The sequence below is a fragment of the Porites lutea genome, chromosome 7 (assembly GCF_958299795.1).
Source record: "Porites lutea chromosome 7, jaPorLute2.1, whole genome shotgun sequence".
Lineage (NCBI taxonomy): Eukaryota > Metazoa > Cnidaria > Anthozoa > Scleractinia > Poritidae > Porites > Porites lutea.
The window spans coordinates 22678095-22749968 of NC_133207.1; the positions used below are offsets into that span (position 1 = coordinate 22678095).

Here is a 71874-nt window from a genome sequence, read left to right on the forward strand (position 1 = left end):
ATATAAATGCGCAAAGAGAAGAAGAAAGAGGAGAACGAAAGGGAACGAATGGAACGGCTGAACCGGGAGTACAATGACATTGACTGGGTTGGACTGTACAACTCCGACAAGCTGTCATCCTTGAGGGTGAACGAACTGTCATTGTACCTTTCCCATCACAAGATCACCTGCAAAGGGAAAAAAGCTCAAAACGTTGCAATAATCAAAGCGCACATTGGCAAGTTAATTGTTCGTTATGGAACGTCATCAACCTCGGAAGCCCCCGTTAAGAAGTATGCAACAACAAGTGACCTCATCACTTTCCGAGGTCGAAACTAACGCAAAGTGATGTGGTAGATCGAGTTGTCGGTTCAAGCTCGAGTAGCTAAAATGACGAATCCTCACCGGATTCTGATTCTATACCAGAACCCTGTAAGGAAACATTACCTGCGTCAAAATATTGACGAAAGTGGGAACGGGTTGAGAGAGACGATTGTGTTAGGTGGGAGAAGTCAACTTTTTAAATTATCAATGATACAATTTTTTGGAACTTGTAAATCATTTGCATTGATTTTGGCTAGTAGCTTTGCTTGTACATGCAAGTTTTACTTTTCCAAAGACTTTGTATGTTTGTTAACATAAATAAAAGAGTCTACTTTAACAGAAGCAACGTGGAGTACTTTATTCTTCTGATGAAAGTGTGACCCTGCTCCAACGGCGAACAAAACAGGTTTGGCCCTCCCAGATTTGTAAAAATTTTACTGATGACCCTCCCCTGCTAAGTCCCCCCTCCCCCTAATAAAAAAAACGTACCTTCCCGGAAAGGGCATTTGTACCTCTCTCCTCCCGCTAGGTACCCCAATGAAAATAGCAATAAATTCACTGAAAATCTCCTCATTTTCAGTAGGTGCTAAATTTCTTAGTATGAATTTACTCTTAACGTACTTTTTAAAAGTTGTTGAAGTCTTGAATGTTAGGCTTGCCACTAATTTTGCTCCATATGTTACGCTTTTTACATAATAAGTTCCCATTGCAGCTGTGTTCTCTAGAGGTGTCGGGTTTCCGTCGATGGTATCAGTGACCTGAGAAAAGTGTGATCTTAATGTCAGACTTCAAAAAAAAATTCTTGTTTTAAGAGATAGATGGTTAATAATTATACAAAAATTAAACTAGCAATGTCTGTTTTGTTTACCACGTCCTCGCAGTCTTTTCTTTTTCCCAGCTGAATTTGATAAAACCCGCCTGTGATTTTTCTTAGTAGTCTGAAGTTACTTTGAACATGCCAAGATTTATTACCTTTGCAGTACCAGCATTAAAATTAGCCTTGACTTCAGTTATCATAGAAATTAATAGGCGAGATTTTTTGAGATTGCATTTGTGGCGACACACATTTGCCTCGCTTTGAAGGGCTAGCATACATTTTGCCTTACGTACTTTGACGCTGTAACTCGCCTGATGATCCGCTACTATCTTCGTAAAGCATTTTCATCTCTCTCTTGATCGTTTTCGTAATTTAATTATCTGAATTATCTGAATGAGTTCAGACCACTTTAAACGTGTGTGGGCATCTATTTCAAAGATGGACTTGAAAGTATCGATCTCGTACGACATTTTGCCTGGTCTCTTTGGCACACTGTCATTGTATCACATCTTAAGCATGCTTGAGAGTTGTTATGCAATGACGCACTGTAACCCTGAACTTCTCTTCATCCTAATCGGAACTTAGGAGAATGCGTTCAAGATGTTTGTTAGCTATTCAGATAATTAAATTACGAAGACGATCCAGAGAAAGATGAAAAATGCTTTACGAAGATAGCAGCGGATCATCAGGCGAGTTACAGCGTCAAAGTACGTAAGGCAAAATGTATGCTAGCCCTTCAAAGCGAGGCAAATGTGTGTGGGACAGGACACCCTACAGAAATTAGGGGTTGCTTTCTCGTAATTCGAACGCAGTTAAGGGAAAGCTCATCTAAAGTACGATAAATCCCTTAGCGAAATGATTAACTATACATACATACGTACTTACATACAGATACTTTATTTAACCTCGAATTTAAAGTAGCTAAAGATAAGCTAGTATCTTCGAATTCCAAGTATGATTTTAAAACTACTAAAACAAGAAATTATAACATTCTAATATTGAAACTATTGAAGAGTCATACGGTAAAATGACATCTATCTCCACATTTATTCGACTAGTTCTCAGTTCATGAGATGTATTGTCCCATAGATGCAGATTGCCGAGGGCTTCTGAAAAGTTGGATTTCAAACTGGCTTCGGCTTCAATGTGAAGATCTGTGGGGTATCATCACTATTATCATTACTATCATCATCATCATCGTCATTATTACTTTTATTGTCTCCTCTGTCACACTCCTTGCTAGTGTTCCTTTTGTGCATCAGCGGGGCGCAAACCATGCACCTGGAGCATCAGTCACTCATAAGTCAATCACTATGTTCATACACTAAGCACCATCATACTATATTATAATTATTATTGTTGACATACCGTGGTACAATTCATCACTGCCAGCAGTTTAGTTGTTCCTTCTTCCTTCTTGGATTCATCCACATACTTACCTTCTCCTTCCACTTGGAGAAGATTGGCCTTGATTTTTAAAGAAAGTTCTCCAGAAATGTCTAGGAGGTCATTGACATCTTTGCTATTTTGCACAAGCGAGTACTTGAAGGTGAAATTGTTGACATTAGTTGTTCTGATTGAAATCTGATCACTTTGGAAGATATCGCCGCTTGGTTTGCAATTCTGGGCATCATATGTTCTACCAATGCTCAAGGTAGGAGCGGCGTAGGCTGGAATATCCATTGTACTTTGCTAAAAAAATTCAAAGTGCTGTTACAATATTAGTCTACTCAATTGTTAATTAAACAGGTCTTAAACGATTTGAGCACAACGTGATTTTGTAGAGAATTTTTTTTGAAAATGTTCAGATTTGGCGCCATTTTGACACACATTCGCCTAAGTAACAATCAAGTCGCGCCTCACGGACACCCCGCTATAACGGACACCCCAATAAAAAGGATAGTAACTAAATCCCGGGCAAACACAAATTACAGATGTTTGACTGAAATAAAATCCCGCTATTACGGACTCTCGCGCAATAATGAAGACGCGAATTCGAAGTCCACACAGGGTCCACCATAAAGGGAGTTGACTGTATTCTTTCGGAAATAAACGAGCTGTGATGAAGATTAAGGATTCGGAAAGATGATTTTAGATACAATTAAACAAGTGTGTATAGTTCTAGAAATATTTCTTTCAGTTCACAATCTGAAACAACTGTTAATTGAAAGGTAAAACATACCCCAAGATTTGTTGCAGCTAGATGCAACCTAAGAAAGGGAGGGATAGCATGCTTGACATCCTGTTTTTCAGTTCCTTGATTTATGTTTCTTTACATCACATATGAGCCTGTCAATTTCGTGATCAACGGAACGGGTGAGCCAAAGATTCCATTTCTTTTTTCAAAACGCAAAACTTTTTCGAAGTTCTTCTGGTGATATGTATTTTTCAGTCAACCTTATTAATTTTTTTAGGCTATAAAGACATTGAGGAAACAAAGATCATTTGCACAACTTTACCTAATCCTTTTGGTGCTGTGCGGCAAGGTTAGTCTGAAATGTCAGCCGTCTCCACCCCCTGACCCGTGGGGGGCGCGGAGGAGAGGGACGACGTCTCTCTTATTGGTCTTACCGTTTGCTTTTTCTGTAGCGATATATCTCTAAATATGTACATGAATTCTTAAAAACGTTGTATTTTTTTATATCTGCGGTATATTGTCATCCTTTCGCCCGAAAAGCGTGATATGTGATATTTTGAGCGGGAAGTATAAAACAAACCAACTACGTGACTGACAAGTGACGCGAACGACTTCGTAAACACAGTTAAACGGCATGCAAGAGAGAAAGCTCTGCTCACAGGGTAGGCTCCATAGCGAAAGTCTTGTATAAAATTCACTTTGATTCTTAATTTCGCTTATGTTTAAAATAAAATACAGGTACTTCTGTAGCCAATAAAATGAATAAAAACAAAAAATAGAACTAGCACTTCGTAGTAATTGGTATTTTGCGCCAAAACATGTGGCCCAAAGAAAGGTTAAAATTAACCTTAAAATCGCTATTAAAGGCCATTTCGGTGATTTCTTAAAAGAAATCAGTCTTGCCGGCTCTTTATTGCCGAGAGCTGGGAACCAGGTGTAAATCAGCTTGAGAACGTTTCAGTAGAGAATTGATTTACCATCTTGCGTAAAATTTGAAACAAAAGGTATTTTTGCAACTTTCTTGAGGAGCACAAAATAAAACGCTAAAATAGATACGGGAAGGTATATGGAGATGGCCCCTATGTAAAAAAAAAGGAAAAGAAAAAAAAAATCGGTGATACTCACACGAAAACGCGTTTGTCTTTAACCTTGAAATAAACAACAAGCGTTTGCCTTCAGTACCTTGTTGAGACTGATAAGAAAGAACAAAGTGTATTCAATTTATCAACCTGTTTGATAATCTGTATTCTATTGTGGCTAGAAAGGAAGATCATTTAATTCATTCTCTGGCGATTAAAAACATTCTTACAATACCTCTCCACAAAGCCGTTATTTCAAGATGACAAAAACAGGAAGAAGTAACTCTACAGAGCTTTAATGGTTCATTTAATACTTTAGGATCAAATCACGGAATACCTGATTTCTTAAACAAAGGTCAATAAACACTATATATTATTCCGATTTCTTTTGAGTAACCTTTAATGTAGCGTGGTAAACATTCTTGATTACTTAAGAGTCGGACAGTGGTAGGTGAGAGACATGTTGACCAAGAATACTTAGTTTATAAACTCCTTAGTGAAATTATTTCAGAAATTCGATGTGAATCTAAAGGTTTGCGGATAGACTTGCAAGGTTTAAGCTAAGGCGACAAAAACAGGAAGACCTAGCGTTGACATGAGCGAGCTTAAGCGTATTAGTTCTTTCGGGTCAGGGGGTAGAGACGGCTGGTATTTTGCGCCAAAACATGTGGCCCAAAGAAAGGTTAAAATTAACCTAAAAATCGCTATTAAAGGCCATTTCGGTGATTTCTTAAAAGGAAATCAGTCTTGCCGGCTCTTTATTGCCGAGAGCTGGGAACCAGGTGTAATGCAGCTTGAGAACGTTTCAGTAGAGAAATGATTTACCATCTTGCGTAAAATTTGAAAGAAAAGGTATTTTTGCAACTTTCTTGAGGAGCGCAAAATAAAACGTTAAAATAGATACGGGAAGATATACGGAGATGGCCACTATGTAAAAAAAAAGGAAAGAAAAAAAATCCAAACACGGCACAAGGATCTTTATTCCCATTACAATCTTATTCTAAGAAAACTATAAGAAAAAATTTCCCGAAAAGTGCTCGGAAATACAAACGAAATACGCTCATACCCCCTGGGTATCCTATAATACTCCTTAAATCGAATTAATTCAATATGGCCGCCGTATTGGTAAAAAGGTCTATTTGTGAACTAAAAACAAAACTTGCGCACGGTCAGGGAGCTTCCAACACTTTTATAAACTGCAGCAAAGTTTGCTTTCATCAGTTTTTATTTTTGCCGCTGTCATAACCAATTATTTTTTGCTATGGAAATTCGTGCGACTTTGACCTCAGCTAAATAGCAGTTTTGATTCACTGATCCTCAAAGAAACCATTATATTCTCCGCATCTATTATTTAAGGAAGTCTTAGAGAAAAGTAAGCAGTATCATCTAAAGCGTACAAGATAACTCATAATGTGCCTTACTTGATTTTTCTCGTATTTTCTGGTATATTAATTTTGTAAGACGTTGATTTTTCTCATACCTACGCCTTGCTTTTATTTGAGTACACCAGTAATAATAACAATGATATCGTTTAATTTGAATAATTTTTTTTCTCCGAGTTCTTGATGGATGATTACACACAATATCGTTAACTCAGGCTCTAGATTTACTTTGTCTTATTTCTTCTAGCCTTTTCAAGAAATATTTTTCCATCGCAGTGTCTTTTAAGTCTTTTAGTGACCGTTTGATTTTGTCAACTTGGAAATCAATACGGTACTTGAGAGATGAAACAGACATTACTTGGAGTTCGTTTAACATCTTTTCCAGTTCAAGACACACAACTACCTTAAACGTGTCTCCCACGTTTGGTGTGACCACTATGCGGAGGGCGAAGAGCTTTGTGTAAGGATCACGATTAACAATGTTTGGAATATTATACATATTCTTCTCAAGGTCTTTAACTTTGGCCATTGCTTGATTGAAGGAATCAGCGTCATATTCCCAATTCTTCCATTTTCCGGTTTGAGATGAATAATGATCAATCCTGACAAATCCCTTCACTTCTGAACTCTTGTGAATGTGTTCCAACTTTGCGGAGATAGAAAAGAAGACTACTCTTACTTTAAACTCGACTGTATTCTCTGTTTTCTTGTCTTCTCTAAAATTTAAACAAGAGAAATTTCATTATCAGTTAATTGTAGTGGAAATTTTCATTATCAGTTAATTGTATGTGCAGGTTTCTACAGGCAAGTAGTCTCTTGTCAAAGGTGTATATTCGGATGATATCTGAATGCTTTATCAGTGGACAAGAGGAATTTCAATAAACTCCAAAGTTTTTTAGTGAGTTGCTCCAACCCCTTACCCTGTTTCGTTCTGCTTTCTTCGCAAGTCACCTCATAATTTATTGACGTGTTTCACTGGAGACTTGATTGAGCTCAAGGTGCCCAGTTAATTGATTTAATTCCACATCTAGTACGGACACCTCTATGCTGGGTCTGTTTAGTTTGTAGAAGCAAGCAGAAAAAACTCTCTACGTACAATGAGAAGGGCACGCTGTCATGCTGGAAGTCTGAAAGAACTAATACGCTTAAGCTCGCTCATGTTCAGATTTAAGGGAAGTTTTGAAACAAGACACACTCACTATGATTTAAATAAACTAACATCAAAGGCTGCCAAGAGCGCGAGAATCTAATATAGATCAGTTTTCGTCAATCGACTTGCTTACCTCTCGTGTTCTGAAGTGACAATTAAGATATCTTCCATGCCAATTTCCATCGCTTCAACATCGAAATCTACTCCTTGGTCCGAGATCTTCGTATGAGCTTCAGGAACAAGATAACCTTTCCTCGCATAAACTGACAGGGATAAAGAAAACACCTCTCGCTTTATCGAAGACTCCTCTTTGTGTCGATACTTTGCCGAGGCAGAAGCGAGTCCCATCAGTACCGAGACTTTCCCTTCAACTTCGACACTTAAGAGGTAGTTATTAAGTTCATTTTTGCGATGATATCTCGATGAGTATGAGCAAAACGGAGAGCTTATGAACTTGCCTTTTTCCAAAGTGTTTACATCGGCTGGTAGACTCCACATTTTGGCGAGGGACTGGGGTGACGAGATATCCGCGGTTTGGATCGATATTTTGCAATGAAATTTCCGCTTTCGTTGTCTGTAACTGTGTGTTTGTGAAAATTTTGTGCACCACTTAATAATATTACGGTACACTCAGGTATCAAAGCAGGAAGACGAAACTTTCTTTCAATGAGAACAAGCGCTTTTATTAATATTTTTAATTAGATCATAACGAAATATCTCAGCTATTTAGAACAAAGGATTACAAAGATACACTTCATGTGGCGTTATAATGACCAGAGGCACTATGTTAAGATGCATAAATAAGATAACTGCTCGGGCTTATTAATAAGACCCACCATTAGTATCGTCTAAATCAAGCTCGCCCTTTTTTTTGTAGACTTTCGATTGCGGCTGTAACAACAGATTTTTCTTTTGGGATTGAAATATCTCATTTCTTCTATCAGAGGCCTCCGCTCAATGTAACATTTTCTTTTCTCTCTAGTCAGGTTTCTTTTTAGTAACGTCATCAGTTAATTGCAGTTATATTCGAATGTTTAAATTTATTGTTATTAAACTGTAAATTTATAAACTTTTTGAAATGCATTCCCATGCCACCAGTAGTCCTTTAATATTCTTGAGGAACAGTAGAGAGGTGACACCATACGTGAAGAGCTATAATCGTCATAATTTTAATTGCTCTAAGCCATAAAGCTTTTTCAACCAAATTATTACCTCATGCACTAGAAACAATAAAAGGCCTTTTTCTCTCTTGCAGTGCTGTCTACTGTTTTTTCCGCAACTTAGACCCAAAATCACGATTTCCCAATTTGGTACAATTCTGATAAACATTGCCTTGCGGGCTTAAGCTACTTAAGGCACGTACCAAATAAAAAATAACCCTCCTAAACTTCCATTATTCCACAATGACCGTTTTCACACCGTCTCAGACGGATAATCCATTCGTGAAAATTGACGGAAAAGCAGATGGACAAAGTCGGACGATCTGATGCATCCAAATAATTAAGACCGTTCCATTTTCAAATTAGGACCGATTATCTGACTGACGTGAATTATCCCACGGATAATCCGTCTCTACTGTGAATACGGCTAATTCAGTGTCTCTGTAAATTTTACCTAAAGGGCGTCTAAAAGAGCCGAGATGATTGGCCTTGTGAATTTACTCGTTCCTCCGCGGTCCGCGACCTTAAGGCTGCTTCACTTGCCTGATTCTGTGAGACATACACTAGCAGTTTTCTCCTGACCGAAAAGCCTGGCAGTGCCTAGACTTCAAAAGGATGCGCACTAGAGGTCGATGCTATAAAATTTATTTTTAAAAAAGTGGTATTTGCTTAGAAATTTTTCAGTTTTCAAACTTTGTATTAACATTTTCGTTTTGCGTTTTAGCGAGGCAACATATTTTCGTTTCTTTGCTGTTAGATCGATCAGCATTCAGGTCAAGGGATTTATATAGCGGCTGTTTGCTAAAACTTTGGTCTGGACTAGTACTCCTTTGTACAATATCCGATGCGACTGAATTAAGACGGCTTCCTGACAGCTAGCGAGGTCAACCAACAGTCCGCAAATACAGGAACACGAACGTTAGCTCTACTGGAACAAGTGCTTTCATTTGTTTTCGAAATGTTTCAGTTCTTGAACAAAGGATAAAAAGACACCGACTTTATAATTGTGGCCTTTGTTGTCACTCGGTCAAACACTTGAAGACAACACCCAATGGCTTAATTGTCAACTATTAAAAAAAATGACCAAGATCTTTTTTAAAACTTGTCTAGGCTTTTCTTCTGCGATACCTAAAATACTGATATTGCCTCAAGTTTCAGGTTGTTTGATTTTCCGTGTACCTACGCACACGCATGCCGCGCAATAAATTTGGATCAAGTACGGCGATCGTGCAATCTTCCAGTATGTGCCTGCAATATTTTTTGGTGCAAATTTAGTTAATGGTTAGTATCCATAAAAGAAGCTATCTAAAAAAACCTCGACAAGAATTAGCCCATGGGCCACCCGTAAAAGACCCGTGAGAAATATGCAAAGGTTTTTTCCGCCTGTTTAGAGCAGTTTTATTCTAGCCCTCTAGTTATGTGGTGGATAAACATATCCTTTATCGATTCTTTTATTTTCATCGATTAGCTAAGAAACTCGTAAGGAGAAGAAGGCAGTATCAACAAAAGCGTACAAAATGATTCATTACTGACTGCTTGTGTTTAAGCCTAGAAGCCTTTAAGGGAAGGCCTTTATGGCGGTGGGGGACACCTATCTGTGAATAAATTCATGCAAAATTCGTTTTGCTAGTGCTACATCCTTTAATACTGATGTCTCGGCTGTTGTTAATGGTGAAAATTTAGAAAAATTTGTGAACTAAAAACAAAACTTGTGCACAGTCAGGGAGTTTCTAACACTTTTAAAAACTGCAGCGGCAAAGTTTGTTTTCATCAGTTATCAGCTTTCATATCCAGGCTTTTTATATGGAAATTCTTGCGACTTCGACCACAGCTAAATAGCCGTTTTGATCGTCAATTTGAAACCTCTATCAATATTACCTGTCTTCTTCTCCCCATCTATTAGCTAAGGAATTCTTAGAGAAAAGTAACAATATCATTTAAAGCGTACTTGATAACTCATAATCTGGCTTATTTTTCTTGTATTTCCCCGTATATTTGTTAGACGTTGATTTGTTTCATATCTATGCCTTGCTTTATTTGAGTACACTAGTACAAAAATATAGTTTAATTTCAATGTTTATTTCTCCGAGTTCTTGATGAATAATTAGACAGAATATAGTTAACTCAGGCTCTAGATTTACTTTGCCTTACTTGATCTAGCCTTTCCAAGAAATATTTTTCCATCGCAGAGTCTTTTAAGTCTTTAAGTGACCGTTTGATTTTGTCAACTTCGAAATCAATACGGCACTTGGACGATGCTACAGACATTACTTGAAGTTCTTTTAACATCTTTTCCAGTTCAAGGTACACAGCTACCTTAAACGTGTCTCCAACATTTGGCGTGACCAGTATGCGGAGGGCAAAGAGCTTTGTGTGAGGCATACGATTAACAATGTTTGGAATATTATACATATGTGTCTCAAGCTTTTTAACTTCGGTCATTGCTTCTTCAAATGAATCAGCGTCAAATTCCCACTTCGTCCAGTTTCTGGTTTGAGATGAATAATAATCAATCCTAACAAATCCTTTGACCTCCGAACTCTCGTGAATATGTTCCAACTTTGCGGAGATAGAAAAGAAGAGTACTGTTACTTTGACCTCCACTGTATCCTCTGTTTTCTTTTCTTCTCTACAATTTGAACAAGAAAAGTTTCAATATCAGTCAATTGTATTTAAAATATGTACAGGTTTCTACGAGTAATTAGTTTCCTGTCATTAATCTCCAAAAAAGAGTTGTATATTAGGATGACAATAAACTTTAAATTCAATAAACTTTACAGTTTACAGTGAGTTACTCCAACCCTGTTTCGTTCTGTTTTCTTTGCAGGTCGCCTCATCATTTATTGACGTCTTTCACTGCAGACTTTTGAGTATTGTTCAATGTCATCGGAAAAAAAAAACAATAAGCTTTAAGGTTTCCCGTTATTTCATTTAATTCCACACCTAGTACGGAAACCTGTGTGCCAGGTCTGTTTATAATTAGTTTGCGGAAGCAAGCAGCACGCGGCTCCAAGGACACTGAGAAGAGCACCGTCTTTCATGTTGGAAGTCAAAGAACTTACGCTTAAGCTCACTCCTGTTATGGGAAAGATTTATTAATAAACTTAGTTTTGAAAAAAGATTTTTAATTAAACTAAAACGAAAGGCTGCTAAGAGCGAGAGAATCGAATAGATATCTCAGTTTTCGTCCCCCATCTTGCTTACCTCTCGTGCTCTGAAGTGACAATTAAGATATCTTCCATGCCAATTTCCCTCGCTTCAACATCGAAATCTACTCCGCCTTGGTCCGAGAACTTCGTATGAGCTTCAGGAACAAGATAACCTTTTCTTGCATAAACTGACAAGGATAAAGAAAACACCTCTCGCTTTATCGAAGACTCCTCTTTGTGGCGATACTTTGCCGAGGCAGAAGCGAGTCCCATCAGTACCGAGACTTTGCCTTCAACTTCGACACTCAAGAGGTAGTTACTTAGTTCATTTTTTCGGTGACATCTCGATGAGTATGAGCAAAACGGAGAGCTTATGAACTTGGCTTTGTCCAAAGTGTGTTCATCGGCTGGTAGACTCCACATTTTGGCTGCTAAGAACTAGAGACTGGGGTGACGAAACGTCTGCGGTTTGGATCGATATTTTGCAATAAAATTTCCGCTTTCGTTGTCTGTAAACATAATTGTGTTGGAATATATTGTGTAGTACTTAATAATATTACCGTACACTCACGTGTCAAAACAGGAAGACGAAACTTTCGTTCCATGACAATTAACAAGCGCTGTTATTAAATTTTTAGACCATTACGAAATATCTTAGCTATTGAACAAAGGATTACCAAGATGCACTTCATATTTTTTCCGCTCCCTTTTGAGTGGCCTATATGTATGTGCCCTTAATGACCAGAGGCACTTGTTAAATGAATAAGATAACTGCCTGGGCTTAACTTATTAATAAGACCCACCATTAGTATCACCTAGATTGAGCTCCCCCCTTTTTTGTTAACTTTCGATTGTGGCTGCCATAACAGTTTTTTCTTTTGGAACTGAAATATCTCATTTCTTATTAGAGGCCCCGCCCAATGTAATATTAACGTTAAGAACCTGTTAGGCTAAAATTTGCATCAGAACCCCTGTATTCAAGAACCTTTATAGCCAGACTAAGATGAAATCAGATATAAGTCAACATGTAATTAGCTTCTGATGGAAATGGTCAAAAGTCTTTTTTCAAGAAAAATTCTGCCTACATTGAACTGGCGGCAGAATTTAAAATTTAATGTCAAGAAAGGTTTACTGGGACTACCAATGCAAAACAAAAACATTACATGTAAAAACAGGGCATACTGTATTTCGAGGACTGGACTGGACTGGACTGAACTGGGCTAGTAAAAGGAGGACTAGTAACACGCGGACTAGTAAAAGAAGGACTACTAAAACGCAGACTTGTAAAACTCGGACTTGTAAAACGCGGACTCAGGATAGGCTCCTGCGCACGTTTGTTTTTTAGATTTTTTCCGCGTTTGTAAATCGGATAAAACTGAACGGTGAACAGAATTTTACAAAAACTAATCTACGCTTAGAAATTCTGTTCATTTTTTTTAGGCTGTTTTATTCCGACGGTTTAGCGAGCGTAACAACCCCTGTTTGACCTTTTAGCTACAAAAGGGGTTTATATGCGCCAGTTACAAACAATTTAAAAAGTTTTGGCCGCGAAGAAATTTATTTATCACCAGTCCATAATCGTAATTAAGGCTATTTAGGGACGAACTGTGTCAATTCTTGAATACACTGAGTTCGGTGACATGTAGTTCATATTTTATCGCTTACCATTTTTGAGTGGCCTATGTTAAGTGATCTAACGCGTGCTTTTTTAACCCTGTTTTGACAAGAGGTACCGTAAAGTCAACACCCGAGAGCTGATTGGTAAGAATAAATAGGTTGTTTGTCTAGGCCTTTCAAAAAAAATGATGAAGAATTATATATGGCCTTTTTGAAAGCCGATTTCAGAACGTTTTGGTCGCACTCCGAGAAAAGAGGGCAAGAAACTTATAAGTTATTAATTTCTATGATGTAAACTTTATATTTTCGGCCATTAAGTTAAAGGCCTGAGTATCAATTGTTGTGACGGGACTCGTCAAAGAAAAACAGGTCATCACCGTTGTTATCCACGGCCAATCACTTGTCAAAAAGAAAAACTGGACCTTTTACAGAGTAGTAACATGTTTATAAATTTTAAATTTATAGACTTTTTGAAATGTGTTCCCGCCAGTAGTCCTTTAATATTCTTGAGGAACACGGTAGAGGGAGGTGACACGCGAAGTGAAGTGCTATAATAATCGTCATCATATTTTTTAGAATACCAGTCCGATGGATGCCCAGTGACGATTACTTTATCGCTATTTCTCCCGGCCCGCGTACGCGTATTTCGCTCGCTAAACTGAATTAATTCCCAAGGATGCCCGCGTGTGATTAGTTACAGAAAATAAAGAATATCATTGAAAGCGGACAAGGTGATAATATTAGTAATTGCTCTAAGGCTTTTGCTCTCAGGCTTTTTCAACCAAGTTGTTACCTCATGCGCTAGAATTAATCAAAGGCCTATTTTCTTTGCTTGTTTGTTCGTTTTATTTGGCCATTTGAGTCTCTGTATATTTGTGAATCTGCTTCAGTTGTTTATATAGTTGTTAAGTTTAATGTCATGCAGAGCTGTCTTCTATTCTTCCAGCAAACTTAGACACAAAATCACGATTTCCCATTGGTACTTACAATTGTGACTTAAAACATTGAGTCTGAGGCAAGATCTACCAACTAAAAACCAACCGTTCTAAACTTCCATTCTTCCACAATGTCTCTGTAAAATTTTATCTAAATCGCCTCTAAAAGAGCCGAGATATAAGGCATACTTTAAAAGATGCAGCACAAGCAAATTTTCGCCTTATTAAAAGAATTTACTCGTTCCCCCGCGGCCATAAGTCTGCTTCGGCACTTGCCTGATTCTGTGAGACCCTTAGCAGTTTTGTCCTGACTAAAAAGTATAGCAGTGCCTACATTTCAACAGGATGCGCATTAAAGGTCGTAAAATTTATATTTAAAAAAGTGGTGATTTGCACAGAAATTTTATTGGTGTTACCGTTTGCTTCGTCTGAGCGATATATCTACTGGATTCCAGAAAAACGTTGTATTTTCTTATATCTGCAGTATATTGTCATCCTTTCGCCTGAAAACCCTTTGTGATATTTTGAGCGGGGAGTATAAAACAAACGAACTACGTGACTGACAAGCGACGCGAGCGTCGTAAACGCAGTTAAACGCCATGCAAGAGAGACAGCTGTGCTCGCAGGGTAGGCTCCACGGCGAAGGTCTTGTATAAAATTCACTTTGATTCTTAACTTCGCTTATGTTTAAAATCACTCTGAAAATACACGTACTTCTGTCGCCAATAAAAATGAATAAAAACAAAAAATAGAAATAGCACTTCGTTGTAATTAGTATTCTGCGCCAAAACAGGCCGAAAGAAGGTAAAAATTAACTTAGAAATCGCTGTTAAAGGCCATTGCAGTGATTTCTCAAAAGGAAATCAGTCTTGACGCTCTTTATTGCTGAGAGCTAGAAACCGGGTGTAATGCTTGAGAACCTTTCAGTGGAGATATATTTACCATCTTACGTAAAATTTGAAACAAAATGTATTTTTGCAACTTTCTTGAGGAGCGCAAAATAAAACGTTAAAATAGATAAGGGATGGAATATGAAGATGGCCCCCATGTACATATATAAAAAAAAAATCGCTGACACTCACCCGAAAACGCGTTTGTTTGTAAACTTGAAATAAACAACAAGCGTTTGCCTTCAGTACCTTTTTGGGACTGATTGGACAGTGCAAAGTGTATTCAATATATCAACCTGTTTCATAATCTGTATTCTATTGTGGCTAGAAAAGAAGATCATTTAATCCGGCCATTCTTTGGCGATTAAAAAGATTCTTAAAATATCTCTCCACAAAGCTGTTATTTCAAGATGATAAAAACAGGAAGAAATAAGCGACCTTTGGTTCAGTTAACCAGTCGGATCAAATTACGAAATATGTGAGTCAACAATAAACACTTGCTTGTTCAGACCTGTTTCAACTATTTGACTTTTTAAAATAATCATGTCAGTATAATAGTGTTTGAGCCTGCAAAATAAATTACAGTTAGATATGAAGCAAACTTTTAACATTTGAATAGAGACTCAGGTGTCAAAACAGGAAGACGAAGCTTTCTTTTTACGAGAAGAAGCGCTTTTATTAAATTTCAGATCATCACGAAATACCTCAGCTATTCAAACAAACGATTACTAAGATGCACTTCATATTTTTTCCGCTCGCTTTTGAGTGGCGTATGTATTTGGCTTTAGTAACCTCAGAGGCACTTGTTAAGATGAATAAGATAGCTGTCTGAGATTATTTATAAGACCCGCTATTAGTATCACCAAGATCAGGGTCCCCCTTTTTGGTATCTCTCCACAAAGCCGTTATTTCAAGATGTTTTTAAAAATACAGAATAAAATAATAGTCAGAGCCGTAATTGGTTCAGTTAATTCGTTAGTACTTTAGGATCAAATCACGAAACATCTGAATTCTATTTTCTTTGCTTGTTTGTTCGTTTTATCTGGCCATTTGTAGTCTCTGTATATTTGTGAATCTGCTTCAGTTGTTTATATAGTTGTTAAGTTTAATGTCATGCAGTGCTGTCTTCTATTCTTCCAACAAACTTAGACACAAAATCACGATTTCCCATTGGTACTTACAATTGTGACTTAAAATATTGAGTCTGAGGCACGATCTATCCACTAAAAAACAACCGTTCTAAACTTCTATTCTTCCACGATGTCTCTGTAAAATTTTATCTAAATCGCCTCTAAAAAAGCCGAGAAATAAGCATACTTTCAAAGATACAGCACAAGCGAATTTTCGCCTTATTAAAAGAATTTACTCGTTCCCGCCGCGGCCATTATTCTGCTTCGGCACTCGCCTGATTCTATGAGACACTTAGAAGTTTTGTCCTGACTAAAAACCATAGCAGTGCCTACATTTCAACAGGATGCGCATTAAAGGTCGATACAATAAAATTTATATTTAAAAAAGTGGTATTTGCATAGAAATTTTATTGGTGTTACCGTTTGCTTCGTCTGAACGATATATCTCCAAATATCTAGTGGATTCTAGAAAAACGTTGTATTTTCTTATATCTGCAGTATATTGTCATCCTTTCGCCCGAAAAGCTTATGTGATATTTTGAGCGGGGAGTATAAAACAAACAAACTACGTGACTGACAAGCGACGCGAGCGTCGTAAACGCAGTTAAACGCCATGCAAGAGAGAAAGCTGTGCTCGCAGGGTAGGCTCCATGGCGAAGGTCTTGTATAAAATTCACTTTGATTCTTAACTTCGCTTATGTTTAAAATCACTCTGAAAATACACGTACTTCTGTCGCCAATAAAAATGAATAAAAACAAAAAATAGAAATAGCACTTCGTTGTAATTAGTATTCTGCGCCAAAACAGGCCGAAAGAAGGTTAAAATTAACTTAGAAATCGCTGTTAAAGGCCATTGCAGTGATTTCTCAAAAGGAAATCAGTCTTGACGCTCTTTATTGCTGAGAGCTAGAAACCGGGTGTAATGCTTGAGAACCTTTCAGTGGAGATATATTTACCATCTTACGTAAAATTTGAAACAAAATGTATTTTTGCAACTTCCTTGAGGAGCACAAAATAAAACTTTAAGATAGATAAGGGATGGAATATGAAGATGGCCCCCGTGTACATATATAAAAACAAACATCGCTAATACTCACCCGAAAACGTAAACTTGAAATCAACACCAAGCGTTTGCCTTCAGTACCTTGTTGTGTCTGATTGGACAGGACAAAGTGTATTCAATATAATCAGTATCAACCTGTTTCAAAATCTGTATTCTATTGTAGCTACAAAGGAAGATCATTAAATCCATTCTTTGGCGATTAAAAAAATTCTTAGAATATCTCTCCACAAAGCCGTTATTTCAAGATGTTAAAAACAGGAAGAAATAATAGAGCTTTGGTTCAGTTAATGCAAGTAATTTCGGATCAAATCACGAAATATCTGAATTCTTAAACAAAGGTCAACTATAAACACTTTATATTATTACGCTTTCTTTTCAGTAACCGTTAATGTAGCCTACCACGCAGGCGTTTTTAAGGGAGCTCGTTTTTTAGCCTGCGAGCAAGCTCTCCTGTTTGGGCCTTGCTCGCCCAAATAGGAGAGCTTGCTCGCAGGCTACTCGTTTTTCGTCCCTCCCCAGAAACACCGCGATTAATTACTGATATTTTGTTTCAGGTAAAAGTTTGATCTATTACTGTACTTGTGACTATATGTTTCCACCTGGGACCTCGCTACACGAAGAGGTACCAGGAATCAGTCTGATTTACATCTTGCCTTTATTCTTCTTAATCTTCTTACAACTTCTACTTACCCAGCAACTTTCTCAGTTCTACTAACCTCTCTACTTCTACTCTACTTCTCCTATACTTTTCTTACTAGTTTAAGTATAGTAGCGGTTTTAATAGCCAAAGCTGGACATTTTTGGGTTAGCTGACCGGAAGGGTTTCTATTGTATACCTTATCGCTAACATTGCAACAGGTTTACTATTGTTAGGGAATAGGGACAGAAGCGACGACCGTAAATGCGTCTGCTGTTCGCAGGCTAGGGGATTATTGGTGTACAAAAATTTCAATCTCATAAATTGTATTTCGCTTTGCATATGTTTGCATCTAGCACATGAGTTTAAGCGAAGCTAGATAACATTTTTGGTTCTTTGATTTGCTGTTAGATCAGTATTTGGTAAAAGCATGGCAAGCGATCATTTCCCAAAATTATAACCCGCTTACCTTGAGAATTAGAAAAGAAAATCAAATTCCAAGGCGTATTCAGGTTTACGGATGACTTAGGTACCGAAAAAGGAAGAGGAACTTAGCTTTCAGAGTGCTATTCAGATCTTTACGAAATGGTTCAATTCCTGAACAAAGGATCAGAAAAAAGATGACGAATTCAATTCTTTTCGCTTTTTAGTGGCCTTTGTTGTGATGTTGCCGCGCGAGGGGAACGAGCGTGCGCGTCCTCGATACTTCTCCATTTCGCCCTAAAAAAAACAGCGCCTGCTACGCAGGCTATCAAACAAGGAAAATCAAAAATAAATGCAATATCAGTAATTAACGTAATTGGCAGTTAAGCTTAGACAAACATCTTACTTTTTCTTAACAACTTGCTTTCGGGGGTTGACTTGAAAGGGTATTTTGTATTTTCCTCGTATACTTGTAAGACGTTGATTTGTCTCATATCTATGCCTTGCTTTTATTTGAGTACACCAGTACAATAATATCGTTTAATTTGAATGTTTTTTTTTTCTCCGAGTTCTTGATGAATGATTAGACAGAATATAGGTAACTCAGGCTCTAGATTTACTTTGTCTTACTTTGTCTTATTTCATCTAGCCTTTTCAAGAAAGATTTGTCCATCGCAGAGTCTTTTAAGTCTTTCAGTGACCGTTTGATTTTGAAAATTTCGAAATCAATACGGCACTTGGAAGATGCTACAGACATTACTTGGAGTTCGTTTAACATCTTTTCCAGTTCAAGGTACAAAGCTGCCGTAAACACGTCTCCAACATTCGGCGTGACCACTATGCGGAGGGCAAAGAGCTTTGTGTGAGGCATACGATTAACAATGTTTGGGATATTACACATATGCGTCTCAAGCTTTTTAACTTCGGTCATTGCTTCTTCAAATGAATCAGCGTCAAATTCCCACTTCGTCCAGTTTCCGGTTTGAGATGAATAATGATCAATCCTGACAAATCCTTTGACCTCCGAACTCTCGTGAATATGTTCCAACTTTGCGGAGATAGAAAAGAAAAGTACTCTTACTTTTATCTCGACTGTATCCTCTGTTTTCTTGTCTTCTCTACAATTTGAACAAGAAAAGTTTCAATATCAGTTAATTGTTGTTAAAATATGTACAGGTTTCTACAGGTAATTAGTTTCCTGTCATTAATCTTCAAAAAAGTGTTTTATATTCGGATGACAATAAACTTTACAGTTTACTGTTCAGTGAGTTGCTCCAACCCTGTTTCGTTCTGCTTTCTTTGCAGGTCACCTCATAATTTATTCAGACGTCTTTAGCTGCAGACTTTTGAGTATTGTACAATGTCATCGGAAAAAAACAATAAGCTTTAAGGTTTCCCCTTATTTGATTTAATTCCACACCCAGAAAGGAAACCTGTGTGCCAGGTCTGTTTATAATTAGTTTGCAGAAGCAAGCAGCAAGCTCTACGGACACTGCGAAGAGCACCGTCTATCATGTTGGAAGTCAAAGAACTTACGCTTAAGCACACCCATGTTATGGGAAAGATTTATTAATAAGCGAGGTTTTGAAACAAGACTTTTAATTAAACCAAAACGAAAGGCTGCTAAGAGCGAGAAAATCGAATATATATCACAGTTTTCGTCAATCTTGCTTACCTCTCGTGTTCTGAAGTGACAATTAAGATATCTTCCATGCCAATTTCCCTCGCTTCAACATCGAAATCTACTCCGCCTTGGTCCGAGATCTTCGTATGAGCTTTAGGAACGAGTTATCTTTTCTTCACCATAAACTGAAAATGATAAAGAAAACACCTCTCGCTTTATCGAAGACTCCTCTTTGTGATGATACTTTGTCGAGGCAGAAGTGAGTCCCATCAGTACCGAGACTTTGCCTTCAACTTCGACACTCAAGAGGTAGTTACTTAGTTCATTTTTTCGGTGACATCTCGATGAGTATGAGCAAAACGGAGAGCTCATGAACCTGCCTTTGTCCAAAGTGTTTTCATCGGCTGGTAGACTCCACATTTTGGCTGCTATGAACAAACGTCTGCGGTTCGGATCGATATTTTGCAATAAAATTTCCGCTTTCGTTGTCTGTAAACATATGTGTTGGAATACTTTGTGCACCATTTAATAATATTACCGTACTATTAGGTGTCAAAACAGGAAGACGAAACATTCGTTCCATGAGAATTAACAAGCGCTTTCATTTATTTTTAGATCATTGCGAAATATCTCAGCTATTGAACAAAGGATTACTAAGATGCACTTCCAAGACCAGAGGCACTTGTTAGATGAATAAGATAACTGCCCGGGCTTAACTAACTAAACATTGCTGATACTCACCAGAACATGCGTTTGTCTTCAACCTTGAAATAAACAACAAGCGCTTGCCTCTGGTCAGTACCTTGTTGGGACTGATAGGAAAGGACAAAGTGTATTCAATATATCAAGATGTTTCATGATCTGGATTCTATTGTGGCTAGAAAGGAAGATCATTTTATTCATTCCCTAGCGAGTAAAAACATTGTTAGAATATGTCTCCACAAAGCCGTTATTTCAAGATGATAAAAACAGGAAGAAACTAGACACCAGAAGGTGTATACTGAGGTGCCATAAAACCTAGACTAGATAGAAATTATGTATTGTATGAAAACGAGAAGTTTACCACAACAGACAGCTGACAGCGTCTGAAAGGAGCAAAGTAACCCTGCTAAACCCATTTCCATGCCGGACATCACCCCAACCCACGGGTCACATTAAACTGTTTGAACTGAAACTATAAATAAATGAAAATGATAATTGACGGTCGATACAAAGCAAGCTGGGTGGGTGTACCGTGTGGCACGAAATTTTTGTGGTTGTTTATTTTTGCGGATTGGGCATTTTTCTGTTTCGCGGAAACTAATGTTTGTGACTAGGTGAGTAAAGCAAGAGTGTAGCGTGATTGTTAGATGGCGTGATTTTACGTCAGATTTTACTGACTGCAGGGTTAAACTGTGAAATCGTGAAGAACGGCCGTACGACATTCACGACACTAGGACAGATTGGTTTTTCTTGCTGGGAACTAATTTTCAAAAAGTGTTATGAACAGAAAAAAAGGATGATTTATTGTCTTGTAACATGTGACTATACGCGCGCGTTATCCTCGCGTGTACCGGTATAAAATGATTACAACAATCCCCGGGATTGATTGCCCAAAGGTAAATCAACCATAAAAGTTCTGAAGCAAATGATAAATGTCCAAAGTTCAACGCAACTGACAAAAGTGACCCACGAAACTCCTCAAAATTCAAGTTCAGTGTTCGTAAGTGTCCTCAAGTGTCGCTCTTCGATATGATCAACTGAACATATTTTTGTAATCTCCTCGTCGATTCCCGCAAGTAAATTTAGCTTTTCATTCCAAAATTTGCTCAACAACTTTCAAACGGCTCCACATGATATCTTCTAAATCGGTGTGTTCGAGAATAGTTCTCGCTTCGTTTATGTTTTTTGTTACGACGGTTCGATGTCCTCCACGTTTTGCCCGCTGGCTATCCAACTTTTTCTTTTCTTCTTCCATGATAACTAATGAAACGACTCAATGCAATGATGACAAATGAAAACGACTCAAACGAATGCAAACCTCTGCCCCGCGTTGGGCGCCATGTTAGGAACAGAAAAATGGATGATTTATTGTCTTGTAACATGTGACTATACGTGCGCGTTATCCTCGCGTGTACCGGTATAAAATGATTACAACAAAAAGTACCCAGTACCCAGCATTGATAATATTTTCGTTCTTGTTAAGTACGTGCAGTCACTAATACAGATTTTCAAACAGTACTACTGTATCAAACCAATTCATTGTATACCGTTTTGTTTCTGAATTGAAGAAGCGATTTGTAATTGAACAGACATTTGCGCTGTATTATTGTGTAGTAAATTTTACTCGGAGTATATTTAATACTCTGGAGTAAATTTTTGCGGGAAAAATGCTTTCGTTAATTTTTTTTGGGGAAATTATTTTTGGGGATCGCTGGAAAAATCACAAAAATCGTAAAACTTAGAACCCGCAAAAATTTCGTGCCACACGGTATCTCTAGTATATGTGAACTTTTTTGGTTTTGTTGAGAGATGTCTCTATATTTGAGGAAAACAATAAAAAAAACTCGTCCTATTCGTAGGAAAAAAGCTTCAGCGTATCTGAAATTTCTTTAATCGCGTGCAATACCATTGAGCTGTAGTTAGAGCGGCGCACAGAGTAGCCGAAAAATAGCTATTTTTCGGAGGGAGAGAAGCGACGACCGGAAATGCGTCTGCGCTTCGCAGGCTACGCACAGAGTTAAATTTTCTAAACTAAACAAAACTGGTTCGACATGGACAGGGTTTTTAAGCGAAGAAAACGCTTTTTTTTTAGCTTGTTATCAGTAGTATTTTTATACACTGCGAACCCACCGGATGAAGATGAACTCATTCATTTCTTGAACTATCATAGAAGGGACGTCTGCACACAGGCTAGCGTGTGCATAAGATAGGAGTGTTCATTCCGGAGGTCATATGTGACGCCAGGAATGGGCTCCTGATGGCGTTTTTTATTCTATATGACCTGTATGGGGAGGCTCCGCGCGAAAGGGGTACCTTTTTTAGGCTTCAGGTATACAAAAGAGTAGAGATTTCACTAGCTGAAGTATATGAAAGGGTAGGAAAATGCGTCATTTCGGTCATTAAAAAGGCCCCAAAGAACTAGGCTCAAGATCACGTTACTTATCTTTCCTTGCAAGAAAACATACTTTGCATAGCAAGATTTTATATCTTCTTTCACCATTATTGTTACCTCGGAATCGTTGTAAACATTTCCGGTAAATTGATTTGTTTTATACATGTATTGAAATAACAACAGCCTCTGTATAAACATCTACATACGACATTAGACGATTTATCACTAAATACGCGACTACAATAATTGCATAAATGATGATAAAAACAAAAAAAGATAAAATCAATGAAATCAATACAAAAATTAAATGTAGAAGCAAGGATATTGTTACCTAAAAGCTAACTTTTGAAGTACTGAATTCTTCCATAAGGCTGTTGTGTTGATCAAAAACACTGTTGAATTTCACTGATCCAGTTGCTCGTAATGTTCACGTACCGAATAGTTTGAGTTGAACAGTTAATTCGGGTGATTCTTTTAGCGCTCCTAACTCAGTAGGTAGCTCACTTACTGTACAAAGTTTCCTGGTAAAGACTCACTCGGAAGAGTTCGCTTGTAAATGGGTCTCTCGCATAGTATAGTTCATGAACTATACCACTTCCAAAATGTACTCTTGCTATCTTTTACTGTAGGCTAACCATAAAAAAAAAAGAAAAAAGATAGCTTGCTAATAGCTTTGAGTCGCTTCGAGCTCCTCGGAATGTACTCTGCTAAAGTCCGCTGATCTATTCTACGCATACACTTATATCTTGCGCACGCGCTGAACACGCCAGAGTGCGATTTGTGCCAGAAGGAAAAACCGAGCCCAAATTGTAACTTGGCTGTGCCACAGGCAGCCCAGTAATAATAGAGCTTTGGTTCCGTTCTGATGCAAGTACTTTCGCATCAAATCACGAAATATCTGAATTCTTAAACAAAGGTCAACAATAAACACTATATTATTCCGCTTTCTTTTAAGTAACCGTTAATGTAGCGTGGTAAACGTTCTTGACAACCTGGAGGCGGACACTGGTAGCCGACTGTCATTTTAATCAAGAATACTTCGTTTATAAACTCCTTAGTGAAATTCAGTATTTCAGAAATTCGATGTGAATCTAGAGGTTTGCGGATAGCCTTGCAAGGTTTAAGCTAAGGTGACAAACAAAAGAAGACCTAGGGTGGTTGGTTCTATAGGAACAAGTGCTTTCAGAACTTTCCCACCCGCCAGTTCTAAAACAAAGGATAAAAAAAATGCCCACTTCATATTTTTCAGCTTGCTTTTTAGTGGCTTTTGTTGTAGCTTTCTACACTCCTAGGTGTATTATAGTTTAAGTCAACACCCGATAGTTTAAATTATTAAAATTGACTAAGATTGTCTGGGCTCCTGCTAAATACATTAATTACTGATATTGTCTTTCAGGTAAACGTTTGACCAATTATTGTGGCCATGATTGTGCAAATTTTGTTTTTAAAGGCTAGTATATCAAGACTCGTCAGAAATTCATAAGCGTTGTTCTTGCGACTTAACCGCCAAGCTTAACTGCACTATAAATTTAATCGTCAAAAAAGCCACCTAACACCCCTGACACAAACGTACCGACTCCTTTGTCGCTTGTCACCTTAACTTCCTCGCGCGTGGCGACTTTCACGCGCGCTCGCCTATTTCGCTCTCCCAACTATCCCTGCGGGAAATCGAGTTTAGAGGAGTTAGGTTTTCCCTTGATAGGAGAAGAAAGTAACCCGCGTACACGGACTCATAAGATCTTCGCTTTTTTATGGATAGAGTACCCCCTTCCCTCCCCATGTATCTGCGGGGCTCATAGAGTAAGTAAGGAATTGGTGCAGAGGATCACTGGTGTACAGAAATTTTAATCTCATAATTGTATGTCGCTTTGCATATGTTTGCATTTAGCTCATGAGTTTAAGCGCAGCTACACAATATTTTCAGTTCTTTAATTTGTTGTTTGATCAGTATTTGGTCAACGCATGGGTAAAGTGATCATTTCCCAAAATTATAACCTGCATACCTTAAGAATTAGAAAAAAAACTCCAACTCCACGTGCGTAGAGGCTTACGGATGACTTAGGTATCGAAAAAGGAAGAGGAACTTGGCTTGTAGAGTACTATCTAGATCTGTACGAAATGGTTCAATTCCTGAACAAAGGATCAGAAAAAAGATGACGACTTCAATTCTTTCCGCTTTTTAGTGGCCTTTGTTGTGATGTTGTCACGTGGTCAAGATACCCTTTCAAGTCAACCCCCAAAAGCAAATTGTTAAGAATAAGTAAGATTTTTGTCTAAGCTTAACTACCGATTACGTTAATTACTAATATTACTTTTAGTTTTGACTTTCCTTGTTTGATAGCCTGCATAGCAGGCGTTGGTTATTTTAGGGCGAAGAGGACAAATATCGACGACGCACACGCGTATTCCCCTCTCGCGGCCTGTACTGTACTACTACTGGTAATAAACAAGAAAACCTTCTTTATGCACTCGTATTTTTTTTTATATTTACAATGGTTACGAAGTTCGTGAAACCTTTTAGCAGCTTTGGACTTAATTGCCGTGCACAGCTGGTAGCATTCCTATGATTCTGATCGAGCATACTGGCCAATGGAAACGTCGCATTCATTCATTCATTCAGTCACAATTTGTGAACTAAAAACAAAACTTGTGCACGGTCAGGGAGTTTCTAACACTTTTGAAAAACTGTAGCAAAGTTTGTTTTCATCAAATTTATTTTTTCTGCTTTCATATCCAATTTCTCTTTTCTATGGAAATTCTTGCGACTTTGACCACAGCTAAAAAGCCGTTTTGCCGTTACTGATCGTTAAACGAAACTATCAAAAACCACTATCAATACTTCCTGTCTTCTTTCCCGTATCTGTTAGCTAAGGAATTCTTAGAGAAAAGTAACAATATCATTTAAAGCGTACAAGATAACTCATAATCTGCCTTATTTATTTTGTCTTTTTCTCGTATACTTGTAAGACGTTGATTTGTCTCATATCTATGTCTTGCTTTTATTTGAGTACACCAGTACAATAATATCGTTTAATTTGAATGTTTTTTTTTCTCCGAGTTCTTGATGAATGATTACACAGAATATAGGTAACTCAGGCTCTAGATTTACTTTGTCTTACTTTGTCTTATTTCATCTAGCCTTTTCAAGAAAGATTTGTCCATCGCAGAGTCTTTTAAGTCTTTCAGTGACCGTTTGATTTGAAATCAATACGGCACTTGGAAGATGCTACAGACATTACTTGGAGTTCGTTTAACATCTTTTCCAGTTCAAGGTACACAGCTGCCTTAAACACGTCTCCAACATTTGGCGTGACCACTATGCGGAGGGCAAAGAGCTTTGTGTGAGGCATGCGATTAACAAAGTTTGGAATATTATACATATGTGTCTCAAGCTTTTTAACTTCGGTCTTTGCTTCTTCAAATGAATCAGCGTCAAATTCCCACTTCGTCCAGTTTCTGGTTTGAGATGAATAATGATCAATCCCAGCAAATCCTTTGACCTCCGAACTCTCGTGAACATGTTCCAACTTTGCGGAGATAGAAAAGAAGAGTACTCTTACTTTAATGTCGACAGTATCCTCTGTTTTCTTGTGTTCTATATAATTTGGACAAGAAAAGTTTCCAATCGATATTAGTTAATCGTAGTTAAAATATGTACGGGTTTCTACAGGTAATTAGTTTCCTGTCGTTAATCTTCAAAAATGTGTTGTATATTCGGATGACAATAAACTTTAAATTCAATAAACTTTACAGTTTACAGATCAGTGAGTTGCTCCAACCCTGTTTCGTTCTGCTTTCTTTACAAGTCACCTCATAATTTATTGACGTTTTTAACTGCAGACTTTTGAGTGTTGTACAATGTCATAGGAAAAAAACTTAAGCTCCAAGGTTTCCCGTTATTTGATTTAATTCCACACCCAGCACGGAAACCTGGGTGCCAGGTCTGTTTATAATTAGTTTGCAGAAACAAGCAGAAACAAAATGATGCTCTACGGACACTGCGAAGAGCACCGTCTGTCATGTTGGAAGTCAAAGAACTTACGCTTAAGCTCACTCATGTTATGGGAAAGATTCAAGGGCGGATCTAGGGGGAGGGTGCAGTGGTGCTCACCCCCCCCCCCCCCCACCTGAGATGACCTGCGGTTTTCTAATACAACCGGTATTCTGCCAAAAAAAAACTATGTGGTTTATTGGTGTTGAAGTAGAGCAAGAGACGAGTGCACCCCCTCTTGAAAAAATCCTGGATCCGCCTCTGAGATTTATTAATAAACTTAGTTTTGAAACATGACTTTTAATTAAACTAAAACGAAAGGCTGCTAGGAGCGAGAGAATCGAATATATATCTCAGTTTTCGTTAATCTTGCTTACCTCTCGTTTTCTGAAGTGACAATTAAGATATTTTCCATGCCAATTTCCCTCGCTTCAACATCGAAATTTACTCCGCCTTGGTCCGAGATCTTCGTATGAGCTTCAGCAACAAGATATTAACCTTTTCGTGCATAAATCTGACAAGGATAAAGAAAACACCTCTCACTTTATCGAAGACTCTTCTTTGTGGCGATACTTTGCCGAGGCAGAAGCGAGTCCCATCAGGACCGAGACTTTGCCTTCAACTTCGACACTCAAGAGGTAGTTACTTAGTTCATTTTATCCGTGACATCTCGATGAGTATGAGCAAAACGCAGAGCTTATGAACTTGGCTTTGTCCAAAGTGTTTTCATCGGCTGGTAGCCTCCACATTTTGGCTGCTATGAACTAGAGACTGGGGTGACGAAACGTCCGCGGTTTGGATCGATATTTTGCAATAAAATTTCTGCTTTCGTTGTCTGTAAATAACATATGTGTTGAATTATTTTGTGCAGCACTTAATGATATTACCGTACTCTCAGGTGTCAAAACAGGAAGACGAAACTTTCGTTCCATCAGAATTAGCAAGCGCTTTCATTAATTTTTAGATCATCACGAAATATCTCAGCTAAGATGTACTTCATATTTTTTCCACTCCCTTTTGAGTATGTATGTGCTGTTAAAGAGGGATCAACCAACAGTCCGAAAATACAGGAAGACGAACGTCAGCTCTACTGGAACAAGTGCTTTCATTTGCCTTCGAAATGTTTTAGTCCTTGAACAAAGGATAAAAAGACACCGACTTTATAATTGTAGCCTTTGTTGTCTTTCGGTCAAAACACTTGAAGACACCCAAAGCTTAATTATCAACTATTAAAAAAATGACTAAGATGTGTTTTTAAAACTTGTCTACGCTTGTCTTCTGAGATACCTAAAATACTGATATTGCCTCAAGTTTCAGGTTGTTTGATATTCGGTGTAACTACGCACAGGCATGCCGCGCAATAAATTTGGATCAAGTACGGCGATCGTGCAATCTTCCTGTACGTGCCTGCATTAGTTTTTGGTACAAATTTAGTTAATGGTTAGTTTCCATTAAAGAAGGTATATAAAAAAACCTCGGCCAGAGATAGGCCATGGGCCACCCATAAAAGACTCGTCAGAAATATGCAAAGGTTTTTTCCGCCTGTTTTAGAGCAGTGTTGTTCTAGCCCTCTAGTTATGTTGTGGATAATCATATCCTTTATCGATTCCATTATTATATTTACAGTCTTCTATTTTCATCGATTAGCTAAGAAAGTCGTAAAGAGAAGGCAAGTAGTGGAGGAGGGATGTTTTACTCCGGTATTTTGTGGATTTAATTAACTTTTTGAGTGACGTCATGCATCTCATTAAGATAGGATGATGTCATAGTTTAAAATTAATGCCGATGACGTCATGCATTCCATTAAGATAGGATGATGTCATAGTTTATTTTTAGCTGGCAAGGAGCAAATGTCGTCAAAATACCCTAGGGGTTGACGTCATCAAAATTGTTGAGATTATAATCTATAAATAGAAAAGTGTTATAATCAGCTATTTGCTACAGTCTTCTGATTGGCAAATTTTGAACGTGCTATCTTTGCAGATTATACTAACTGAAAAATCTTTACTTCAAAAGAAGGAAAAAGGAGGTTAGGCGAATGCGGAATCGTACTAATTTTTCTCGGGCAAAACATGAAAATGAGGTCGAAGCGCAGCGAAGCGAAAAACTGCCTATCAAGCAAAAATGTCAATGTTTGTTTACTTGACTCTGTAGAAAGTATTGCACAGGGTATAAAAATTCTATAGAAAACAACAGGTGGTTCTAAAGTAAACCCTAACTCTTTTGTTTCTTAAATAAACTCCATTCTAGTAACTAATGAAAAAAAAAAAATCGAAATAAGAGGTGCGATCGCCTAGCAACACATGTCTTCTTATTTAGCGCTAAAAATGGGATCTATAAACAAAACACACACACATACACAAAGTGGAGCTGAAAACTCTCTATTTCAATTTTGACTCACCATTACAAAAGCGTTTTCTCCCTTCTATCTCGAGGAAACGACTAACTGTTGAAGTCTCAGCGATTGATGAGCTTATGGTCTTGTCAATTCACGCGCTGTTAGTCAGTTAATTACGCGGGTTAACAAACCCACAGTTGCATACAAATTGGCTCCACAGTAAAAACCCCAAGGGAAAAACTTGACTTATTATTATAAAAACACAAACAATTAACAACTTACCAAGGATCAATTAAAACACGCGACAAATAAATTGACAAGACACGAGATACAGTTTTAAAAGCTTTATTGAAAGCCAGTGACAAAAAGAGTCAAATACACAGCGATTTGAAATAGATGGAAATTAATAATTTTCTTCGCCCATGGAGTACTTGTAAGGTCTAACTCGAAATTTCTTATGCCGAGTTCGTTTCCTCTGTTTGCCACGAGCTTTATGATCATTCAAATAATTTACAAATTGAATCCGACGCCTTTTGCGCTTCGGGCCTTGTGATGGGGTTTCTACTGTGGGAGGAGGGGTCAGGAAAGAAGGATTTAAGGGCAGTGGTGGGGTGGAGCGTTCTTTTTCAGTTTTTTGTAAGATAACCGCTTGTGTTAATTTAGGTGTTGAGGGGAGTGGAGAATTCTGCCGTTGCTGTCGAAGAATCTTGTGTGCTTTATGTTAAGTCTGGAACAGTGCTGATTATTTCTTCCGGTCGTGTTCTTGTATTTAATTGTTCTTTAAAAGCCAGGTATCTGTTTTGCAACTGGAAGTATCTCTTGGCTTTTTCATCGTCGCGAAGATCGTTTCGAGAAAGCAAGCCATCCATGTTGCCCTGTATTTCTTGCAGAGCTGGAAGAAATGGGACAGGCGAAATATTTTGCTGCTTTAGCTATTTTAAAAGCTCTTGAAGAACATTTTCTTGAAACCCTGCTTTGTTAAAACCTTCTTCACTGGGCAGGACGTTTGTTCTCAGTCGACAATTATCTTGGGTAGTAGTTTTCAGATCAATCAGCAGATAACCAAAAGGTCTTTTTACAGCCTCTTCGGACTGATTTAAAAAGAAATCAGTTTGCCCGGGATACATTTGCTTGGCAAGAGTTAAGATTTGCAATTTGTCTCGTGGATTCTTGAATAGCAATGGCTGTTTAGGCTTATGCTGCGACTACCTTTCCCCTGGTGAAATAGATTCTGCACGATATAAATCACGCTTAGATTGCGATGATGAGAACCACGAGTAAAGAGGTTCACAATTCGCTTGTCTTTACTGGCGTCAATCATTTGATCATCAAACACGATCAAATTCCGTTTGTTCACATCAAAATAGGAATCCTGCTCCAAAGCCGTAGGAATTCCCTTGACTAATTCAATGTGTGGCATGGCGACTAGCATTTCTGTATACACCGGCTGCCATTGTGAATAACACCAAACAATCCTCTCCGGGGGAGGGTAAATTGTCTCTGAAGCTTGTTGCAATAGAGATCGAACCCAGGCCGTTTTTCCGGACCCGGTCATTCCGGCAATCATGGAGGTAAAAGGATACTCCAATCAAAACCGCTGACATTTCTGTGAAAACGGAACTGTTTGAAATGGGGTGAGGCCAACATTGCAGTGTTTAGACATCACGTGCCTTTGCATGCTATCCTTTCTACTAAATGATTTTTCGCAAACGGAACAGAACCAACTCCTGTCAACTCCTCAGGAGCAGAATGTAGACTGAGGAAATGGTTGCATGTTGCGCATTGATATAGTTTTGAAGGGTATAAAATTCTATAGTTTTCCTCCACCACCACCACCACCACCACCAGATTTCTATTGTGTTCCTCCAGCACCACCGCCGCCACAATTCTATTGTTTTCCTCCACCACCACCATTACATTTCCGTTGTTTTCCTCCTTCACCACCGCCACCACCACATTTCTATTGTTTTCCCTCCACCACCATTACCACCGCCACCACATTTCTATTGTTTTCCCTCCGCCACCAACACCACCACCACCATCACCGTCACCACGTTTTTATTGTTTTCCTCCACCACAACCACCACCGCCAGCACCGCCACCACCGCCACCACCGACACAACCACATTTTCATTGTTTTCTTCCACCACCACCACCGCCACCACATTTCCATTGTTTTTCCCCACCACCACCACCACCACTCCACCACCACATTTACTATTTTTTTCATCCACGACAGTCAATAAAAGACTGCAAACTACGATCATAAGTTCAGTTTGTCGCAATGTCTCAAGTTGTCTAGAACAATCCTGGTTTTCTTCAATTCTTAGCTGTTTGTTCAGCTCATCGGCGACAGTTTCTTTTACGGACAGCCAGTCCACAACAACTACATGCATTAGTGCAAGTCTTCTACAATATACTTAAGGAATACATTCTTATCCCCAACGAAAATAAGCGGAACGTGTTGCCATTAGGATGCTTTAGTAAACCTAGCAGAAACAAATGTCCCTTACAAAACAAAGAAGGGAATCCTTCTACAAGAGTGTGATGGTTTTATTCAAGACCTATTGGTACCTGCTGTTACAAGTCTAGGATTTTTGATGCTATAAAAGAGGAAACAAAACTATAAGTTACTCATTTCTGTCAAGTCTGTCGCGGGTACTCATCAAAATGAAGAGAAAGATAGATTTGGTTGAAGAAGAACACGAGAGTGAACATGAAGAAAGTGAAAGTTCTGGTGATGAAAGCGAGGGTGAAGAACCAAGAATAAAAGATGTTTTGAGTCATCTTTCCCAAGCAGTGTCGGAAAAGCGTGCTTCTGATTTGCTGCATAGTATGGCCGCTTCCAAAGATATTCTTTTCTGGACTCCCAGCGGACAATTACTTCGAAATAAACACACTATTCCCGTCACAAACATCGCCGAGCTAGTTGAGTATGTGTTACTCAGGTAAATTAAGGCATGGGTCCCCAATGATTCAGTCAAAAAGTGATGGGGGGGGGGGGGGGGTGGTCTATCTCTGAGCACTTAAGCAGTAAATAAATGAGACTTTGCCAGATACATACATGTGAGGTTTCTGTCAATTAGGTGATTTTCAATTATGCAAATGTTGTCACGTGACTCCACAAGGCCAGAAAACAATAAAAAGTCTTTAAACGAAAATGGCAACACTTTTTGTTGTGAGTTATTAAACCAGACTGGTTTAGGACAATGTGTAATGCAAGCATCTACAAAACTGTGCTTGGCCTTTTTTGAATTTTTTACTGTTTTAGAAAATAAACGACTTTTTCAACTAGACCCAGTCCCCCAAAGGATTTGTATCCCATCTTAACGCCTTGGATTTGATATATCTAAAAAAGGCCAAGCACAGAAGTGATATATTAAAAGGTCTTAACATTATGCAACCCGTAAAATGATTGAGAACACACGAAAAAGTGTTGCCGTTTCAAGAACAAGCTTTTTCAGCCGATAGAGGTCACGTGACCTAATTTGCATAATTTTAAAGCACGAAATTGACACAAACTGAAGATGTGGGTAGCTGGCAAAGTTTTATGTCTCTTCATCTAAAGCTCTTAGATATAGACCACCCCCTCAGTTTTGAAGAGAGCAAATTAAGGCAAATTGAGGCCCATGCCTTAATTTACCTGAGTACTCCCCCATAACAATGAGGTTACCAAGCCTCGTGTGCTGAGTACGTTTCTAGATGGACTTACAGAGTTAGGAATCGATAAAGGTTTAATCAAGAACAAAATGTTGTTAAGTGATCTAATAGAAAAGGAAAAAGGCTACCGAAATGTAGAAAATACTTCCGATAACGAGAGTAATAATGAGGAGAGTTCATTGGATATTGAAAATCAGGAGGAGGATGAGGAAGTGGCTTCTGAGAATGGCGTTGAAGCTGAAGGCACCCAAGAGAGCGACAACGACACTAAAAACGATAGTGAGGAAACAGAAAGTAGTAGCCCTGAAACGTCCACCACCTTTCACTCTAAATGTCCCTGTGAACATTGCGAAAACTCTAATGTGTACTCGACATTGATCATGAAATGTCCTAGATGCTTTTGGCACGATAACTACAAGATTTGTCCGATGTACGAACCCAGATCCCCGAGGAGAGAAATTACATCAAAGAGGGCTTTCTTCGGTGTCACGATTGTGTAGCAATGACACACAAAAACTCCAAGACGTTGGAAACCAATTTTCATTCACTGTCTAAAGAGGAGAACGAAGAAGAGGACTAATTTCCACCCTTCCAAATCGCAGTGTATTTGACTCTTTTTGTCACTGGTTTTCAATAAAGCTTTTAAAACTGTATCTCGTGTCTTGTCAATTTATTTGTCGCGTGTTTTAATTGATCTTTGTTAAGTTATTAATTGTTAGTGTTTTTATAATAATAAGTCAAGTTTTTCGCTTGGGGTTTTTACTGTGGAGCCAATTTGTATGCAACTGTGGGTTTGTTAACCCGCGTAATTAACTGACTAACGGCGCGTGAATTGACAAGACCATAAGCTCATCAATCGCTGAGACTTCAATAGCTGGTCATTTCCTCGAGATAGAAGGGAGAAAACGCTTTTGTAATGGTGAGTCAAAATTGAAATAGAGAGTTTTCAGCTCCACTTTGTGTATGTGTGTGTGTTTTGTTTATATATCCCATTTTTAGCGCTAAATAAGAAGACATGTGTTGCTAGGCGATCGCACCTCTTATTCCGATATTTTTTTTCATTAGTTACTAGAATGGAGTTTATTTAAGAACCAAAAGAGTTTTTGATGACGTCAAACCCGAGGGTATACTGACGTCACTTGCTCCTTGCCAGCTAAAAATGAACTATGACATCATCCTATCGTAATGGAATGCATGACATCATCGACATTAATTTAAACTATGACATCATCCTATCTTAATTTTTTTTTCTTTATTGACAACAAATCAACAACATTAATACACAGCAGAAAGTAAAAGAACAAATAAGTAAATAAATATGTCAGTAAGTAACAAAACAAATTACAATAAAAATGAAAAGTATTGGAAAAAAAAAACCTGTCAGTTGCCACACATATTTAATATTGTTTGCCACAATTTTCAATGCGATATTGTTCAAAAAGCTTACGTAAAAATTCCTCTAAATTAGGTTTCGTTACAATGTTCTTGCAAGTATACAAGTATTTCTTTTGTAGTAAAACCAATAGACGAAGTTTGCGTTGAGTTGAAATTGGCATTTGCATTGGAAGGGAGTCATCGAACGTGTTAAATAAAATTTGCTTGTTTGAAAGTTGTACGTTCTCTTTGTGTATTCATTAAACCACCTTAAAGTTTTGGAAAAGAATTCCTTTGACTCTTGACAATATAAAAAGGTGTGTTCAATTGAATCTGAATTAAGACAGAAAGGACATTTATCATCCGAGGCTAATTTATATTTCAGTAGTTCTTTCTTTCCTATCTTAATGAGATGCATGACGTCATCTACGTTAATTTATACCACTCAAAAAGTTAATTAAATCCACAAAAAAACCGGAGTAAAACATCCCTCCTCCACTAGCTAAGGCAGTATCAACAAAAGCGTACAAGATGATTCATTACTGGCTGCTTGTGTTAAGCCTTTAAGGGAAGGCCTTTATGGCCACGGGGGACACCTATCTATGAATAAATTCTTGCAAAATTCATTTTGCTTAGGCCACATCTTTTAAAGTGCTGATATCTCGGCTGTTGTTACTGCGCTTTTCACAAACATGCGAACTCTAAAGTTCAAAAGGCGCCTTCGCAATTGCGTTTTTCGCTGCCGTCAATCATAATTACGATCACAAGCAACGAACCTTGAAACACAGAAACACACGAAACGGATCGAAATCCACCAATCACAAATCACAAAGCTTGACCTTTTGAACCCGTTAAAGTAAAGTTTTGTTTCCTAGGAGGTCCGTTAAGATGATTGACGGCAGCGAAAAACGCAATCGTCAGTTGGCTTTCGAACTTCAGAATTCGCATGTTTGTGAACAGCGCAGTAATGGTGATTTAGAAAAAAATTTACAGAGACAATGTGGAATGATGGAAGTTAAGAGGTTTTTTTTTATTTGGTAGAATGATGGAAGTTAAGGGTTTTTTTTTAATTATGTTATTATTAAGCGCCTTACGGCAATGCATTAAGCCAGAGTTTCACCAAATTGAGAAATCGTGATTTTGTGTCTATGTTCTGGAAAGAATTGTTGATTTTCACATGACGTCACTAAAATTCAAACTTAGCAAAACTATAGATCCCACTGAGATTTTACTTTCATGATGTATTAAAGCAGCCTAAAATTAATTTTCATACTTTCAATTTTTCGCTGAAAAAGAGTTCTTGGTTTTGTGATGCATTACGCTTGAATTCCGATAAACTCTGGCGGGACACAGCATTTATATGACAGCCGAGGGAGCTGTTCTGTAGGTTAAAAAAGGGACTCAGTCTACAGTCTACCAAGTTTAACCCCCTGCAGGGCCAGCCCGTGAAGTTTTTTATCTGCACTGAATTCCAAGACACAAAATTGTCCGAAAAGTCAAATTTTCAAACTACTGACGGTGTCCATACTAAGCAAAGCACGAGTAATTATCTTTCTTATGGTAATATGGCGAATTTCATTCCACGCTTTTTAAGGTGGCTCGACCCAGTATTTTTGTAGGTACACCTTCCATCTTCGAATCTCTTAGACGTAGTAAACAAATTTATCTTTATTGTAAAACCATTATAACACATGTATTACACATAAACTAAACTTTATTATGATATTACTTTTTGGGCGACCGAAATAAATATCACGTGACAATTACGTCACAATAGTTTTAACTCTAAATCGAATTGCAGCTCTTATCGGCATTTTCTTTAAAAAAAGCTTGACGCTATCTATACTTTGGTCTTCTGTTGTGCGAAGTTTTACAAAAATCTATTACAGGAATTTCAGTACTAACAGTAAAATGTTTATTTCCCTTTACGTTTTTTGCAGTTAGGCAACATATTTTCGTTTCTTTGCTGTAAGATCGATCAGCCTAGGCCAAGGATTGGATAGAGCGGCTTTGCTAAACTTTGGTCTGTACTCCTTTGTACAATATAATTATATTCAGATCCGATGTGAATTTTAAAAGACGGCTTACTGATAGCTAGCAAGGTAAACCAACCAATCAAAAAAGGGAGGACGAACGTTACCTCTGGTGGAACAAGTACTTTCATTTGTTTACGAAATGTTTCAGTTCTTGCTTAAAGAATAAAAGACACCGACTTTACATTTTTCCTTTTGTCGACATTTGATTTTGAGTGGCCTTTGTTGTCACTCGGTCAAGACACTTGAAGACAACCCCCAATGGCTTAATTGTCAACTATTAATGAATGACTAAGATGTTCTTACTTGTCTAGAATTGACTTCTAAGATACCTATACTCCTGATATTGCCTCAAGTTTCAGGTTGCTTGATTTTCCGTGTGTGACTACGCATTCCTGGCCCAATAAATTTGGAACAAGTGCGGCGATCTGGCAATCTTCCCCTGTATGCACCTGCCGCATTATTATTTTTTGGTACAAATTTTGTTAATGGTCGAGTATCGATTCCGTGTTAGCCATTGCCAGAAATTAGGGACAAGATGGCGGTTGCGCGTGCGCACTAAGGCCACAATGGCTGCGAAATCGTATAAGAAAATGTATGGAGATAAGGAAACTTTTTCAAATATATCGATTATAAGCTTACGGGTCTTCGGTGCACGACTCGAAACATGTTAAGTGCTGTGTAACCTTCGCATCTGGGTTAAAAATAGCTTATTAGAAGTAGGTTTACTTACTTCCCGAAGTGGCCACTTTTATCTCTCGTTGTACGCTCCATTTCTCCATACATTGTCTTAAAATTTTGCCGAAGTCATGCGAAATACTCGTCGATTAGAGGATAAACCCTTCACTGCACGACTCGATATCACTTCTGCGATGGAAGATGTTTCCAAAACAGTCGTTAAAAGGACAATTTTTGCACTGGAAAATACTTCCAAAGGCGCATTATTTCCCTCAGTAGTCCAGTAATGGACGCCATAATTGCGAATGACACATTTCGATCGGACAAAGCTTCACAACACCAAACCTCACCGAATCGCCATTTTGTTTGTTGCTACAACTCCAGAGATGCTTCACGGGATATAAACTAGGTTCCAGTCATTCAAAAATCCTCGATTAGTCTACCAGGCTTGGTTTTACAACAAAATTGTCACGAAAATGTCACGAAAATGTCACGGAAGGTACATCCGCGTACTGTTTTGTTGCTATCAGCCGCTCGGCCGAGTATAAACCTAACATTCTCTTGCAAGGTGTTTTATTCCAGCTTTTTTCTTCGTAAAACAGATCCACAGAGCTCAAATTATTTAAAAAATCGCAGGGGATACGCTTTCCCTGACTACGATCGTTTTTGTCCGCCATTTTGGAAATAAGATTCCGCTGACAATTAATCACGGGCGCGAAATGTCCACGATTTCTGGCAATGCCGTGTACAGATTCCCCCTTCCTTCAGAAAAATTCGGAGAATGGGCGTCTCTTATATTCACCGTTACTAATCGTGTAAAAAAAATGGATCATTTTTATCTTGCTCATTTGTTTTTAGAGTCAAGAAGCTGTCTGTAATTTCACGATTTTATCAAGCGAATACAAGCGAGCGCGAGAAATTCACCTTCCTTCCACGTCTACAATGCTTGTAGGAAATGTGGCGAACCTTCAAAATATTATTCAAGCTTTTTTGTCTTACAGTAAGCATAAATTTAGATCCCCGAAAAAAAAGATGTCATTTTAGCGGGGCTCCCGCGCGCGCGAAGCGCGCGTGGGACAGAGCCCCATACTCATGGAATATGGTCAACCTCTTTTCGTTTGGTTGTCACGTGATTGACCGAGCGTACGTACGTACGTACGTACGTACATACGTACGTACGCGTCTACAGATTGTACGGGTGGGGTAGGGGAGACTATCGAAAGGAAGGGAGGGGTGTCTCAGGCGTGTCTTTGCAAGTCCACATCTTTAATATAGGATTTTAGAATAGGACATTCACAACATGGTCAATTGACAGCTGTCAAAACAGGATAGCCACTGACCAATATCCCATGACAATATCGCGGGCTCATGTGTCAACTCATCGAGGTGACGTGATTTATCTGGAAGCTGTCCGCTGACCAGTTAATTGTTTTACTAGATCGCGAACAATGTTCAATCTCATACTAGTTAAACTGATAATGCACACATATTGCACATCAATGTTTTGATCAATTGACAGCTGTCAAAACAGGGTACCCGCTGACCAGTATCACTTGACCGTATCGCGGGCTCAGGTGTCGACCCATCGAGGTCATGTATTTTTTTGAAGCTATCCGCTGACAAGTTTCTAGTTTTTAAGTGATCGCAGGTTCAAGTTCAATTTTTTCTAAATTCATATGAAATATGTTGTGTTTATGTGCTACACAATTAAAATTTTGATTGCAAACTGACCTCGGACGCGAAAATTCAGCCAGCTGTTACCGGCAGGGAAGACAGTTGCTTTTGACTTTTCTCACCATGGTCACGCGTTGGTCACGCTCTACGTCCAATTTTTATGCTCTGATTGGTCAAAATTTGACAGGTGAGTTCATGCGGAAAAGTTATGCAGCATCTTGAATCTTGTTTACTTTGACAGCTGAAGCTGACAGAGTTTTGTGTCAACTTGTGATGTTTTTAACTGTCTTTTTCCACTGGATCTGCAAAATGAAATTCAGCTGCTATCAGGAGTCTTCTGTTATTCATGGCTAGTTTGTTTATTGGGTTTTTGGTTGAGGAATACGTACGTCGCTTGTCAAAGTCGGAAATCCGATTTCGGATGGCAGCGTTTTCGTTTTCACCTTGCTTGATGCGTAAGAAGATTGCAAAGTCTGAAGCGATACTGGCTTTTCTTGATACCTTTCAGGAGCTGCATCTCGAATGGTAAGCCAGAGAAATTATTGTATTTGATGTTTGTTTTTTGTATCTAATTTAATGAAGTCGAGCGTAGTTTATGCGGGCATTTAGTTTATGCACGTTTGTAAGATTTGAGACGATGATCTGACCGAGTATCAGGTTTGATATAAGCTTACAGAACTTTAAAAAGTCTTTAGACAGTTTCTCACCGCAAATAGAAAGAAAACGTTCCAAAGAATATTTAGTTATAATTCTGGCCGGAAAAGAAAGCTTTCAGCGATTTTATTTTCTTGCCTCGAGTTCGTCTTCGAACTCGGGAAGCCGGCTTAAAACATAAACTTAAGCTTGAAGCTTGAAGACTCAGGATTTTTAGGGACACTTTAATACTTGTCTTCCTGAATGAAAATTGTTGTCTCTGTATATGTTTCACCGAATTATATTTCTTTTATTGATTGTTAGTAGTCTCTCTTGTAATTTTAATCGCTGTGCCGATTGTTTTCAGTCGTTCAGTGAACATCGATTGCAGGAGTTATTTAAATCAAAATGCCGCGCGTAACTCCGTTAATGTTCATTCAAACACTCGCCACAGCTCGCACTACAAAAGTGAGAACCGGATGGCCGTATAGGTGATTTTGGAAATTTTTTTAACAGTTTATGAATATTGAATGAGTGCAATTTGTATTTTGAAATACTGCTTTCTGTCCGAGGTCTGCCGGTATGATAAAAACAGTGCCTCATACTACTGTTTCACCTCAGATGTGATGTATAAATGGTATAAAAGGTTGGTTTACACGCACCCAGATTTGTTGACAAGATTTTGCACAGTAAACTTGTGGAAAACAAAAAAGTTGGCCTGATTATTCTTCCACTAATTAATCTACGGTGATCAAGAGCCATTATGGCTCTTAAATGTGATCGAAGATGATTACCAGTTTTTAAGTGTACATATGAGGCTATCAACTCGATGTAAGATTTGGTTCACTCTTGGGCTGTTTGCAAATTATTTTTCTCTAAAATCAGGTAGCCTTTCCCTCAAAAGTCACATAAATGTGCTCTAAAGTTAACTGAATTGTGGAATTCGAATACAAGTTTATTGTTTAATTTAAATTATAAATTTACTAATGGGAGCCTCGCTTTTAGCCCTGGCTAAATCTATATATTAAAAAATACTCCCCTAACTCCCCATAACATAACGGCCAACTCTCCAAAAGGGCCACTTTCTTCTATTCCCCAAGGTGACCGTTCTGGAGAGGTTCAACAGCCACCGTATCGAGAAATGATCTATTGTACCGACCTAAATTTGCCTATCAAACTTAAAACAGTTTAAACTCTTATAACGGCTGCTACGGTTATCGATTTTAACATCATGGGTGGATTTAGGGGTCGGCCGAATGGGCCGCGGCCACTCTTTTTTCTGTGAAACTTTGTATTATTCTAAATTTCTCTGTAACAAAATATTAATAGTGATCAACAATAAAAACATTAATTTAAGGTATTAAATAAATTAGTTAAAAATGGGCACCAAACTACTCGCGGTTAAAAACTAGTAGAAACAGAATCTTTTATAAGTTTATTCAAAGTAACTTGAATGGCTTTATTTATACATGAAGTTTTCTGTAAAACTTCTGGTTGCTTTTGAAATACACAGAATTTGTTTTAACAACTTTTCAGTATGCAGCTCAGAATTGTGCATGTAAACCACAAGGGAATAATTAAAAATCATTTTGTTGTAAAGAAGTGCCGCTAAAATGTCTGAATCTTTGTTCGCTTGCTTTTTTTGTCGCATAGTCGTGGCCTCTTTTGTCTTTACTCTTATCTTCTTCTTCTTTTGAAGCCTCAGTTTCACGCGATCTGTCACTGCCTTGGTCACGGTCGCGGGCCTTATCTCGCGTACGCCCACGATCACTTTTTCTATCTCTGTCACGCTCTCTGTGGTCGTCACGATATCTGTCACGATCCTTATCACGTGGTTTATCATGGCGAGTCTTCCTTGTCTGATCGCGTTCGGGCTCCCGATTCTTTTCCTTCGTCTTGGCATCTTTACTTTGATCTTTTTCTAAGAATAATAATTAACACAAAAGCAACAATTGAAACGACAGCATATTACAGTTATAAAACAATATTGTGTAGTCTTGGTTTTTTTTATAGTAAATTATCTTTTTGTTCAGTCGTAGTCAGATGAGGAAGGGTGATGTATTTTCATAGCAAAACAAAATTAAGAACGAAGAGTTATCTTAGTCCCGAAAATATCTTTTTAACACGCTTTCCGTGTATCACGTACCAGAGAATTTCCAAACGTAAACGTCGTAGGGCCTTTAATTTTCCCCCATGTGAAAGTACCGACGGATTAAGAGGTTTCATTTGAATGGTAACATCATAGAAGTGTATCCACAAACACAAAAGTTAGAACATCATACTAAATAAATAGTACCATGTGAAAGTACTGCCGAAGAAGTTTCACTTGAATGGTAACATCATAGGAGTTTTTATCCACAGACTCAGAATTAAAGTTAAACACACCTTCCCAGACCTGATAAGTCAATCTGAGACTGAACGGCTAAAGAACGTACCCGATGCAATAGTGTCCCTTGTTGATCGTGGTTCAGCTCCCAAATGACCTTTTCTTGGCGGCTGGTACAGTGCTCGATCAGGACGATCCTAAAACCCACCAAAGACAGAAATATTAAATGTAATCAATTGGTAACGAGTGCAATTTTGCAAATAATAGAGAGGTTTAAAATCACGTTTACAGCAAACGTGAAATTGTACCACGTGACCAACTTTTCTCTTTGATTTATACTTGTCGTTTGCTATTTATTATTTCTACATGGGAATTAGTTATTTCTGGTTATGTTGATTGATATCGAGTTGAACACGAGAAGATAAAACTCGTATCCACAAGAGGGCATGTAATATTCTGTTTATTATATAGACACCGATGGCGAGATGCTGTGATGCTCTTTTCCTTTGGGCTGAGACTGACGTAGCCATGACAACCGTGATATCTTCACATGTGAAGGATCACTGCTAGACTGCAAAACAGTCGGTTTTTTTCCCAAAACTGGTTTAGAGTTGCGTAGCAGCAGCGTAAGAGCAAGCGCGTGAGCCTCACATGCCCGAATACGTAGGGCAGGTGAGGCGAGAGAAAAATAAAACTGACTGTCCGTTTTCCATATAATCAGTTCGTTCTGACCAGGGGGTTCAAAAATGTCGTTGAACTGTCAAAAATCTATTTACAACTCCGTCCTCTTTGTAAATTTGACACATCCGGTGATTGATTTCGCGAGAAAATAGCGAAAGCAGTCTTGAGCGTTGTTTCCGTGTACAATGTAGTGTTTTCTGGAAGATCAAACATGAGTGGATGGAAGTGGCAGTACGCCGACAAAGCCTGTTCCTGCCTCTCGAAGAGGGAGAAAGCCGAGCCGAGCGCTTCAGATAATTGTAGAATTTGCAGGTGTTGTTTAAAAACACAGTTCGGCAATTTTAATTAAGAGTGGATAGATAAGTTCTGAAAACATGTTTGTTGCCCCTAATAGTACTAGAGAAAGGTGAAACGTTACCAAAATTGGCCGACCTTCTGATAAACGAACTTTTCGTTGTCCAGTCGACCAAGGAGAATCTTTCTCCAGAAAGGTGGAAAGTGCGCTGCGATTCTTTCGCAACTGAACACGCCAACGGACAATGAATTCATCACGGTAGGGAACATCACAAATGACTTGTTGCAAACATAACTTGACAGTTTGCTAATAAGAGCTTGCATCAAAATTTAGCCAATGGGAATTGCCCGTGGCTGGGAGAAGCGGGCAATTCGAACGAATATATCTTATTCAAAACGGACAGTCCGTATTTTTAGCGTCTCTCCCCAGTCTCGCTCTCCGTTTTCTGCTTTTGTTTAACTGTTCGTGCGTACAGCGTACTTGAATACACAAAAATACGGACTGTTTTGCAGTCTAGATCACTGCAAAAATCCTGGTATTTCATCGTTTTCTATATAATAAAAAGTTTTAGATTCTTCTTTTAGATTAACTGTCTGGATACAGGAAAGGTCCAAGCACTTTGAACTTTGGACTCGTTGTTTTTTAAACTGGGACTCATTGGTTCTGGACAGGGACTCATGCTTCCCAGGAATCACCATAACTATTTCTAACAAAATCACTGACCTTATTACGCACTCGTTCTACCAGTTGATAGTGACTATTTCTCTTCTCATCTTTTCCACTTTCCTTAGAAGATTCTCCTACTTGTGGTTTCTTTTCGCCAGTGCCGGTAACCGAGGACGTGATCTCCTTTTTCTTCTTTTCTTTCTTCTTTCCGGCAAAATTTGCTGTTGATCGTGGGTCGGCTCCAAAATGACCCTCAGTTCTTGGCGGCTGGTACAGTGCTCGATCAGGACGATCCTAAAACCCACCAAAGACAGAAATAGTATATGTAATCAACTGGTGACGAGTGCAATTTTGGAAATAATAGAGAGGTTTAAAATCACGTTTACTGCAAACGTGAAATTGTACCACGTGACCAACTTTTCCCTTTGATTTGTACTTGTTGTTTGCTATTTATTATTTCTACATGGGAATTAGTTGTTTCTGGTTATGTTGATCGATCAGATGTATATTGCACAGTTTTTAATTGTTTATGTCCTAAATTTGGAAAATTCTCAACCTGCATCTCACCTTTTCCCCTAGCCTTTTGCCGTGAACGTGACCCTAAATCTCTCCAATTCACCCGCGTTTTGTCCAAATTGTAATAATTATATATAGCGGATAGTACATGCCCGCACGTGGATACGAATTTTATCTTCTCTTGTTCAACTCGATATCTCACGAGTGCCAGATAAAATTCATATCCACAAGTGGGCATGTAATATTCTGTTTATTATATAGACACCGATGGCGAGATACTGTGATGCTCTTTTCCTATGGGCCGAGACTGACGTAACCATGACAACCGTAATATCTTCACATGTGAAGGATAAAAATTGTGTCTTCACCGGATACCAAAGTTTCGTGACTGGAAAAAATCCTGGTATTTCATCGGTGTCTATATAACAAAAAGTTTTAGATTCTGCTTTCAGATTAACTGTTTGGATACATGAAAGGTCCAAGCAATTTGAACTTTGGACTCGTTGTTTTTTAAACTGGGACTCATTGGTTCTTGACAGGGACTCATGCTTCACAGGAATCACCATAACTATTTCTAACAAAATCACTAACCTTGTTACGCACTCGTTGTACTCGTTGATAGTGACTATTTTCCATTTCATCTTTCCCACTTTCCTTAGAAGATTCTCCTACTTGTGGTTTCTTTTCGCTAGTACCAGCAATCGAGGACGTGATCTCCTTTTTCTTCTTTTCTTTCTCCTTTTCGGCAAAATTTGCTGTTGATCGTGGTTCAGCTCCCAAATGATCTTTTCTTGGCGGCTGGTACAGTGCTCGATCCGGACGATCCTAAAACCCACCAAAGACAGAAAAAGTATATGTAATCAATTGGTGACGAGTGAAGTTTTAAAAATAATAGAGAGGTTTAAAATCACGTTTACGGCAAACGTAAAATTGTACCACGTGACCAACTTTTCCATTGAATTTATTCTTGCTGTTTGCTATTTATTATTTCTACATGGGAATTAGTTTTTTCTGGTTAACAAAATCACTAACCTTGTTACGCAGTCTTCGTTGATCACTACTTCTCTTCTCATCCTTTCCACTTTCCTTAGAAGATTCTCCTTCTTGTGGTTTCTTTTCGCCAGTACCAGTAACCGAGGACGTGATCTCCTTTTCTTTCCTTTCATTCTTCTTTCCGGCAAAATTTGTTGGTGACGGTAAGTCAGCTCCCCAAGGACTTTGTTTTAGTTCATAAACTTCTCCATCGGGACGATCCTAAAACCCACCAATGATAGAAATATTATAGCTAATCAATTGGTGATGAGTGAAATTAGGAAATAATAGAGTGGTTCAAAGTCACGTTCACGGCAAACGACAAACGTGAAATTGTGCCACATGGCCAACTTTTCTCTTTGATTTATACTTGCCGTTTGCTATTTATTATTTCTACATGGCAATTACCGAGACCTTGATCATTCCGGATATCAAAAAAACCGAATCTAATGATTGTTTTATTATAAATTGTTTTGAAAAAAATAACGATAAACATACCGTCGCATTACGAACCTGAATTGAATGATTCTGTTATTGGAAATCATACATTGCACGCAAAACTTACAGATTAGTCAGTTATCTGGTAGCAGATAACTAAGTAATCTGTAAGTTGCGCTGCGGTTCCAAAATAGCTGTAGGTTCTTAGCCAATGATAGAGAGTACAATGTATAATAATATTTATATCGTATTTCTTTACTGGTTAATGTTTTTGAGAAAATAAAGCTTAAACCTGAAGTACCCTACTTTTTAAAGAAGTTGCTAGTAAAAAAATGTTCTGTTATTTTTTTACTGAAATTTTATGTTACCGGCACCAAAGAAAGAATAAATGATTTCTTGAATAAAACCCACCATCAGTTTCGCTGTATTTTCGCTATTTGAAGCAGATAAAAGAACTATTGGCATCCGCAGTGCTGTTTTCTTCCAAGGACCGAGTAACTGTTGAAGGAGTTCCTAAAAGATTGAAGAGGATAAAAATTTGAGTGGAACAACAAAATGAGCTAATCTGAATTTTTGGTAACAGTAACAAAACTCGCGAATCAATAGTAAGAAACGGACGAGGACTCTCTTTTCAGTCTTCACGCGGTTCATTTTCTCGCTCGCCCTAGGTCCACATTACCTAAACTTCGTTCCCAGAACGATGCTGAAATAACTGAAAGCTTGTATCAGGTAAAACTGCGAATATTATTGTTGCCTTCATTCCGCATACCGTTAAACACACTAATATTCGTTAATTTCCTTTCTGACAAGGAAAGTGATTACAGCGTGAGACAACCTCTTTTCCATTTCAAGAGACGCAAAAGAAAGAACAAAACACTCGCTACTGATTTAAGGTGATTCCCTGGTTTTGCATTGCGCATCTCTTACTGCGCATAACAAGATGGCCGCCGTAAACAAGAGCATGTGAAGTAACATTATTAAAATGAAGTTGACTAAAATTGACTAAAATGAAGTTGCTTACGGTTGTTTCTTGCCGAGGTGAGACTCATTGTGTTGCGAATGTGCATAACGTAAGCAGTACGCGTGTTGCTGAGTTCGACTTCCTCACGGAGAACCTCGATAGTGGATGTTTAACTTGTGATTACTCACTTTGATTTTTATTTAAACGCTTTCTTTATCACATTGTATCCTAAATGTGATATCTCGATGTAAATTCTGTAAAAACAGATTTTTTAAAACTTTCTTCCCCCTTTCACATAAATTCTATTTTGAAACTCGCCCCAGTCCTCCCTCAAAACTCGGAGAAAATGCATTTGGTGCGCACTTTCTGCAGCTCTACCGCAAAAACGAGCAAGGTGACCCCCATTTTTTATTTCATGATTTTAATAAGGACAGTGCTTCCTTTCGATGAGAAAAAAATTGGCACAAATCTATGTTCAGTTTTTTGGCAATTTTACTAAATTGTACGGATTGAGCTATCACGGGTCGAATAGCGCGTGTCCAATTCAATTCTACTTTGGAGCGTAAAATAAAAACAGGAGCATTAAAAGGTATTTTTCTGGTTTGTTAGTGGATAAACAATACAATAAAGTCAAATTCTGTGCGATATCACATGCATCATCGAAAAAATCTCTCGTTTTTGTCTTGTTTTGGGCTGCGCGCGGTTTTTGACAAAGGGTCAAAAATAGCCGTATTTCTCAGCATTGTGACGTCAAAACGAGCACGGTGACCCCCACTTTTTATTACTTTTTTTTCATCTTCTTGACTCGTTACATCAGTGTCCCAAGTTTCATCTACAATCTATGTTAGGTTCTTTTACTAGGGAATCACCTTAAGTGCAGATTTTGTGTGTAAATGTCATGTATTTTTGCTAGAAAAAAGAAATTTTACCATTGATATTTTAAACCCTAAGAGTGATCAGCTTGAAATTTCTCCTTATAATATCAATTCTTTATAAGACAGAATGATCATGAGATTTGACAACATGATCAGAGAAAGTGAATCGACTTGATATTTCTGAATCAAAAAATTCTCTCCACTTCTTCTATTGAAAATGTGATAGGGACAACAAAGGAGAGTGTGAAGTTAGACATTAGGGTTAAAAGACTCACCACTGGTCATCGTTAGGAATTCTTTATTGCCGCAAGTCAGGCCAGAAATCTCGATTGTGCCGTTTCCGATTACCATGACGCCATCCTTTTGCTGGCTGGTGACGTCATAGATTTCACTCTCCCTTTCAATCTCAGGATTTCCAGGCAAACCTGTCGCTCCTGAAGTGTCAACAACAACAACATTTTTAATCAATGTCACGCCATCATTGCCGTTTTCAGCCCTTGCTGCACAACTATCCTTAACATTACCTTTCACATCGGAATCTTCCACAAAGGTTTTTGTAGACACGCCAGATATGTCACTTGCAGGACTTCGACTTTCCACGTTCCGTATAACGTGTTTTTCATTCTCACTATTCCGGGTCATCATTGTAGTTTCAGCTCCTGATGTCTTGCGTGCGCGAAGAAAAACTTCACCTTCGTCTTGAATAGTCAACATTACATCACCTGTCACTGCCAGAGGAGTTTTGCAAGAGAGTTGGGATGAGTTAACATTTTCTGTTTCCAAGGCAAATATTCGTGTTGCTTCGTCAGAGGTGGAAAGGGGTAAACTGAAGGGCGAAGATTGCTTGGGCGAGGCCGGATGAATCAAGAGACAAGATTCCAGGAGTGCCTGTTTTTCCGCCGAGGGTAAAGAAGACTCTGGTTCGATGGTCAGTGGAATCGGAGGCTCAGATGGTAGCACATCGATAACTATTTCCAGTTCAACGGTTGGCGAGACTATTTGGTCGTCGTTGAGTTCAGTTTCTGCCTTTAGGGTTTTTCTAGAAATAGGTGTTAGTGAGGAGCACTGGGCTATAGGTTCTGGAAACAGAGATGAGGCTTCCGGTTCTGCTGAAGTTACATCAAGTGAGGAAACGGGCGTCAAAGATGATGAAGAAAACCACGAAAACATATTAGATAAGGAAGAACAGGTAAAAGAGGTGTCCGGAGAGCTCAAGTCAGGTACATCAACAACCTCGTGGGAGTCGGCTTGAGGAGCATCAACAACCACACAAACTGGACTGGATTCAGAGAGATCAACAATGGAACAAGCAGTATGTCCTTCAGAAGCTAGATTTGAGTCAGGAATATCGACCACCACGCAAGTGTTTTCTCTAGGAGAAACTGCCATCAAAGGGGGAGTGTCTGTTACGGTCCATGGTGATTGGGCATCAAAGTGTGTGGCTGCCAGTTGGTAAGATGACGGATTTGGTTTGGGTTTATGACTATCAGAGTCCCTTGATGTCCGCGTCCCGCAGTTTATTTTCTCTTCCTGGCTAATCCGCTCGCTGGAGTTAGTCAGGTCACGGTGTTTTCTCCGTAAGCATCTTTTCTTACACGTTCTCCTGCAAGTGACATTAAAGAGCAAAAGTGCTATAATTGTGAACGGTGGTGAGGGGCAGGAGAGCAACCGAAAGACTTCTAACAAACTGATTGAGTGGACAGTGAGACTAGAAAGAATCAAACATCCACCGATTTCTGTAAAGCAACATCTACCAAATCTGTTGGTGTACACGTTGCTTTGACGAGGCGCTTACACGGGCACCACATATAGAGAATTAATCAGCGCAATCGGAGCGCGAGACAATTTGTTCCTCCGTCGACCCTCGAAACACAGTGTACTCTCTCATCCGACCGTACCTTGACTATTAAAGCGTTGTTTGGGAGGGGCTAGATTCAGAATTTTCTCTGAAGCTTCAAAAACTACAAAACCGCGCAGCTAGGATCATAACCTTTTCCAGTTATGATTCTATCTCAGCCCCCTACTCCAAGAGCTTGGATGGGACGAGCTCTCTATACGCAGAATTGAAGAAATGTTCAAGGAGTACAACAATATCGCACCTGAGAACCTATAACACAAAGTTTTGAAAATGGGGTCCACCTATAATTCAAGGAGCTTTTATTCTAGATTTCAACTGCCTCTTCCCAAAACCAAAAAACGTTTTGGCTATATGGGCGAATTTCGTTTGGAAAAAAAATTACTCGTGAATTTGCGTGAATGCAAGTCTCAATGAACTTATTTAAATCTGAATTGGAACTGCTTGCTTCCCCAGCTTCTTTGATTCCTTACTATAATTTTAGACTAGATTATTTTATCAAGGGTTAATACCTAATAAAATATTCTAGTCATAAAAGCCGTCTAAAAAAGTATGTATCTATCAGAGTTTTGAGTTAATATTAGTTGTGAAAAAGAAAAAAAAATATAGTTTTACATATATTTTTTTCTTTTTGACAACTAATACTAACTCAAAACTCTGATAGATGTATACTTTTTTAGACGGCTTTTATGTAAACCAGCTTTAACTGACAAAACTTCCGTGACTCAATATCTATAACTCGGAAATAACATCTTGTGGAGGAATTGGGGGAAAGGTATTACAAATCCTGCTGGAACATAAAAAGTACGTACGTCCTCGATATACAAGTTAGTTTATCGTAACGCAAACCTAGTAATAAATCCGCCAATGAAGACGTGTTAAACAAAACTACTAGCTACATGATTTGCTTTCTTGTTTTTTGCGAGGCTTGCCAATTTAAAGTCGGCTCTACCTTTATGTAAACGGAATGTAAAAAAAATTAGTTATAAGTTCATGGTGAATTTAAAAGCAATCACTAAACAGTGTCAACTATCATCAGTTCCTGTCTTAAAACATTCTTATTAAACATTGGCAGTTGGCATTGGTCGGCCACGACTAAGACAGTTTCATAAAGAACCTAAGATTACATCGATCACACAAACGAGGAAAGTCTCTTTCATTAGAAAATCAAAGCAACATACCACAAACAAGCCAGTCCAGCAAATATGAACAGGAACACCACTATACCAGCACCAACCAATGCAAAATTGACAGAAGATCTTGACTGTTCTTCTTCATCGTCTTCATCAGTAACAGGCTCCTCCCTATCATCGTCAATTTGCTGAGGTGCGACTCTTTTCTTTCTCTTCTTGTAACGTTTTTTTTTTTCGTTTTGATCCCCAGTCCTGAGATGGTACGCAGTCCAACGGAGGCCTGAGGATGGCATCTCGTAATGCGCGCCTGGTTTGTGCTGATGCGCCTTAGAGTTGGTGCCACCTTGTGTTGGGCGGTCGTGCTCTGTTATTCGGGGTTTAGGAATATCTTGCGCATGCTCTGAATGATCGTGGTTTGTATCGCTTTTGTCTTTAGCTTGAGTATTGAATTTTGATGAACCATAGCCAGCACCTTCTCCATTGGTCTTCGAAAAGAACCTGTCCTCGTCTGGTGTCGGTAAGGGTGTTAAGATCACTGGCAGTTTAACTTTTCTCTGGATTGGTACTTCTGGAAGGATAAAAACGCAGATATCATTTAACAAGGGAAAAATAAGCCACCTCTTAGCGTTTTAGGTTCTGGATAACACTCATCAAGAGGTGCTTTCATAATATCCTGCCCTGATATGAGGTCGCTTTAACAGACAAACCGGTATGATAAACGTTCCCATTCCGTCCTCAATTTCTCAAAAAGTAGATAGCGCTATATCTACCGGAAAAATCGTTATCCAGTGAATATAAGTTGTACGAAAACCAGTTGCGTTATCCCTTGATTATAGTTTTATCTAACGGAAAGCGCTATCCATCTTTTGAACAACCGGCCGTGGCAATTTTTTGGTCTCGATATTAACGTCTACTGATGCATTAAAACCTAAAGTGGTGTTACAAATTAAAGTAAACTTTCTTTTGTCTTTAAAAGGTCTATTATACTCCCCTCGAGAAAAATTCTCGAAATAACAACTATAAGGCTAAAAAAATAGCCAATCAAGGTCAAAACCAAAGCATTTCAGTCTAAAAGTTACTGCTTTGGGAAAGTTGTAAAGGAAATATGAAAAACTGTTCTAGGTAGTTACCAGATACATTTAAAAATATTTCTTGCCTGTAGCAAATGGTGGTCGCACTCGCTCGAATGTTGACGAAGCTGAAGGTCTTACTCCAGTACGAGTTGAAACACCAGTTTTATGTCTTTTGGCCAATCTTCGCATTGCAAGGTTGCGTGTGGTAAAGATGTTATTCTCATTTCCGGGATAGATGTTCCCTCGTTCTATGCCGGTTGTTACTGACTCTTCATTGTCTTTCTCCGCAGAAACGGGCTTTGTTCCTGCTGAAAATTTTTGCAAGGGGTAAGATAGTGCGGAATAATTTTTGTGCATATGCTGTGCAATTTTTGCGCTTGAACAAAGAAATATTTTTCAAATTCGCCATCCAACAGACGATGCTGTGCTAGCTTAATTCAAGGAAAAAAGAATGCACAAAATAAACGCATTCAAAATACCAACAAACGACATTCAGAACACAATTAAGTGAAGTCCACAAAAAGAGGGCCACTCTCAACCGTTACAAATTTTGATTTTCAACAATACTAGGGCAAGAAGCACCAGTGAAAATAACGTTTTCCACTTCATCCTTCATGAATTGTTGCAGAATTAAAAGCTAACGTCATAGACGCATGTTTTTGATGGCGCGTGCACCTCACCTCGCGCTCAATCTGGAACCCAGAACCTTTCTGCACGTGCCCGGAGGGTTGTCCAATACGCACACTCAAACTGAGTCCAACATTTCACTTAAATACTATTCCATTGATCCAATGTTTTAATCTTACTAATACCCCCAGATTATTGCAGCATTTCTTTTTTTCCCTTGCCGTTCTCCTGCCTTTAAAAGCATGAATCCCTTTTTTCATGATATAACGAATTGAAATTGTGTTACGCATCATGTTTCACTTAGTGCTATTCCATTCAACCATAGTTATTAAAGTGGAATGGTTATGAAACCCGTTAGACTCTTTTGTTAGATTTTTTTGTTAGCTTTTTTGAACCTGACTGTGCACAACGTTGAATAGCAATCGTATCATTTTGAATTTACAGACCAATAAAATCATCTCATTAATTTATTCAGTTACCATTTGTGAACAAAGAACATTGGCTTGTTCACGGTCTGTCTCCAGGTCTCCACTACTAACTATGATGGAACTCATGTCAAAGAGAATTTTAAAATGTATTTTCAGGTCATTTACCTTTTGTTTTTCTACCTAGAGCATTTTTCAACTTGCAAACATGATTTGAAAGATTTCTTGTTACTGTACTTTAACTTTTAAGTCTTCCACTGATTTGGATAACATTCAGTTACTCTCCAAACAAACCTTATTTTAACGAAGTAAAATGAATAAAACGAAATGAGACGATATTAAGAGTATGAAGTCATTGATTTGCGTTATAAGAAATTTTTCAGCTGGCCAGATAAAATATGATGGAATAGTTATCCTTCTTGTCCATTACGGGGAAGTGGGTCAATAGTGGTATGCCTACACACTCAATTCGTGCCACTTAACTCGTAGAAAAAGGCCATCATATCATTACCAAATCTAACCAGCGGTCCATTTCAAATCGCTTCCTTCGCCCATGCCTCAAAAAGAGAGGTACATGCCTGCGTGGTCTGTTGGGTTCTACCGATTGCTTTATGAACAACTTCCATTTTAAGTGTAGCGCTCTTATTTAGCCTCCGCGTATCTTAAAGAACGAGTCATATTGCTCATATAGCGTATTTGTTTGTCCTCTACCTTTTAGAACGCAGCATTACATATGCGTAACGCACTTGTTTCGCGTCACTGGCATATTGCATGTGTAGCGTGCTTCATCTCTTGGTTAAAAAAGAAAAAGACCTATATTACATGTATGGTGCGCTTGTTTCACGTCATGGCTTTAATTAAGACATGTGGAGCACCCTTTTTTCGCATCATGGCTTTAAAAACGACGTATATTACTACACAATGTAGCGCGCTTGTTCCGCCTTATGGCTTTAAGAACGACGTATATTACATGCGTAGCACGCTTGTTTCGCCTCATAGCTTAAAGAACGACGTATATTACATGTGTAGCGCACTTTTTTCACCTCATGGCTTTAAGAACTACGTATATTACATGTGTAGCCCACTTGTTTCGCCTTATGGCTTAAAGATATTTATAAGTCCGTCGCGAGCTGACTTCCGGTGATTCCGATCGACTCTTGCCAGGACGAACTGTCTCCATCGGGATCCGATCGAGTCTGTTTGCCAATATCAGGGCGTAAGGAGCTACCCTAGCTCTTTACGCCCTGGCCAATATCTTCAACCCTCGCTCGCTCCTGTTAACTTCTTACTTCCGGTACCACTGATCAAGCGCCTTGCGCCCATTTCCGGTTCCGGTGGCGATCTGACTTAATCCCCTTGAAGACAACCCGACTCACGCCGAGTGTATTGGACATGTGTGCATGAAGAAACTGAAAACCAAATTGGAAACCATCAACCACATGGGACACCGAATCCGAAAAACCGCTTTCTTGTTTTGTTCAAAAACCGTAAACCAGATGCTAAAAAAAAAAAAAAAGCAAACCGCAATGCACATCAAACCTAAAACTATTCATTATTCGCACTATGCGAGCGGAAGGCTAGGGTATTAATTATTTCTATTTTAATTTTTCAAAGGTAATACTGACATCTTACATTGCTATATTACGTCATGTAGGCGTGTTCCTAGCTTTCAATTTTACTCTCATAATATCAATATTATCTAATTTCTAGTCAACTATACGTTCTTTTAATTATAAGCGTTAATTATAAACGAACTGTCTCCATCGGATCCGATCGAGTCTGTTTGCCAATATCAGGGCGTAAGGAGCTACCCTAGCTCTTTACGCCCTGGCCAATATCTTCAACCCTCGCTCGCTCCTGTTAACTTCTTACTTCCGGTACCACTGATCAAGCGCCTTGCGCCCATTTCCGGTTCCGGTGGCGATCTGACTTAATCCCCTTGAAGACAACCCGACTCACGCCGAGTGTATTGGACATGTGTGCACGAAGAAACTGAAAACCAAATTGGAAACCATCAACCACATGGGACACCGAATCCGAAAAACCGCTTTCTTGTTTTGTTCAAAAACCGTAAACCAGATGCTAAAAAAAAAAAAAAAAGCAAACCGCAATGCACATCAAACCGAAAACTATTCATTATTCGCACTATGCTTGCGGAAGGCTAGGGTATTAATTATTTCTATTTTAATTTTCATTTTCATTTATACGTTCTTTTAATTATAAGCGTCTGAAAAATGCTGGTGACATTGTCAATCCCGAGACGCTGTACTGAGAGCACGAACCTTTTTCATGATCTTGGGTGACCAATTGATCATTTTTTGACGATTTAAAAAATGAAATCCCCAGAAGCCCAACTTCAACAAATGATGGAACAGCTCAAGGCAAGAAGTAAAACAGAAGTGATCCTTGAATCAGGATTTTTTGCTCTCATTCTCTCCATTTTATTTGTTGGAAATTTCACAACACTCCTGATCATGATTCTGAACCGTCACATGCGAACAATTCCAAATATGCTTGTTGCATCGCTCGCTGTTTCAGACTTTGGCTTGGGAGCTCTCTGTTCTGGTCCTTTGGGTCTTTTAGCGATATCAACATCCGACTGGCCTTTTAACGATGCAACTTGTCAATACCAAGGGTACATAGCCATAACCATGGCCGTTGCCTCCACACAAACGCTGACCATCATGGCAGTGAACAGGTACTTCCGAATTGTGAATCAACGTAAGTACCGTCGCTTTTTCACTAAGAAAAAAACTACGATCATAATCATAGTATCTTGGCTCTATTCCCTGTTTACTCCTTTGCCTTACGTACTCAGCGGGCATAAAATGATCTTTCATCCATCCAAGTTTTTCTGCTACCTTCAAGTCAATAGTGGGCCATTCACGGCGTTCTTGGTGACTGTCAACGTGGGTATTCCATCCAATGTCATCTTTTATTGCTACCTAAAAATCTTTAAATCTGTTGGCAACCACAGCAATAATTTTCAGTCAAGTAGACATGGAACCAGCAGGGCTGTAAAAGTGAAAGATATCAAGATTGCTCGCACGCTATTTGCGATAGTAATATTCTTTACTCTGTGTTGGACCCCTGTTTTGTTGATAGACGTCGTGGACACAATAAGAGGACGTTGGAGCTTTCCTCGCGAGGCCTACTTAGCATACAGCTTTTTGATCACAATAAGCAGTGCTCTGAATCCGGTCATATACGGTGTAATGAATAAGAACTTTCAGAAGGAATATCTCAAGATTTTACGCTGCAGCCACTGCCGTACACAAGTGGCCGTAGAACCTTTCTTAGTGGAGGGAAGATCTAGAACAACAACATTCAGTGAAAATTCCCTAAGAGTTCGCAAAAAGGAAAATTTGAACGAAGAAAGAATGTAAAATTACTATAAATTGTAATGTCATACCATCATGGAAATGCTGGTTAGATATGAAGCAATTAAGATATTGTATTTTGCGCACTTTTAACATAATTAGTGGGCTTATAAACGACATTAGAATTTCAACCGCTACAGAACACAATTTCTTCTGACCAAAGTGAACACTTTTTCCCTCGGCTCAGAAATTTCATTTGTATGACGTCACACTTTAGTACTCTATTCAGGACTACACTTGCCCCGACAATCATGCTCAACCTTCGCTGTGTTCAAACCTTTCACTGTTTTGCATATTATGTTAGTCACTTTTTGCTAATTAAAAAATAAAGCAAGAGATCAAAGGATTACAATACTAAACTAAACATTTTTATCCTTTTGGGTAAAGGTGATCAACAATAAAAACATTAATTTTAAGTTTTTAAGTTATTTTCACCATCAACAAATGGATAAAAAAAATAGTTAAAATAGCCACTAAACTAATCGTGGTTAAAAACAGAAGAAATAGAATTTTACAGGTTTTATTCGATACAACTTACATGGCTTTATTTACACATGAGGCTTTCAATAAAACTTCTGGTCGCCTGGAAAAAACACAGTATTTTTTTGACTTTTCATTATGCACCTCAGAATTGTACATATAAATTACAAGGAAGAAGAATTATTTTGTTCTGCAGAATTACTGCTAAAACGTCTGAATCTGTGTTCGCTTACATTCTTTGTCTCATAGTCATGGCCTCTTTTGTCTTTACTCTTATCTTCTTCTTCTTTTGATGCTTCAGTGTCAAGCGATCTGTCACTGCCTTGGTCACGGTCGCAGGCCTTATCTTGCGTACGGCCACGATCACTTCTTCTATCTCTGTCACGTTCACTGTGGTCGTCACGATATTTGTAACGATCCTTATCACGTGGTTTATCATCGCGAATCTTCCTTGTCTGATTGCGTTCTCGATTCTTTTCCTTCGTCTTGACATCTTTGCTTTTATCTTTTTCTAAGAATAATAATTAACGAAAAAGCAAAAATTGAAACGACAGCATATTGCAGTTGGAAAACAGTCTTGTGTAGACTTGGTTTTTTGGGGTAGTAAATTATCTTTTTGTTCAGTTGTATTCACACGAGGAAGGGTGATGTATTTTCATAGCAAAACAAAATTAAAAACAGAGAGTAATCGTAGCTAGTCCCGACACTATCGTTTTAACACGCCTTCCGTGTATCACGTATCAGAGGATTTCCAAACGTAAAGTCGTAGGGACTTTAATTTTCCCCCACGTAAAAGTACGGCTTAAGAGGTTTCATTTGATTAGTATCATCATAGAAGTGTTTCCACAAACACAAAAGTTAGAACTACATACAAAATAAATAGTAACATGCGAAAGTACTGCTGAAGAAGTTTCACTTGAATGGTAACATCATAGGCGTTTAACCACAGACTCAGAATTAAAGTTAAACACACCATCCCAGACCTTATTACTCAATCTGAGACTGAACGGCTAAAGAACGTACCCGATGCAATAGTGTCCCTTGTTGATCGTGGGTCAGCTCCCAAATGACCTTTTCTTGGCGGCTGGTACAGTGCACGATCGGGACGATCCTAAAACCGACAAAAGACAGAAACAGTATATGTAATCAATTGGTGACAAGTGCAATTTTGGAAACAATAGAGAGGTTTAAAATCACGTTTACGGCAAACGTAAAATTGTACCACGTGACCAACTTTTCCCTTTGATTTATACTTGGTGTTTGCTATTTATTATTTCTACATGGGAATTAGTTGTTTCTGGTTATGTTGATCGATCAGATATATTTTGAACAGTTTTTAACGGTTTATTTCCTAAATTTGGAAAGTTCTCAACCTGCATCTCACCTTTTCCCCTAGCCTTTTGCCGTGAACGTGACCCTAAATCTCTCCAATTCACCCGCGTTTTCTCCAAATTGTAATAATTATATATAGCGGATATTACCTGCCCGCACGTGGCTACGAGTTTTATCTTCTCGTGTTCAACTCGATATCTCACGAGTGCTAGATAAAATTCGTATCCACAAGCGGGCATGTAATATTCTGTTTATTATACAGACACCGATGGCGAGATGCTGTGATGCTCTTTTCCTATGGGCTGAGACCGAATCGAAGTAGCCATCACAACCGTGATATCTTCACATGTGAAGGATAAAAATTGTATCTTCACCGGATACCAAATTTTCGTGACTGAAAAATCCTGGTATTTCATCGGTGTCTATGTAATGAAAAGTTTTAGATTCTCCTTTCAGATTAACTGTCTGGATACATGAAAGGTCCAAGTACTTTGAACTATGGACTCGTTGTTTTTTAAACTGGGACTCATTGGTTCTGGACAGGGACTCATACTTCACAGGAATCACCATAACTATTTCTAACAAAATCACTAACCTTATTACGCACTCGTTGTACTCGTTGATAGTGACTATTTTCCTTTTCATCCTTTCCACTTTCCTTAGAAGATTCTCCTACTTGTGGTTTCTTTTCGCCAGTACCAGTAACCGAGGACGTGATCTCCTTTTCCTTCTTTTCTTTCTCCTTTCCGGCAAAATTTGCTGTTGATCGTGGTTCAGCTTCCAAATGACCTTTTCTTGGCGGCTGGTACAGTGCTCGATCAGGACGATCCTAAAGGCCACCAAAGACAGAAATAGTATATGTAATCAATTGGCGACGAGTGAAATTTTGGGAATAATAAGGAGGTTTAAAATCACGTGACGTGTCACTGCCCTGGTTTAGGTAGTGTTTCTCCATGATTGGCTGAACTAAATTTCCCACGCGACAAGACCAGTCAGAAACACCGCCCAAATCTGAGTAGTGACACGCCATAGGTATATAATTCCTGTGCTCGTTTCGCAGACGTCAGTTCTTGGTAAAACAACGTGCCGACATGTCGGCTGTTTTCTTAGTCCAGACAAATTGCAAGTGCGACTAGTGATCTTCATTCGAGTGTTGAACATTTAACTTGTGATTCCGTATTAGCACTACTTGAGCCCTACAATTAGGTTTTGCAGCCTTGTGGAAAGATGTGATTTAGAAAAGTGGGCACCCTGTGAGCAGAGTCTCCTTTCGTTAGTTCTCCATTGATAGAGGAGGAGAAATGGAGTACGCAAAAATCTAGAGCGCAAGGGTAGGACTGCTCCGGCAGAGTTGAGGGTTGGGCAAAGAAAAAGAAAAAAAAATAAACAAAAAACACAGCAGCCAACGTTTATATACCTTCAGTGATTGTTACCTCTGGTATGCGACCCACAAAAATCGATTGATCTATCTAAATGTACATTTTATTTAGCTTCTGTTGTGATTTAAAAAAGGAAGGGCTATATGTTAATTTAAGTAAACTGTAATATGTAGAGGATATTACATGCCCGCACGTGGATACGAATTTTATCTTCTCGTGTTCAACTCGATATCTCACGAGTGCTAGATAAAATTCATATCCACAAGCGGGCATGTAATATTCTGTTTATTATATAGACGCCGATGGCGAGATGCTGTGATGCACTTTTCCTATGGGCTGAGACTGACGTAACCATGACAACCGTGATATCTTCACATGTGAAAGATAAAAATTGTGTCTTCACCGGATACCAAATTTTCGTGACTGAAAAAATCCTGGTATTTGATCGGTGTCTATATAATAAAACGTTTTAGATTCTGCTTTCAGATTATTTGTCTGGATACAGGAAAGATCCAAGCAATTTGAACTTTGGACTCGTTTTTTAAACTGAGACTCATTGGTTCACAGAAATCACCATAAATACAATGTATTTCCAACAAAATCATTAACCTTGTTACGCACTCGTTGTACCCGTTGATAGTGACTATTTTCCTTTTCATCCTTTCCACTTTCCTTAGAAGATTCTCCTACTTGTGGTTTCTTTTCGCCAGTACCAGTAACCGAGGACGTGATCTCCTTTTCCTTCTTTTCTTTCTCCTTTCCGGCAAAATTTGCTGTTGATCGTGGGTCAGCTCCCAAATGACCTTTTCTTGGCGGCTGGTACAGTGCACGATCAGGACGATCCTAAAACCCAACAAAGACAAAAATAGTATCTGTAATTAATTGGTGACGAGTGCAATTTTGGAAATAATAGAGAGGTTTAAAATCACTTTTACGGCAAACGTGAAATTGTACCACGTGACCACCTTTTCCCTTTGATTTATACTTGGTGTTTGCTATTTATTATTTCTACAAGGGAATTAGTTGTTTCTGGTTAACAACATCACTAACCTTGTTACGCAGTCTTCGTTGATCACTACTTCTCTTCTCATCCTTTCCACTTTCCTTAGAAGATTCTCCTTCTTGTGATTTCTTTTCGCCAGTACCAGTAACCGAGGACGAGATCTCCTTTTCTCTCCTTTCATTCTCCTTTCCGGCAAAATTTGTTGGTGACCGTAAGTCAGCTTCCCAAGGACCTTGTTTTACTTCATAAACTTCTGCATCGGGACGATCCTAAAACCCATTAAAGATAGAAATATCATAGCTAATCAATTGGTGATGAGTGAAATTAGGAAATAATAGAGTGGTTTAAAATCACGTTTACGGCAAACGACAAACGTGAACTGATTGGGCAACTTGGCCAACTTTTCCCTTTCATTTATACTTACCGTTTGCTATTTGTTATTTCTACATGGCAATTAGATAGTTTCTGGTTGTATGTTCATCGATCAGATTTATTTTTCAACAGTTTTTATCAGCCGAGCCGAAGGCCGATCCTTATAACACTTACCGAGACCTTGATCATTCCGGATATCAAAAAAACCGAATCTAATGATTGTCTTATTATAAATTGTTTTGAAAAAAATAACGATAAACATACCGTCGCATCACGAACCTGAATTGCATGATTCTGTCATTGGAAATGATACATTGCACGCAAAACTTACAGATTAGTCAGTTATCTGGTAGCAGATAACTAAGTAATCTGTAAGTTGCGCTGCGGTTCCAAAATAGCTGTAGGCTCTTAGCCAATGATAGAGAGTACAACGTATAATAATATTTATATCCTATTTCATTACTGGTTAATGTTTTTGAGAAAATAAAGCTTCAAACCGAAGGACCCTACTTTTTAAAGAAGTTCGCGTCTAGTAAAAACATTTTGTTATTTTTTTTACTGAAATTTGTGTTATCGGCACCAAAGAAAGAATAAATGATTTCTTGAATAAAAACCCACCATCAATTTCGCTCTGTTTTCGCTATTTGAAGCAGATAAAGAACTATTCCCTTCCGAAGTGCTGTTTTCTTCCAAGGACCGAGTAACTGTTGAAGGAGTTCCTAAAAGATTGAAGAGGATAAAAATTTTAGTGAAACAACAAAAAGAGCTAATCTGAATTTTTGGTAACAGTAACAAAACCCGCGAATTCAATAGTAAGAAACGGACGAGGACTCTTTTTTCAGTCTTCACGCGGTTCATTTTTTCGCTCGCCCCAGGTTCAGGACACCTAGACGTCGTCCCCAGAGCGATGTTGAAATAACTGAAAGCTTGTATCAAGTAAAACTGCGAATATTATTGTTGCATTCATTCCGCACACCGTTGAACACACTGATATTCGTTAATTTCCTTTCTGACAAGGAAAGTGATTACAGCGTGAGACAACCTCATTTCCATTTCAAGAGACGCAAAAGAAAGAACAAAGGTTGCGCTCGCTACTGATTTAAGTGCAGATTTTGTCTGTAAATGTCATGTGTTTTTGCTACAAAAAGAAATTTGATTATTAATACTTAAAACCCTAAGAGTGATCAGCTTGAAATTTCTCCTTATAATATCAATGCTTTATAAGACAATGATCAAGGGATTTGACAACATGATCAGAGAAAGTGAATCGACTTGATATTTCTGAATCAACAAATTCTCTCCACTTCTTCTACTGAAAATGTGATAGGGAGAACAGATGAGACTATGAAGTTAGACATTAGGGTTAAAAGACTCACCACCGTGATTGCGTCCCATGGTCATCGTTAGGAATTCTTTATTGCACCAAGTCAGGCCAGAAATCTCGATTGTGCCGTTTCCGATTACCATGACGCCATCCTTTTCCTGGCTGGTGACGTCAGAGATTTCACTCTCCTTTTCAGTCTCAGGATTTTCAGGCAGATCTGTCGCTCCTGAAGTGTCAATGACAGCAACGTTTTTAATCAATGTCACGCCATCGTTGCCGTTTTCAGCCTTTGCTGCACAACTATCCTTAACATCACCTTTCACACTGGAATCTTGCGCAGAGGTTTTTGTAGACACGCCAGATGTGTAACTTGCAGGACTTCGACTTTCCACGTTCCGTATAACGTGTTTTTCATTCTCACTCTTCCGGGTCATCATTGTAGTTTCAGCTCCTGATGTCTTGCATGCACGAAGAAAAACTTCACCTTCGTCTCGAATAGTCAACATTACATCACCTGTCACTGCCAGAGGAGTTTTGCAAGAGAGTTGGGATGAGTTAACATTTTCTGTCTCCAAGGCAAGTATTCGGGTTGCTTCGTCAGAGGTGGAAGCAGGTAAACTGACGAGCGAAGATTGCTTGGGCGAGGCCGGATGAATCAAGAGACATGATTCCAGGAGTGCCTGTTTTTCCGCCGAGGGTAAAGAAGACTCTGGTTCGATGGTCAGTGGAATCGGAGGCTCAGATGGTAGCACATCGATAACTATTTCCAGTTCAACGGTTGGCGAGACTATTTGGTCGTCGTTGAGTTCAGTTTCTGCCTTTAGGGTTTTTCGCACTGGGCTACAGGTTCTGGAAACAGAGATGAGGCTTCCGGTTCTGCTGAAGTTATATCAAGTGAGGAAACGGACGTCAAAGATGATGAAGAAAACCACGAAAACGCATTAGATAAAGAAGAACAGGTAAAAGAGGTGTCCGGAGAGCTCAAGTCAGGTACATCAACAACCGCGTGGGAATCGGCTTGAGGAGCATCAACAACCACACAAACTGGACTGGATTCAGAGAGATCAACAATAGAACAAGCAGTATGTGCTTCAGAAGCTAGATTTGAGTCAGGAATATCGACGACCACGCAATTGTTTTCTCCAGGAGAAACTGCCATCAAAGGGGGAGTGTCTGTTACGGTCCATGGTGATTGGGCATCAAAGTGTGTGGCTGCCAGTTGGTAAGATGACGGATTTGGTTTGGGTTGATGACTATCAGAGTCCCTTGATGTCCGCGTCCCGCAGTTTATTTTCTCTTCCTGGCTAATCCGCTCGCTGGAGTTAGTCAGGTCACGGTGTTTTCTCCGTAAGCATCTTTTCTTACACGTTCTCCTGCAAGTGACATTAAAGAGCAAAAGTGCTATAATTGTGAACGGTGGTGAGGGGCAGGAGAGCAGCCGAAAGACTTCTAACAAACTGATTGAGTGGACAGTGAGACTAGAAAGAATCAAACATCCACCGATTTCTGTAAAGCAACATCTACCAAATCTGTTGGTGTACACGTTGCTTTGACGAGGCGCTTACACGGGCACCACATATAGAGAATTAATCAGCGCAATCGGAGCGGGAGACAATTTGTTCCTCCGTCGACCCTCGAAACACAGTGTACTCTCTCATCCGACCGTACCTTGACTATTACAGCGTTGTTTGGGAGGGGCTAGATTCAGAATTTTCTCTGAAGCTTCAAAAACTACAAAACCGCGCAGCTAGGATCATAACCTTTTCCAGTTATGATTCTATCTCAGCCCCCTACTCCAAGAGCTTGGATGGGACGAGCTCTCTATACGCAGAATTGAAGAAATGTTCAAGGAGTACAACAATATCGCACCTGAGAACCTATAACACAAAGTTTTGAAAATGGGGTCCACCTATAATTCAAGGAGCTTTTATTCTAGATTTCAACTGCCTCTTCCCAAAACCAAAAAACGTTTTGGCTATATGGGCGAATTTCGTTTGGAAAAAAAATTACTCGTGAATTTGCGTGAATGCAAGTCTCAATGAACTTATTTAAATCTGAATTGGAACTGCTTGCTTCCCCAGCTTCTTTGATTCCTTACTATAATTTTAGACTAGATTATTTTATCAAGGGTTAATACCTAATAAAATATTCTAGTCATAAAAGCCGTCTAAAAAAGTATGTATCTATCAGAGTTTTGAGTTAATATTAGTTGTGAAAAAGAAAAAAATATATAGTTTTACATATATTTTTTTCTTTTTGACAACTAATACTAACTCAAAACTCTGATAGATGTATACTTTTTTAGACGGCTTTTATGTAAACCAGCTTTAACTGACAAAACTTCCGTGACTCAATATCTATAACTCGGAAATAACATCTTGTGGAGGAATTGGGGGAAAGGTATTACAAATCCTGCTGGAACATAAAAAGTACGTACGTCCTCGATATACAAGTTAGTTTATCGTAACGCAAACCTAGTAATAAATCCGCCAATGAAGACGTGTTAAACAAAACTACTAGCTACATGATTTGCTTTCTTGTTTTTTGCGAGGCTTACCAATTTAAAGTCGGCTCTACCTTTATGTAAACGGAATGTAAAAAAAATTAGTTATAAGTTCATGGTGAATTTAAAAGCAATCACTAAACAGTGTCAACTATCATCAGTTCCTGTCTTAAAACATTCTTATTAAACATTGGCAGTTGGCATTGGTCGGCCACGACTAAGACAGTTTCATAAAGAACCTAAGATTACATCGATCACACAAACGAGGAAAGTCTCTTTCATTAGAAAATCAAAGCAACATACCACAAACAAGCCAGTCCAGCAAATATGAACAGGAACACCACTATACCAGCACCAACCAATGCAAAATTGACAGAAGATCTTGACTGTTCTTCTTCATCGTCTTCATCAGTAACAGGCTCCTCCCTATCATCGTCAATTTGCTGAGGTGCGACTCTTTTCTTTCTCTTCTTGTAACGTTTTTTTTTTTCGTTTTGATCCCCAGTCCTGAGATGGTACGCAGTCCAACGGAGGCCTGAGGATGGCATCTCGTAATGCGCGCCTGGTTTGTGCTGATGCGCCTTAGAGTTGGTGCCACCTTGTGTTGGGCGGTCGTGCTCTGTTATTCGGGGTTTAGGAATATCTTGCGCATGCTCTGAATGATCGTGGTTTGTATCGCTTTTGTCTTTAGCTTGAGTATTGAATTTTGATGAACCATAGCCAGCACCTTCTCCATTGGTCTTCGAAAAGAACCTGTCCTCGTCTGGTGTCGGTAAGGGTGTTAAGATCACTGGCAGTTTAACTTTTCTCTGGATTGGTACTTCTGGAAGGATAAAAACGCAGATATCATTTAACAAGGGAAAAATAAGCCACCTCTTAGCGTTTTAGGTTCTGGATAACACTCATCAAGAGGTGCTTTCATAATATCCTGCCCTGATATGAGGTCGCTTTAACAGACAAACCGGTATGATAAACGTTCCCATTCCGTCCTCAATTTCTCAAAAAGTAGATAGCGCTATATCTACCGGAAAAATCGTTATCCAGTGAATATAAGTTGTACGAAAACCAGTTGCGTTATCCCTTGATTATAGTTTTATCTAACGGAAAGCGCTATCCATCTTTTGAACAACCGGCCGTGGCAATTTTTTGGTCTCGATATTAACGTCTACTGATGCATTAAAACCTAAAGTGGTGTTACAAATTAAAGTAAACTTTCTTTTGTCTTTAAAAGGTCTATTATACTCCCCTCAAGAGAAAAATTCTCGAAATAACAACTATAAGGCTAAAAAAATAGCCAATCAAGGTCAAAACCAAAGCATTTCAGTCTAAAAGTTACTGCTTTGGGAAAGTTGTAAAGGAAATATGAAAAACTGTTCTAGGTAGTTACCAGATACATTTAAAAATATTTCTTGCCTGTAGCAAATGGTGGTCGCACTCGCTCGAATGTTGACGAAGCTGAAGGTCTTACTCCAGTACGAGTTGAAACACCAGTTTTATGTCTTTTGGCCAATCTTCGCATTGCAAGGTTGCGTGTGGTAAAGATGTTATTCTCATTTCCGGGATAGATGTTCCCTCGTTCTATGCCGGTTGTTGCTGACTCTTCATTGTCTTTCTCCGCAGAAACGGGCTTTGTTCCTGCTGAAAATTTTTGCAAGGGGTAAGATAGTGCGGAATAATTTTTGTGCATATGCTGTGCAATTTTTGCGCTTGAACAAAGAAATATTTTTCAAATTCGCCATCCAACAGACGATGCTGTGCTAGCTTAATTCAAGGAAAAAAGAATGCACAAAATAAACGCATTCAAAATACCAACAAACGACATTCAGAACACAATTAAGTGAAGTCCACAAAAAGAGGGCCACTCTCAACCGTTACAAATTTTGATTTTCAACAATACTAGGGCAAGAAGCACCAGTGAAAATAACGTTTTCCACTTCATCCTTCATGAATTGTTGCAGAATTAAAAGCTAACGTCATAGACGCATGTTTTTGATGGCGCGTGCACCTCACCTCGCGCTCAATCTGGAACCCAGAACCTTTCTGCACGTGCCCGGAGGGTTGTCCAATACGCACACTCAAACTGAGTCCAACATTTCACTTAAATACTATTCCATTGATCCAATGTTTTAATCTTACTAATACCCCCAGATTATTGCAGCATTTCTTTTTTTCCCTTGCCGTTCTCCTGCCTTTAAAAGCATGAATCCCTTTTTTCATGATATAACGAATTGAAATTGTGTTACGCATCATGTTTCACTTAGTGCTATTCCATTCAACCATAGTTATTAAAGTGGAATGGTTATGAAACCCGTTAGACTCTTTTGTTAGATTTTTTTGTTAGCTTTTTTGAACCTGACTGTGCACAACGTTGAATAGCAATCGTATCATTTTGAATTTACAGACCAATAAAATCATCTCATTAATTTATTCAGTTACCATTTGTGAACAAAGAACATTGGCTTGTTCACGGTCTGTCTCCAGGTCTCCACTACTAACTATGATGGAACTCATGTCAAAGAGAATTTTAAAATGTATTTTCAGGTCATTTACCTTTTGTTTTTCTACCTAGAGCATTTTTCAACTTGCAAACATGATTTGAAAGATTTCTTGTTACTGTACTTTAACTTTTAAGTCTTCCACTGATTTGGATAACATTCAGTTACTCTCCAAACAAACCTTATTTTAACGAAGTAAAATGAATAAAACGAAATGAGACGATATTAAGAGTATGAAGTCATTGATTTGCGTTATAAGAAATTTTTCAGCTGGCCAGATAAAATATGATGGAATAGTTATCCTTCTTGTCCATTACGGGGAAGTGGGTCAATAGTGGTATGCCTACACACTCAATTCGTGCCACTTAACTCGTAGAAAAAGGCCATCATATCATTACCAAATCTAACCAGCGGTCCATTTCAAATCGCTTCCTTCGCCCATGCCTCAAAAAGAGAGGTACATGCCTGCGTGGTCTGTTGGGTTCTACCGATTGCTTTATGAACAACTTCCATTTTAAGTGTAGCGCTCTTATTTAGCCTCCGCGTATCTTAAAGAACGAGTCATATTGCTCATATAGCGTATTTGTTTGTCCTCTACCTTTTAGAACGCAGCATTACATATGCGTAACGCACTTGTTTCGCGTCACTGGCATATTGCATGTGTAGCGTGCTTCATCTCTTGGTTAAAAAAGAAAAAGACCTATATTACATGTATGGTGCGCTTGTTTCACGTCATGGCTTTAATTAAGACATGTGGAGCACCCTTTTTTCGCATCATGGCTTTAAAAACGACGTATATTACTACACAATGTAGCGCGCTTGTTCCGCCTTATGGCTTTAAGAACGACGTATATTACATGCGTAGCACGCTTGTTTCGCCTCATAGCTTAAAGAACGACGTATATTACATGTGTAGCGCACTTTTTTCACCTCATGGCTTTAAGAACTACGTATATTACATGTGTAGCCCACTTGTTTCGCCTTATGGCTTAAAGATATTTATAAGTCCGTCGCGAGCTGACTTCCGGTGATTCCGATCGACTCTTGCCAGGACGAACTGTCTCCATCGGGATCCGATCGAGTCTGTTTGCCAATATCAGGGCGTAAGGAGCTACCCTAGCTCTTTACGCCCTGGCCAATATCTTCAACCCTCGCTCGCTCCTGTTAACTTCTTACTTCCGGTACCACTGATCAAGCGCCTTGCGCCCATTTCCGGTTCCGGTGGCGATCTGACTTAATCCCCTTGAAGACAACCCGACTCACGCCGAGTGTATTGGACATGTGTGCATGAAGAAACTGAAAACCAAATTGGAAACCATCAACCACATGGGACACCGAATCCGAAAAACCGCTTTCTTGTTTTGTTCAAAAACCGTAAACCAGATGCTAAAAAAAAAAAAAAAGCAAACCGCAATGCACATCAAACCTAAAACTATTCATTATTCGCACTATGCGAGCGGAAGGCTAGGGTATTAATTATTTCTATTTTAATTTTTCAAAGGTAATACTGACATCTTACATTGCTATATTACGTCATGTAGGCGTGTTCCTAGCTTTCAATTTTACTCTCATAATATCAATATTATCTAATTTCTAGTCAACTATACGTTCTTTTAATTATAAGCGTTAATTATAAACGAACTGTCTCCATCGGATCCGATCGAGTCTGTTTGCCAATATCAGGGCGTAAGGAGCTACCCTAGCTCTTTACGCCCTGGCCAATATCTTCAACCCTCGCTCGCTCCTGTTAACTTCTTACTTCCGGTACCACTGATCAAGCGCCTTGCGCCCATTTCCGGTTCCGGTGGCGATCTGACTTAATCCCCTTGAAGACAACCCGACTCACGCCGAGTGTATTGGACATGTGTGCACGAAGAAACTGAAAACCAAATTGGAAACCATCAACCACATGGGACACCGAATCCGAAAAACCGCTTTCTTGTTTTGTTCAAAAACCGTAAACCAGATGCTAAAAAAAAAAAAAAAAGCAAACCGCAATGCACATCAAACCGAAAACTATTCATTATTCGCACTATGCTTGCGGAAGGCTAGGGTATTAATTATTTCTATTTTAATTTTCATTTTCATTTATACGTTCTTTTAATTATAAGCGTCTGAAAAATGCTGGTGACATTGTCAATCCCGAGACGCTGTACTGAGAGCACGAACCTTTTTCATGATCTTGGGTGACCAATTGATCATTTTTTGACGATTTAAAAAATGAAATCCCCAGAAGCCCAACTTCAACAAATGATGGAACAGCTCAAGGCAAGAAGTAAAACAGAAGTGATCCTTGAATCAGGATTTTTTGCTCTCATTCTCTCCATTTTATTTGTTGGAAATTTCACAACACTCCTGATCATGATTCTGAACCGTCACATGCGAACAATTCCAAATATGCTTGTTGCATCGCTCGCTGTTTCAGACTTTGGCTTGGGAGCTCTCTGTTCTGGTCCTTTGGGTCTTTTAGCGATATCAACATCCGACTGGCCTTTTAACGATGCAACTTGTCAATACCAAGGGTACATAGCCATAACCATGGCCGTTGCCTCCACACAAACGCTGACCATCATGGCAGTGAACAGGTACTTCCGAATTGTGAATCAACGTAAGTACCGTCGCTTTTTCACTAAGAAAAAAACTACGATCATAATCATAGTATCTTGGCTCTATTCCCTGTTTACTCCTTTGCCTTACGTACTCAGCGGGCATAAAATGATCTTTCATCCATCCAAGTTTTTCTGCTACCTTCAAGTCAATAGTGGGCCATTCACGGCGTTCTTGGTGACTGTCAACGTGGGTATTCCATCCAATGTCATCTTTTATTGCTACCTAAAAATCTTTAAATCTGTTGGCAACCACAGCAATAATTTTCAGTCAAGTAGACATGGAACCAGCAGGGCTGTAAAAGTGAAAGATATCAAGATTGCTCGCACGCTATTTGCGATAGTAATATTCTTTACTCTGTGTTGGACCCCTGTTTTGTTGATAGACGTCGTGGACACAATAAGAGGACGTTGGAGCTTTCCTCGCGAGGCCTACTTAGCATACAGCTTTTTGATCACAATAAGCAGTGCTCTGAATCCGGTCATATACGGTGTAATGAATAAGAACTTTCAGAAGGAATATCTCAAGATTTTACGCTGCAGCCACTGCCGTACACAAGTGGCCGTAGAACCTTTCTTAGTGGAGGGAAGATCTAGAACAACAACATTCAGTGAAAATTCCCTAAGAGTTCGCAAAAAGGAAAATTTGAACGAAGAAAGAATGTAAAATTACTATAAATTGTAATGTCATACCATCATGGAAATGCTGGTTAGATATGAAGCAATTAAGATATTGTATTTTGCGCACTTTTAACATAATTAGTGGGCTTATAAACGACATTAGAATTTCAACCGCTACAGAACACAATTTCTTCTGACCAAAGTGAACACTTTTTCCCTCGGCTCAGAAATTTCATTTGTATGACGTCACACTTTAGTACTCTATTCAGGACTACACTTGCCCCGACAATCATGCTCAACCTTCGCTGTGTTCAAACCTTTCACTGTTTTGCATATTATGTTAGTCACTTTTTGCTAATTAAAAAATAAAGCAAGAGATCAAAGGATTACAATACTAAACTAAACATTTTTATCCTTTTGGGTAAAGGTGATCAACAATAAAAACATTAATTTTAAGTTTTTAAGTTATTTTCACCATCAACAAATGGATAAAAAAAATAGTTAAAATAGCCACTAAACTAATCGTGGTTAAAAACAGAAGAAATAGAATTTTACAGGTTTTATTCGATACAACTTACATGGCTTTATTTACACATGAGGCTTTCAATAAAACTTCTGGTCGCCTGGAAAAAACACAGTATTTTTTTGACTTTTCATTATGCACCTCAGAATTGTACATATAAATTACAAGGAAGAAGAATTATTTTGTTCTGCAGAATTACTGCTAAAACGTCTGAATCTGTGTTCGCTTACATTCTTTGTCTCATAGTCATGGCCTCTTTTGTCTTTACTCTTATCTTCTTCTTCTTTTGATGCTTCAGTGTCAAGCGATCTGTCACTGCCTTGGTCACGGTCGCAGGCCTTATCTTGCGTACGGCCACGATCACTTCTTCTATCTCTGTCACGTTCACTGTGGTCGTCACGATATTTGTAACGATCCTTATCACGTGGTTTATCATCGCGAATCTTCCTTGTCTGATTGCGTTCTCGATTCTTTTCCTTCGTCTTGACATCTTTGCTTTTATCTTTTTCTAAGAATAATAATTAACGAAAAAGCAAAAATTGAAACGACAGCATATTGCAGTTGGAAAACAGTCTTGTGTAGACTTGGTTTTTTGGGGTAGTAAATTATCTTTTTGTTCAGTTGTATTCACACGAGGAAGGGTGATGTATTTTCATAGCAAAACAAAATTAAAAACAGAGAGTAATCGTAGCTAGTCCCGACACTATCGTTTTAACACGCCTTCCGTGTATCACGTATCAGAGGATTTCCAAACGTAAAGTCGTAGGGACTTTAATTTTCCCCCACGTAAAAGTACGGCTTAAGAGGTTTCATTTGATTAGTATCATCATAGAAGTGTTTCCACAAACACAAAAGTTAGAACTACATACAAAATAAATAGTAACATGCGAAAGTACTGCTGAAGAAGTTTCACTTGAATGGTAACATCATAGGCGTTTAACCACAGACTCAGAATTAAAGTTAAACACACCATCCCAGACCTTATTACTCAATCTGAGACTGAACGGCTAAAGAACGTACCCGATGCAATAGTGTCCCTTGTTGATCGTGGGTCAGCTCCCAAATGACCTTTTCTTGGCGGCTGGTACAGTGCACGATCGGGACGATCCTAAAACCGACAAAAGACAGAAACAGTATATGTAATCAATTGGTGACAAGTGCAATTTTGGAAACAATAGAGAGGTTTAAAATCACGTTTACGGCAAACGTAAAATTGTACCACGTGACCAACTTTTCCCTTTGATTTATACTTGGTGTTTGCTATTTATTATTTCTACATGGGAATTAGTTGTTTCTGGTTATGTTGATCGATCAGATATATTTTGAACAGTTTTTAACGGTTTATTTCCTAAATTTGGAAAGTTCTCAACCTGCATCTCACCTTTTCCCCTAGCCTTTTGCCGTGAACGTGACCCTAAATCTCTCCAATTCACCCGCGTTTTCTCCAAATTGTAATAATTATATATAGCGGATATTACCTGCCCGCACGTGGCTACGAGTTTTATCTTCTCGTGTTCAACTCGATATCTCACGAGTGCTAGATAAAATTCGTATCCACAAGCGGGCATGTAATATTCTGTTTATTATACAGACACCGATGGCGAGATGCTGTGATGCTCTTTTCCTATGGGCTGAGACCGAATCGAAGTAGCCATCACAACCGTGATATCTTCACATGTGAAGGATAAAAATTGTATCTTCACCGGATACCAAATTTTCGTGACTGAAAAATCCTGGTATTTCATCGGTGTCTATGTAATGAAAAGTTTTAGATTCTCCTTTCAGATTAACTGTCTGGATACATGAAAGGTCCAAGTACTTTGAACTATGGACTCGTTGTTTTTTAAACTGGGACTCATTGGTTCTGGACAGGGACTCATACTTCACAGGAATCACCATAACTATTTCTAACAAAATCACTAACCTTATTACGCACTCGTTGTACTCGTTGATAGTGACTATTTTCCTTTTCATCCTTTCCA

At 38.7% G+C, this 71874-nt stretch overlaps 6 protein-coding genes across 6 annotated transcripts in view; 2 read left to right on the forward strand and 4 right to left on the reverse strand.

Annotated features, from left to right (window-relative positions):
* Positions 1–2812, reverse strand: part of LOC140943692 (uncharacterized) — an 11927-nt gene extending 9115 nt beyond the window's left edge. Inside the window, exons 1-2 of the mRNA XM_073392804.1 lie at positions 2489–2812; positions 925–1061 (exon numbers count right to left, since the gene is read on the reverse strand). Coding sequence (XP_073248905.1) covers positions 925–1061; positions 2489–2803 — 452 coding nt within the window. The 5' untranslated portion in view covers positions 2804–2812. The remainder of the gene's footprint in view (positions 1–924; positions 1062–2488) is intronic.
* Positions 2813–5366: 2554 nt separating this feature from the next.
* On the reverse strand, positions 5367–7337 carry LOC140944057 (uncharacterized). Its single transcript, XM_073393167.1, has 2 exons — positions 7002–7337; positions 5367–6434 (listed from the first exon to the last, which is right to left on the reverse strand). The coding sequence occupies exons 1-2, from the start codon at positions 7214–7216 to the stop codon at positions 5930–5932; spliced, it is 720 nt and encodes a 239-aa protein (XP_073249268.1). The 5' UTR covers positions 7217–7337; the 3' UTR covers positions 5367–5929.
* A 2786-nt stretch (positions 7338–10123) lies between these two features.
* On the reverse strand, positions 10124–11683 carry LOC140944165 (uncharacterized). Its single transcript, XM_073393290.1, has 2 exons — positions 11233–11683; positions 10124–10657 (listed from the first exon to the last, which is right to left on the reverse strand). Exons 1-2 carry the CDS (start codon positions 11598–11600, stop codon positions 10153–10155), a joined length of 873 nt encoding a protein of 290 aa, XP_073249391.1. The 5' UTR covers positions 11601–11683; the 3' UTR covers positions 10124–10152.
* A 6649-nt stretch (positions 11684–18332) lies between these two features.
* On the reverse strand, positions 18333–20308 carry LOC140944232 (uncharacterized). The gene is made up of 4 exons (XM_073393363.1): positions 20238–20308; positions 19548–19681; positions 18399–18990; positions 18333–18366 (listed from the first exon to the last, which is right to left on the reverse strand). The coding sequence occupies exons 2-3, from the start codon at positions 19583–19585 to the stop codon at positions 18489–18491; spliced, it is 540 nt and encodes a 179-aa protein (XP_073249464.1). The 5' UTR covers positions 19586–19681; positions 20238–20308; the 3' UTR covers positions 18333–18366; positions 18399–18488.
* Positions 20309–54107: 33799 nt separating this feature from the next.
* LOC140943926 (melatonin receptor type 1B-like) lies at positions 54108–55431 on the forward strand. The gene has a single exon (XM_073393035.1). It carries the CDS (start codon positions 54208–54210, stop codon positions 55258–55260), a length of 1053 nt encoding a protein of 350 aa, XP_073249136.1. The 5' UTR covers positions 54108–54207; the 3' UTR covers positions 55261–55431.
* Positions 55432–68262: 12831 nt separating this feature from the next.
* On the forward strand, positions 68263–69586 carry LOC140943951 (melatonin receptor type 1B-like). Its single transcript, XM_073393058.1, has one exon. It carries the CDS (start codon positions 68363–68365, stop codon positions 69413–69415), a length of 1053 nt encoding a protein of 350 aa, XP_073249159.1. The 5' UTR covers positions 68263–68362; the 3' UTR covers positions 69416–69586.
* The last annotated feature ends 2288 nt before the right edge of the window (positions 69587–71874 follow it).

Excerpts from the sequence above, each read along its gene's own strand:
- LOC140944057 (XM_073393167.1), bottom strand. The coding sequence starts at position 7,216 with ATGGGACTCGCTTCTGCCTCGGCAAAGTATCGACACAAAGAGGAGTCT. Across the intron at positions 6,435-7,001 it reads GTCACTTCAGAACACGAGAG|AGAAGACAAGAAAACAGAGA; the intron begins GTAAGCAAGTCG and ends TTTAAATTTTAG.
- LOC140943951 (XM_073393058.1), top strand. The coding sequence starts at position 68,363 with ATGAAATCCCCAGAAGCCCAACTTCAACAAATGATGGAACAGCTCAAG.
- LOC140943926 (XM_073393035.1), top strand. The coding sequence starts at position 54,208 with ATGAAATCCCCAGAAGCCCAACTTCAACAAATGATGGAACAGCTCAAG.
- LOC140944232 (XM_073393363.1), bottom strand. The coding sequence starts at position 19,585 with ATGGAAGATATCTTAATTGTCACTTCAGAACACGAGAG. Across the intron at positions 18,991-19,547 it reads GTCACTTCAGAACACGAGAG|AGAAGACAAGAAAACAGAGG; the intron begins GTAAGCAAGATT and ends TTCAAATTGTAG.
- LOC140944165 (XM_073393290.1), bottom strand. The coding sequence starts at position 11,600 with ATGTGGAGTCTACCAGCCGATGAACACACTTTGGACAAAGCCAAGTTC. Across the intron at positions 10,658-11,232 it reads GTCACTTCAGAGCACGAGAG|AGAAGAAAAGAAAACAGAGG; the intron begins GTAAGCAAGATG and ends TTCAAATTGTAG.